Source organism: Papio anubis, chromosome 7, assembly GCF_008728515.1.
Source record: "Papio anubis isolate 15944 chromosome 7, Panubis1.0, whole genome shotgun sequence".
In the NCBI taxonomy this organism is placed as follows: domain Eukaryota; kingdom Metazoa; phylum Chordata; class Mammalia; order Primates; family Cercopithecidae; genus Papio; species Papio anubis.
The window spans coordinates 66,885,485-66,957,573 of record NC_044982.1 but is presented as its reverse complement, the minus strand read 5'-3'; the positions used below and the strand labels follow the sequence as shown (position 1 = coordinate 66,957,573).

The 72,089-nt window shown below is 37.6% G+C and overlaps 1 long non-coding RNA gene across 1 annotated transcript; it reads left to right on the top strand.

Annotated features, from left to right (window-relative positions):
* Nucleotides 1-12,907: 12,907 nt before the first annotated feature.
* On the top strand, nucleotides 12,908-48,850 carry LOC116275733. The gene is made up of 6 exons (XR_004184939.1): nucleotides 12,908-13,129; nucleotides 15,815-15,842; nucleotides 33,810-33,915; nucleotides 35,329-35,414; nucleotides 35,522-35,571; nucleotides 48,296-48,850. It is a non-coding gene; the product is annotated as an uncharacterized LOC116275733 (long non-coding RNA).
* Nucleotides 48,851-72,089: the final 23,239 nt, after the last annotated feature.

Below are 72,089 nucleotides of genomic sequence, written 5' to 3'. Positions count from 1 at the left end.
AAAATTTCAGGCCACTATCCCTGATGAACATCAATGCAAAAATCCTCAATAAAATACTGCAAACCGAATCCAGCAGCACATCAAAAAGCTTGTCCACTGTCATCAAGTCAGCTTCATCCCCGGGATGCAACGGTGGTTCAACATATGCAAATCAATAAACGTAATTTGTCACATATACAGAATCAATGACAAAAACCGATTATCTAATAGATGCAGAAAAGGCCTTCGACAAAATTCAACAACCCATCATGCTAAAAAGTCTCAAGAAACTATGTATTGATGGAATGTATGTCAAAGTAATAAGAACTATTTATGACAAACCCACAGCTAATATCATACTGAATGGGCAAAAACTGGAAGCATTCCCTTTGAAAACCTGCACAAGACAAGGATGCCCTCTCTCACCACTCCTATTCAATATAATATTGGAAGTTCTGGCCAGGAAAGTAAGGCAAGAGAAAGAAATAAAGGATATCCAATTAGGAAAAGAGGAAGTCAAATTGTCTCTGTTTGCAGATGACATGATTTTATATATAGAAAACCATATCGTCTCAGCCCAAAATCTCCTTATGCTAATAAGCAACTTCAGCAAAATCTCAGGATACAAAAATCAATGTGCAAAACTCACAAGCATTCCTATACACCAATAATAGACAAACAGAGAGCCAAATCATGAGTGAACTCCCATTCACAATTGCTGCAAAGAGAGTAAAATATCTAGGAATATAACTTACAAGGGATATGAAGGACCTCTTCAAGGAGAACTACAAACCACTGCTCAAGGAAATAAGAGAGGACACAAACAAATGGAAAAACATTCTATGCTCATAGATAGAAAGGATCAATATCGTGAAAATAACCATACTGCCCAAAGTAATTTATAGATTCAGTGCTGTCCTGCTATCCCCATCAAACTACCATTGACTTTCTTCACAGAATTAGAAAAAACTACTTTAAATTTCATACGGAACCAAAAAATAACTCATATAGCCAAGGCAATCCAAAGCAAAAAGAACTAAGCTGGAGGCATCACGCGACCTGACTTCAAACTATACTACAAGGCTACAGTAATCAAAACAGCATGGTACTGTACCAAAACAGATATATAGCTCAACGGAACAGAACAGAGGCCTCAGAAATAACACCACACATCTAAAACCATCTGATCTTTGACAAATCTGACAAAAACAACCAATGGGGAAAGGATTCCTATTTAATAAATTGTGTTGGGAAAACTGGCTAGCCATATGCAGAAAACTGAAACTGGATCCCTTCCTTACACCTTATACAAAAATTAATTCAAGATGGATTAAAGACTTAAATGTAAGACCTAAAACCATAAAAACCCTAGAAGAAAACCTAGGCAATACCATTCAGGACATAGGATGGGCAAAGACTTCATGATTAAAACACCAAAAGCAATGGCAACAAAAGCCAAAATTGACAAATGGGATCTAATTAAACTAAAGAGCTTCTGCACAACAAAAGAAACTATCATCAGAATGAACAGGCAACCTACAGAATGGGAGAAAATTTTTGCAATCTATCCATCTGACAAAGGGCTAATATCCAGAATCTTCAAAGAACTTAAACAAATTTACATGAAAAAAGCAAACAACCCCATCAAAAAGTGGGCAAAGGATATAACAGACACTTCTCAAAAGAATACATTTATGCAGCCAACAAACGAATGAAAAAATGCTCATCATCACTGGTCATTAGAGAAATGCAAATCAAAACCACAATGAGATACCATCTCATGCCAGTTACAATGACGATTATTAAAAAGTCAGGAAACAACAGGTGCTGGAGAAGATGTGGAGAAATAGGAATGCTTTTACACTGTTGGTGGGAGTATAAATTAGTTCAACCATTGTGGAAGACAGTGTGGCGATTCCTCAAGGATCTAGAACTAGAAATAATACTATTTGACCCAGCAATCCCATTACTGGGTATATACCCAAAAGATTATAAATTATTTTACTATAAAGACACATGCACACATCTATTTATTGCCACACTATTCACAATAACAAAGACTTGGCACCAAACCAAATGCCCATCAATGATAGACTGCATAAAGAAAATGTGGCACAGATGCACCATGGAATATTATGCAGCCATAAAAAAGGATGAGCTCATGTCCTTTGCAGGGACATGGATGAAGCTGGAAACCATCACTCTCAGCAAACTAACACAAGAACAGAATACCTGGCATGCATGTTCTCACTCATAAGTGGGGGTTGAACAATGAGAACACATGGACACAGGTAGGGGAACATCACACACTGGGTCTTGTTGGGGGGTGGGGGGTGGGGGGAGGTATAACATTAGGAGAAATACCTAATGTAGGTGATGGGTTGATGGGTGCAGCAAGCCACCATGGCACATGTATACCTATGTAACAAACCTGCACATTCTACACATGTGCCCCAGAACTTAAAGTATAATAAACAAACAAACAAACAAAATTACAGCTTAGAAGTAGTAATTTCCTTTTTTTAAATGGTGGGAAAAAATATACAGAGGGTGTCTGTATAACAGACAGAGGGTGGGAGAAAATATACAGAGGGTGTCTATCCTTTGAGAGTTTGCAACCAAGTGTGATGATGGGAGATATTCATACTATTTATAATGTTAGGTAGAATATTCTATTAATGCCTTAAGAAAGAATTAAAGCAGAGTTGTAAAAGTTTGGAGAGAGATGGTTTTTAATTTGCAAGGATCAGGGAAATGTTCATGAAAGAGGGGACATTTGACCTAGAACTTGGAAAAACGAGTATGTTTTGACAGATAGATTTCAAGGGAAAGAACTCCAGGCAGAGGAAATATTTTGACAATAGTCATGGAGGCAGAAATGTCAAATATATGATAACTAGTTTAATTTGATGGGAGTATAAGACTTGTTAAGATGGTGAAAAAGATAAGATAGGGAAGGATAGTTGGAAATATAGCTTTGAGGATCTTGTACGAGATGATATTTAAGTTCCTTTTCAACAACTTTATGATCCTATAATTCTCTGAATGCCATGACAAGTCACTGGGTTTTATTAAGTAAGCAATTGTGAGTCTCAAAAATATTTTCAGTTGTGACATCTTCATTTGATATTTTATTGATTGATTGATTGATTGAGACAGAGTCTCACTCTGTTGTCCAGGCTGAAGTGCGTGGTGCGATCTTGGCTCACTGGAAGCTTTGCCTCCTGGGTTCATGCCATTCTCTTGCCTCAGCTGCCCGAGTAGCTGGGACTACAGGTGCCCGCCACCATGCCCAGCTAATTTTTTGTATTTTTAGTAGAGACGGGATTTCACCGGGTTAGCCAGGATGGTCTCGTTCTCCTGACCTCGTGATCCGCCCGCCTCGGCCTCCCAAAGTGCTGGGATTACAGGTGTGCGCCACTGCGCCCGGCCCATTTGATATTCTTACAGTGCCATGGAGTGACACAATCAGAACTGTGCTTTGTAAGCACAGATTTTTTTTTTTTTTTTAAAGAAGATTATTTTGGCAGCAATGTATAGTGTTGAATGAAGTGGAAAAGGACTGAAGGTAAAAGTTGGAAGGCTATTGCAATAGTGAAAATTTAGGAAATAGTATAGATTATACTATTAGAAACTAGTATAGATTAGAAATATAGTACAGATTAGAAAATAGTATAGCATATATTAGAAACAAAGACCTGAATTAGAATAGCATCAGTGAAAATAAAGAGTTAGAGGCAAATTTAAGACGAATTTTGGAATTATATTCTACAGGGCTGGGCAATTGATTGAATGTGTGACTATGTTTTGGGAGTAGTGTTAGAGAAGGAGAGCTTAAAGATAATTTCAGAGTTTGGAGGCTGGGGGATTATAAAAAGGTTGAGAACATAATATAGCTAAAGGAGTCATTTGGTGATGCCTATTTAAAGAAGAGGGAAAAGATGAATTCATTTTTAGTTGTATTAAGTTAATGACAAGGAATTCAGGGCATTCAATTAGTTTTGAAATTGGGAATGCAATAAAAGACTGATATTATTTTCTACATGCAAATTCTTGGTGAGGAAGTTTAGGACAAAGTACCAAATGGAACATTATCTCATTTTCAACACATCCATTAATTACAGATCCTGAATGACTCTGTTGTTAATAAGTAGACACTCTCTAATAAAAATAGACTCATAGACACAGAGGCATACACATTCATACAAATACTCCTGTAAAGATAGCTCATAATAGTTACTGTGATGAATTGAGAGTGACCATCTCTGGTACTAGGAAAGAATAAAAAAACTTTAACTTCAGAACTGATTTGGATAAAATGATTCCAGGAAATTCCATTATAAGTACTTCTTTTATTTAAAGTTCATGATCATTCCTTAGGCCCCTTAGGTTGCTTAATTTTCTTATCCTTAACAGTCTCCTTATGAGATATTGAGGGAACAGGAGTTGTGCTATCGTGGGGCCATTTTATCAACTAGTCCTTGAAGGGGGCAGATTGATCTTCCCAAGGACATTATTAATTGATGTCCAACAGTTCCAGAATTTACTTAATTTAGGTGGAGCACAGTTGTTAGGCCATTAACTCTCCAGCTACATTTGTCTTCCATTAATCAAACTGAAATTCAGTTTCTAAGATAGGTTTTGCAAATCTCTTTACCCTCACTCCCTTTCTCTCCTCCTCCTTCCATTTGTGTAAAAAAGTTTATTAAATTCCTGCTCCCTGCCAGACATTATGTGAAATGCTAGTAATGGATTGATGAATAAGCTCCTGTTCATAGTACATGGGGGTAGAATCATATGTGCTCTGATAGAGGAGCACAGAAAAGGGAACTAAATCACACCAGGTTAGGGAGGGGTAAATTAGAAAGGCTTCCTGGAAGTGGTGACATCTGAGCAGAGTTGTGACGATGCATAGGAAGTAGCTAGCCAAGGGATGGGGGTTGTGGGATGAGAAGGTGGGTATTCTATGTGAGGATTAAAGACACATTAAAAGATTTACAAGTAGTCTATATAGCTGGAAAGAGGAGCATATTTGAAGAATTCTAGGAGATAAGATTAGATAAATAGGCAGAAGATAGATAATTGTGAGTTTTGGGTTTACATGAGGACTTTCAATTACTTCTTGAAATCTTTAGAGAGCCATTGTAGCATTTTATGCCATGGATTAACTTGATAAACTTTGTATTTTGTGAAGTTTATTCTGGTACAAGAGTGGAAAGTGTATTTGAGGAAGGCCAAGAAATCTGTTGGAGGCCACTGCTGAAATATGAGAAAGACATGGATGAAAATCTAAACTAAGGTAGCTGAAAAATTGAGAGAAAGGGTCAAATTCAAGAGTCATTGAAAAGATAGGCAGTTTGGGAACTGGAGCCTGATTTGATGGAGTAAGTGACAGACAGGGATAAACTCTCACATATTTGGTTTGGATATCTGCATCTTTAGTTTGTTCATTCACTGGAGGTACAGAAGATCTGGTTTTTGGCAAAAGGTAGAAGTTACCAACTGTGACATGTGCTTGTTGAGGATTGCATTGGTTATTCAAGTAGAAATGTCTATTAGGCAACTCAGTTGAATGTTTTGGGCAAGAGATACAGATTATAGAGTTAGCCTATGAGCTGATGCTGTGGGTATGGATGCCAAACCCCAGAGGTGCTGCATAATGTGAAAGGGCAGAGAATGAGACTGGAGCTTTTGGGAAGACTAGAACCAATTACATGGGAAGATATTTAATTGGTAACCAGAGGAACACATGGAAGAGAAAGATAAACAGGAAGAGTAAGAGGTAGGAGAAAAACCAGAAAAGAGCAATGTAATTAATGGAAACTGAGAGTTTGAAGGAGTTGTCCTTAGTGTCAAATGTGCAAACATGTACATTAAGATCTACAGAATGTTTTTTTTTTTTTTTTTTTTTGAGACAGAGTCTCGCTTAGTCGCCCAGGCTGGAGTGCAGTGGCGCGATCTCGGCTCACTGCAAGCTCCGCCTCCCGGGTTCATGCCATTCTCCTGCCTCAGCCTCCCGAGTAGCTGGGACTACAGGCGCCCGCCGCCTCGCCCGGCTAATTTTTTGCATTTTTAGTAGAGACGGGGTTTCACCGTGTTAGCCAGGATGGTCTCGATCTCCTGACCTCGTGATCCGCCCGCCTCGGCCTCCCAAAGTGCTGGGATTACAGGCTTGAGCCACCGCGCCCGGCCTACAGAATGTTTTGTATTGTATTCGGCATAAAGATATACTCGATGACCTCAGACTTGTACAGTTTCAGTAGAACACTATGGGAAGAGCTGAGTTTGGGACCTAGTATTTTCCAGGTTATAAGGGGAACAGCTAAGTTAGGAATTAAAAATCAATTGGCACTTTGGGAGGTTGAGGTGGGCAGATCAGTTTAGGCCAGGTGTTCGAGTCCAGCCTGGCCAATATGGCGAAACCCTGTGTCTGCTAAAAATACAAAAATTAGCCAGATGTGATGATACATGCTTGTAATCCCAGCTACTTGGGAAGCTGAGGTAGGAGAATCACTTGAACCATGGAGGCGGAGGTTGCAGTGAGCCGAGATCGTGTGACTGTACTCCAGCCTGGGCAGCAGAGTGAGACTTTGTCTCAACAACAACAACAACAACAAATGGTAGAGTGGTAACAGATCTTGGAACCAAAACCAGGTTGGGGGCCAAAATGGGCAGCAAGTGATCTCAGAAGCAGGCAGAGAACAAACAGGAGGCTCATAAAGATTCTGTTGAAATATGATATGATTTTATCTGCCATGCCTCTGGTTAGGATATCTTAAAGGCATTATGCAGCTTCTGCTATCACATTTCTGAGACATATTTTGTATTGACCAGCCATTTCAAAAGCAGGGGGCAAATTGGGCATCCTGAACTGTTATATGCTCCTGGCCATCTGGCATTAAGTAGCTGCACAATGTTCCAACACAGTAAAGCAAAGTGTCAGTGGGAAGAAGAGTTCTTCATCATCTACTACACAGACTCAGAAATCACTAAGTGCTTGACAGGCTGGTAAGTATCCTTTTGATGATGGATTCCAATGCCACTGGAAGTACTTAAAAGCCTCGGAAATGTTTGTCTATTGTGAAAGAAAAACATAGTTGTAACTGGATGTCCTGAGAGGCTTGAAGCTCTTGCATTGCTTTCAGGATGGGCACGCTAAAAATATACATGTACCACATTTTGAGGGATATGAATCCAGTGGCGTTGGCGAGGTAGCTAAGGAAGGTGTTCCTGGACATTTTAATTTGATGAGGGATGGGCAGGAGACAAAGGCTGCTGTGTGTGGGTGTCTGGCTGGACACCACCTGGGCTTATTGTGTTTTCCAGTGAATTACTGATAGCTGACTCTGGTTCTTCTGCTTGGATCATACCTTGTCTTATAAAGTATACTCACCTGGACAGAAATACACTTTGTTAAAACAGACTTGAGTAAAGTATTTCACCCACTCTGATCACCAGAGTGTTTTTTGTAAGAATCTGGAGGCTCTATTCAATCTACTTGTCTATCTATAACAGTTTTGAAGAGTTCTGTAACTCAGTGCTTTATTAAGCAACAAAAGAATTTGTGGACAATGTCTGAATCCCCAATTTGGAAGGAGAACAACTTTAGTTCATATAGTTTAATACCACAAAGTATAAAACTGGACAGTGGTGTTTGATATACATTTTGGGTTTCTTGGTGAAAACTTTTAGTCAGAAAAATTGTTTTTGTTCTGCTCTGTTTTGAATTTTCTAATATTGGACAAATTTAGCTGACCATTCTGTGTCAGCTAAACTTGATCCTCTTCTGTGATCCTCTTCTTTGTGTTACATGCTATTTTTGCTGTGGTCTTTTGCCCAGGGATAAAACTTCCTTGCTTAAAGATCATTTGGTTTTTTTCATTGATACTGTAAAAAATGTTTAACTTATTTTGATTTTCAAAATATTGTTCCCTGCTTTCTTCTTATCCCTGCAATGGGTGGTTGTTGCTGCCCTGTGTCTGCCTCTCCATTATTCTATCCATCTCTGTCCTTGTGGTCCTTGCTTACCTTCCCCATGCAGTGCTCTCTGTCCTGACCTGCATTCTCCTCACTGTAGTAATGAATGGTTAAGAACTAAGGCTTTGGGATGAGAAAGGCTGAAGCATACTTCTAGCACCATCTTTATTTGCTCTGTGGTCTTGGACAAATCACTTGACCTTGATATATTTCAATTTTTTCATCTCTGAGGTGAGATCATAATGATACCTACCTCATAAGTTATTGTAAGGATTAAATAACAAAATGAGACAATATATGCAAAGTGCTTACACAGCACTGGCATGTAGTAAGTGCTTCATCGTGTTTACTGATTCAATTCTGAATACATATGATGTAATATAAGCATGGGAGTGATTGCCCATCACCTTTGCCATGTTCTGTTTGTTAGAAGCAAGTCACAGGTCTCTCCTATACTGAAGGGGAGGGTGTTACAAACGTGTGAATACTAGAAAGTGGGCAATCTTTAGGGGCCACCTTAGGAGTCGTTGACGATGCCCAGATGCTTGATATACTATTATAAGACAATACTGAACCACGGTCTAAATCTTGTTAATTTTATGAGAAAGATATCAAAATATGGTACCACACCTGAAGTTCTTAGAAAAATCTGATTGTAACAGGTAGTACGAGTTGAAGCTGTTTACTTTGTTTTTTTAAAACAGATTTTGTGGTTTTATAGTAGGTGTCTATATTTATAGATTACGTGAGATATTTTGATACAGGCATGCAATGCATATCAATCACATCAGGGTAAATAGGGTCTCTACCATCTCAAGCATTTATCCTTTGTGTTACAAACAATCCAGTAAACTCTTTTAGTTATTTAAAATGCACAATTAAATTATTTTTGACTATACTCACCCTGTTGTGCTATCAAATACTAGGTCTTATTCATTCTTTATAACTATTTTTTGTACCATTAACCATCTCCACTTCCCCCTCCCACCCACTACCCTTCCCAGCCTCTGGTAGCCATCCTTTTATTCTCTGTCTCCGTGTGTTCAATTATTTGAATTTTTAGCTCCACAAATAAGTAAGAACATGCGAAGTTTATCTTTCTGTGCCTGCCTTATTTCACTTAGCATAATGACCTCCAGTTCCATACATGTTGTTGCAGATGACAGGATCTCATTCTTTTTCATGGCTGAATAGTACTCCATTATGTACATGTACCACATTTTCTTTATTCATTCATCTGTTGATGGACACACAGGTTGCTTCCAAATCTTGGCTGTTGTGAATAGTGCTGCAATAAACATGGGAGTGCAAATATCTGGAAGTTACTTCCTTTGAAAAGTCCCCTTGCAGCTAAAAAGCTTAGGAAAAGTCGACATATTTTTAAAAGATTTTTTTGGGAAATAAGGTAAGGGTATTGAGGTCTGAGAAAAGTGAAGAGAGTTTGGGATAGACCAAGTGAAGTGGTTAATATGATACTAGTTGATCAAATTGGAGGGAAAAATTGCTAAGTAACAGTGAACCTCTATCTTAGACTGGTTGGGATGAATTTGTAATGGAACCAACTCACAGTTTTAAGGCTTTATGAAACAATGCTGGGCAGTCTGGAAGCAGGATAAGAAAAAGAGGTAAAGTTTAATCAGGGATAAGGATTGGTAAAACAAGGACAGTGGAAATTTAGAGTGTGGGGAATTCTGAATCTTATTACTATTGCAATTTGGCTTGTCTAGCTGAAAATAGTTAATTTTTTTCAATCTTAAATTACGAACTATTCCAAATATCAGAACAGAATGTAAAATAATGTTATTGGCAACCACCTGTTCCCGATTGTATTTAATAGGTATTAAAATTGCACATATTTCCTTCAAATATTTTTCTTTTTTTGAAAATAAAACTACATATCCTATTTTATCTTTCTTCTTTTTTCCTTTCTTAATGAAGATTTGAGGTTTGCAGTTATTATCATATCTGTTTCACTGGGTCAGTATGTATAATCTTAGAATGCCATTTTGAAAGAAGGGAAGTCTTTAACATACTCATTAACAAGTAGTGCATACATCATAAAGAAGGAGAAGAGAGTTACAACAACCTTTGAGGACAACAGTCAATGCCCAGATGTTTTGTTGCAACATTAATGTACCTGATTTCCGAGTAAGCATTAAAATGCTTTAATATCCAGTTGGCTTAAAATACGAAGGGCAGAAAAACAAATGCACTCTTCTGTGGAGGAGTTAAACTGAAAGGCAAAGGGAGCTCTTGTCTAGCACAAGGTAGAAGAGATAATTGTTCATTAGGGAGTATGAAGTCTATCGTAAGTAAGCACAACCACATTCATTAGCCACTTCCCTGCTTTCTATCTGTAATGGGCATTAAGTTTCTCTGTGCTCAATTAGAATGAATTCTGGCTTTTGCACTACAGGCCCTTTCTTGTGTTTCTAATATTCTGCACTTTGATCTTTTTTCTCTTTGGATTTTCACTAAATTGGTATAAGCTTACTGTAGACTGAATGTTCGTGCCACCTCATTTATATGTTGAAATCCTGACTCCCATGGTAAAAGGAGGTAGGGTCTCTGGGAGGTAATTAGACCATAAGGCTGGAGCCATCATGAATGGAATTAGTGCCCTTACAAGAGACATGAGAGAGTTTGCTCTCTGTCTCTGCTTTCCACTGTGTGAGTTCTCTTCAAGAAGTTATCTGTCTGCAAACCAAGAAGAGGGCCCTCACCAGACCTGAGCCTATCATACTGGCTTTAGACTTCCTAGCCTCTAGACCAGTGAGAAATAAATGTGTGTTGTTTAAGCCACCAAGTGTATGGAAATTTGTTACTGTAATCCAAGCTGACTAAAACAAACAGATTGTAAATTATCTCTTAAGTAATGTACCCAGAATGTATGACAAGTTCTCAGAGAATATACAGATACATAGAAATCAAGCTCTCAGAAAATGTAGAGTATATGTAGAAGTCGAGTTCTCAGAAGATATAGAATGTACTTAGAAAAGCACTCAACCAAACAGAAGACACTTATATAAAAAGATACCTAAAGTATGCTTATAACGATTGATGAGTATTACATTTTGTTACTAAGCATTACCAAAAGCCAGAAATCTAGGATGTCACCAAAATTATTACGTTTGTTGAGTTTTGGAGACAAGTCTAGCACCTTAACTTAATTGAAGGCCTTACCATTTTGACACATAAAGAATCTGTATCTCTAGGTGTCAGGATCATCTCCAGATTTAACCCTAGGGTCAGCTCAGTCAAAACCACATACTTTGGTCTTGTTTTCTGGGGAGCAAATATTCTAATCTTCCCTCTTACAGCTTATAGGTGGTTAAATGCCTCTAATAAGCAAACCACCATAAAAAAGAGTGCATGTGGGAAAGAGAGTGAGTATGTAAATCTGGGGAACTGTGAGGGGTGCGAGTAGCTGGGAATGGGTTACAAATGCACTTATAGTATTATATAATGGAAGTTCCAAATTCATTCAATTTAAACCACATACATACTGACTGACTTCTTTGTGCCAGATACTCTGAAGAGGAAAGGCAAATATGTGAAAATTGTTACTTTTATGGTATTAATGCAGATTGATGAAACCCTGTGAGAGGATAGGGAACTTCCTTCTTGTGGTGGCGGGGCTTGATTCAGTAGGTGATAGGCTAGATTCTTTGGAGTATGATTATGCCTTTGAGAGACCTATAGAGCCTCTTTATAATTGATTAGGTAAAGAAACTTATTTGTTAGGTATGTAAGAAACTTATTTAACATATTGAGATACTCCTTAGAGATTTTTTCTGGAGGTCAGCTCTGGGAAGGCTATATAACATTGAAGCAAATGCTATAGCCTGGGGGAATTTCAGCAGAATCTGACATACTCACATTTTGATATCATCTGTTCAACAGGAAGAGAAGGAAAAAGGCTCTCAATTCAAGTTTTCCTCTAGTATTTGTAAGATTCAAGTTTGAGAGGCCGGGTGCAGTGGCTCATGCCTGTAATCCCAGCACTTTGGGAGGCTGAGGCGGGTGGATCACCTGAGGTCAGGAGTTCGAGACCAGCCTGACCAACACGGATAAACCCCGTCTCTACTAAAAATACAAAATTAGCCGGGCATGGTGGCGCATGCATGCCTGTAATCCCAGCTACTTGGGAGGCTGAGGCAGGAGAATCACTTGAACCCAGGAGGCAGAGGTTGCAGTGAGCCAAGATCAGCCTGAGCAATAAGACTGAAACTCTGTCACAAAAAAAAAAAAAAAAAAAAAAAAGAGATTCAAGTTTAAGAGTGTCTTCCAGCATACGATTTCAGATTAGCTGAATGAAGGTGACATTGGACTCTGTTGAGGTTCTCATTCACATCTCATAGTGCTGAAACAATCAGACAGAGTCTTCCTTTGGTAAGGAAAGTAGCTAAAGCCAGGATAACTAGACATTATACCCATTTAGGACTCAAATGAAGACTCCAGATGGAAACTACACATAATTATATAGACAAGTATAGTTTCTGAGAGGTAGAAATATATACTTTTCATCTCTTGCATCATTCTATTCTCAAAGCATTTATTACACTCTTATGTGTGAGTCATGGTTCTGAGCATTAAGGATACAAAGACAAATAAACCATCACTCGTGGTCCCCACTCCAAGAGCAGTTACAGCGAAGTAATTAATGCTGTAACAGAGGAATAAACAAGATGCTGAGGAGCATGAGAGGAAGCACATAACTTATCCTGAAAGGTTATAAGAGGCTTCTCAAAGATGGTAACATTTTTTTTTTTTTTTTAACAGGGTCTTACTCTGTTGCCCAGGCTGGAGTGTGGTGGCACAATCATGGCTTACTGCAGCCTTGACCTCCCTGGCTCAAGTGATTCTCCCTTCTCAGCCTCCTGAGTATCTGGGACTACAGGCATGCACCACCATACCCAGCTCGTTTTTGTATTTTTTGTAGAGACAGGATTTCACCATGTTGCCCAGGCTGGACTTGAACTCCTGGACTCAAAGAATCTTTCAGCCTCTGCCTCTCGAAGTGCTGGGGATTATGATTAGATTCTTGAAGAATGAGTTCGTTTTCCAGGGTAATAAGAAGAAGCACTACAGACTAGGAGACAGCAGTCAAGAAAAGGCAGAAAAATGTGAAGTAACCAGGAGGCCAGGATATATGCACATACAACTTTTAAAGGTAGGCAGGAGCAGAAATTCTGAAAAGACTTGTATGTCTTACTTTGGATTTTGGACTTTAACCCATAGACATTGGGGTTCTTCAAAGGGCTTGACTTCAAAAGGTTGGAGAATGGAGGGTGGAGAAGGTGGGTGATAGCAGGGTCAAGGCTACCAGTTGCAAATTTATTGTAGTCATTTTGATGAGAAATAACTGGAGCCTGGGACTGAGGAGAGGAACAGGGGGTTACTCTCAGCTTTCTAACTTTGTGTATCATCGTTTCATTAATCCAAAGAGAAGAAGCCAGGTTTGGGGAAGGGAACAATGGGTTCAGTTTTCAGCCTCTTGAATTAGAATTTTGTTGGAACGTTTGGGTGGAGATTACCATGAAGCAGTGGGCAAAGTAAGCTTAGGTTCAGGAAAGAGATTCAGTTTGGAGATGATAGGTTTTGGTATCATCAGTGTAAAGAAGTTTTCAGAGGCACAAATGTGACTAAGATTGCTCAGGATGAGTGTGTCCAATCAGAGGAGAAGAGCAAAGGCCAAGCCAGAGAATCCCAGCAATTAAGGTGGTAAGGAGAGGACTCATTAAACACAATTGAAGAATGTTGGGAGAAATACAAGGAAAATCAGAAGTGGTTTCAGGGAAAAAAATGTGCAGATAATTTCAAGAAGGAGGTACTGGTTAACACTATCAAAGCCTATTGAGTGACCACGTTTGAAAATGACACTGTAGGCCGGGCGTGGGGGTGGCTCACGCCTGTAATCCCAGCACTTGGGGAGGCCGAGACAGGTGGATCACAAGGTCAAGATATCAAGACCATCCTGGCCAACATGGTGAAACCCCCATCTCTACTAAAAATACAAAAATTAGCTGGGTGTGGTGGCATGCCCCTATAGTCCCAGCTACTAGGGAGGCTGAGGCAGGAGAATCGCTTGAACCCAGGGGGTGAAGGTTGTAGTAAGCCAAGATGGTGCCACTACACTCCAACTTGGTAACAGAGAGAAATTCTGTCTAGAAAAAAAAAAAAAAAAAGAAAGAAAAAGAAAATGACCGTGTGTTAGGCCATTGCAGGTCAAGAAGAGAGCAAGAACAATTTTATTGGAATGACAAAAGTCGAATAACAGTGGGTTAATGACAAAAATGGAGGATAGGAAGTAGAGTCATCAAATGTTCATTTTGATTTCAAGAAGGTTTACTTGAAGGCAAGATAAAAGAGAGAGATTTGTAACTTGAAGACCCTGAAGAACTTAGGAATTATACTTTTGAAAGCAGTAGTAGAAATTTGATATTTAGGAGAGTTTAAGAACCTGGGCTAGTACACTGAGCTAGGTTAAAAAAAGAAGAAAGGCTTTTACCTTCTTTTTTGGGTGTTAGTATAAAAGTATTTTAAAATGAGCTGTGACTTCAAAATGTCTAAACCTGCCTACAAGTGGCTTCAGAAACTGTTGAGACAAGGGGCGATTTAGGAACGAATCCCCACCACTGCAGCATGCAGTGTGGCTAGATGTCTGAGATGATGAAGTTTAAATAATGGCAAAGAAAGTTGAAAAGCTTTCAGCATCTTTGCTGACTCCAAGAAGTAAAAACAAGCTGCCTTCCAGCAAACACATTTTCCCTTCTGAAATTCTGTCAAATAAATTCAGAAGGACATGAAAAAACAATGGAAATGTATCTTGTAACATGTGCTGATGTGGTCATACAGCCCCTGTTTCACAGATTGTGCACGATGAATTTCAACACTATATCTGATTTCTCTGGCGTGTACATTGTGTAAAAGAGCTTGCACAGGTACAACTTTGTAGTAATCAGGGAACTTGTGAAGGCATTGCCCAAAAATGAGACTACAGATACTATAAGCAAGAATAAATCTTTTCCTCAAAAATGCAGGTACTGCATAATAACATTCAAGGAAAATTGCATATTTTGAGGCACTCTACACTTTCAGTCTTACCAATGACAAGAAATGCAGCCTAGGTTTAGCATTTCTTCTGGAGTATCGCAGTCTTAGCTAGCTTTGAATGGGCTTATTTTTCAAGAACCGAAGTGGTAGCTCATCACATATTTCTCAGCTTCTGAAATGATTGGTATTCCTCTCCTATCTAGCAGCTGTTGGAGGGTTTTTTATTTAACCAGTGAAGAGTTCCAAAATAGAAGTGTTGTCCTGGATGTATTTTAAAAACACACATTTCAGGCCTTTCCTCTTTAACTTGAAGTAGCAGATAAAAATCCCAAAGTGAAAGTGACAAGATAACATTGTGACATTGACTCAGAAAGGCATAAGGAATCTATAGATGCCGCTGCATGTCAACAACCAAGGCAAACACTGCGACTGTCATACCAAACATCCCGAAGCTATGTAGATTTAGTCAAAACCTTGCTTCACGGCAATGCTTACGGAATTGAGAATTCCGGGTAACTAAATTGTCTAGTTATTAGGTGGCTAAATAGAATACTCCTTTTATTTGAATTTTTGTTGCCACAGAGTTGTACAAATGTGTTACCATATTCTATTAATTTAGTGCTCTTCCTAATGGTGTGAAAGCTAGGTTTGATTTTGAACTGTTTCTGTTGAAGGTGGGGAGGTAGTTTTTTTTTTTTAATTTTCTTTTTAGGGTCTGTGCAGAGGAGAAAGACTATGGCTGGTGGTTACTAGCTATTTCCTGTTCTCGATCTTAACATTGGTCTGTTTATTCTATTCTCAGGCACCTTCTGTCCATCGCTCTGTCAAGGGTACGTAATATTTAATTTTTTCTCAATCTATTATTTAATCCTCATAAATTTGATATGGGTTGGGTACTGCTGCTGCTAAAATGATACAGAATTTACAAGTAATCTGTAACCTAATGGGAGAAGAAACAGCTTCTGCTGAAAAGCAAAACTGCCTGGGATTGAATCCTGGTTCTACTGCTTGCTAGCTGTATGATCTGGAGTAAGAACTAAATATATTTGTTTCTCAATTTTCTCCTGGTAAAATGGAGATAATATTAATACCTACCTCAAAGGGTTTCTTTTAGTATCCCTAAAGTACTTACATCAGGGTTTAGTACAAAGTACACTCCACTCAAGCATTAGCAGTGATCCTTATCACCTTATATCCTTATTCATGGTTAGACCACAAAGTGCCTCTGCAAACCTGTGTGCCCTGAGAGAGGATGGGAATTTTCCCCAGAGAGCGTGGTCTTCAATTTCCAGGGTCTGGAAAGAGCCATTTCCCCTGAGTTGGGTGCTGCCTGGCCTTTTATGTTCGAATATTCTTACATTGGGTTTATATCTTCTAGTGCAGGAGACAATGTGCTAAAAAAATTAAAACAGAAGAAACACAAAAGAACCCTGATATAGATTGTTGTCATTTGCCTCTCTATAGCCTTAACATTTAGAAAACAATTTCTGGTTACCAAATAATGGTAAATTGAGGGTTTCAATGGTTTAACCAAGATTTTCTCTAATATGTTACTCTAGAAGACAGTGAGCAATTACATCAATTAAAAAACATAAAGTAAACCGAAATATAATGAGAAAAGGCAATTTATTAGTGCTTTCCCCGTGCTTTGGAGTATAACTTGATGTATGCGGAGAATAGCAATCAGTTTGGCTTTCCCCTCTCCAAGGGTAGACAGTAACTGGAGGATTCTTTTGATCATTTTATTCATTTTGTGTTAAAACTGTAGTGCTTCTAATTTATAGACATATTGTGAATGTCAAGGAAATGTCACCCAAATCATTGAAATACAGTGAAATTCATCTATTATATTTAAGTAACAGGTTGCCCTAGGCTCCAAGGGAAGCAAGCTTAAATGGAACTGGGATTTTGACTGTTCAATTTTAGCACTTTAAAGACACAGAATAATCAAGGTGAATTTCTTAAAGGTAGAGGCTTCGAGGATAGGTAACTGTGAAGTATTTCCGGAAAAACCATTAAATGGCAGATTGGCATACAGCTACATTTCAGGCCCTGATTTGTTTTGTTTGATGTGAACCTTTTTTTTTTTCTTTAAATTAAATCCCAAATCTTATAATGGAGATATTTAAATGAACCCTCTTGGTCACTGGCATCTATTTCAGCATCCCTCTGAGAAATTCAATGGTCGGTTGTAAAAATTGTTTTATGTTTCTGTCAATACCTAAGGAAAAATTTGATTATTCTCCAGATTTTTCCCAATCCTGTAGCTAAATTGGATTATTTGCTGAATTAGCCTTTACTTTCCAGTGCCATGACAGTGTCTCAGTTGCAAACCTTACATTATCAACTGACAAGAATACACAATATTTATCTTCCTAGGGAAGCAGCATGGGAGCTTTGCCTTTGGGCTTGTATAGATCCACATTCCACCTCTGCTTTCGCTGCTTAGTAATCAGGTGACCTTCTGCAAGTTACAGGATTTCTGTAGTTTTCACCTCTTTGTGAGTGAAGTGGGGATACTAAAGGTGACTTTGCGTGGGTTTGGGTAAGGATGAGATGAGACAGTGCACGTGGAAGCTCTGGCTCCTAAGTAGGTTCTCAGTGGATATCCTTCACCTTGCAACCTCTCATCCCCCAAATCATTGTTTATTTACTGAGGAAACATAGAACCAATTGCATGTTTAGACTCAGGATCTTTTGTGGTGGGAATCCAAAACAACGCACCATAAATATATCTGTATTAGGCTCAACCAGAGAGGCAGAACCAGCAGGAAGTTGATCACAAGGAATTGGTTTTCATAGTGGTGAAGGCTGGCTAGACAAGTCTGAAATCCATAGGGCCAGTGACAGGAAGGGCAGTGGCTGAGGCCGCTGCCCACAAGTGGAATTTCTTCTTCTTTGAGGAGTCCTCAGCTCCGCTTTTAAGGCCTTTTAACTGATTGAATCAAGACTACTCAGATTATCTAGGATAACATCCCTTAAACTGCTTCTGGACATTAATCACATCTACAAAATGATTTTCACAGAAACACCTAGATTAGTGTTTGATTGAATACCTAGGGACTGTAACCCAGTCAAAGTGACACACCAAGGAGACCATCACGTCATTCCTTTGGCCTCTCTGGATCCTTTTGTTCATAGAAACCAGTAACTTTTGAAGAGAAGTTACTGTTATTGTAGTAAAACAAGAGACTCAGTTTTTTTCAAACTGCAGACAAATAATAAGGAAAATTTGTGGTTTCATTAGCAGAGACCAGATGTGAAGAGTCACAATAAAATAAATGTTTCATTTTCTGTTACTCTCAGAAATTGTTTAATTTTTAATTTGTAATGGATTTATAGTCAGTCTCACCCACTGGGATAGAAGCTCTGTGAGGGCAGGGGATTTGTTGTGCTCACTCCTGAATCATCAACCATGTTTGGAGTAAAATAAACATCAGTAGAATGAGTCTATAAATAGCTACTTCCAAAGAAGAGGTGAATAGGCTGGGTGCAGTGGCTCATGCCTGTAATCTCAACACTTTGGGAGGCTGAGGTGGGCAGATCACTTGAGGCCAGGAGTGTAAGACCAGCCTGGCCAACATGGCAAAACCCCGTCTCTACTAAAAATACAAAAATCAGCTGGGTGTGGTGACACACACCTGTAGTCCCAGCTACTCAGGAGGCTAAGGTGGGAGAATCGCTTGAACCCAGGAGGTGGAGGTTGCAGTCAGCCAAGATCATGCCACTGCACTGCATCCTGGGCAACAGAGCAAGACTCTGTCTCAAAACAAAAAACAACAAAGAGTTCAATTGCATTTTTTTGTCTGAATAAAGAGTTTTCTATTATGTTTATCTGGCTCATTTTTGGCTTCAATTGTATGCTGCACCAAGACTCAAGGCCAAGGATAGCAAATTCCTCTAGAAAAAAATTATATTCCTGCATTTTCTCCACTGAGAACAAGCCCTGTTATTAAAGATGAGAGTAAAAATTTATTGATATCTTTAAGATTTTGTACTCACTCCTTTATCCTCAACATTTTCCTAGAAAAATACACGTAATATTTAAAAAAATTATGGATTCTTTGATACATAAAAGGTTATATGTAACATATATGTAAGTTATGAAGTATAATAACCATACAAATACTTATGCACTCACCAACCTACCAATACTGTTGAAAATGCTGCTCTGCTCCATCTCCTCTCCCCACCCGTTACCTGCCTTCAGAAATCACCAGTGTCCTGAATTTTGTATTTATCATTTGCTGGTGTTCTTTATAGTTCTACCAGACATGCATGTATCCCTAAACAATATGCTATTTCATTTTGCCTCTTTTTTTTTTTTTTTTTTTTTTTTTTTGAGAGGGTCTCACTCTGTCACCCAGGCTGGAGTGCAGTGGCACAATCTTGGCTCACTGCAACCTCCACCTCCTGGGTTCAAGGTATTCTCCCTCCTCAGCCTCCTGAGTAGGTGGGTCTACAGGTGCCTACCACCACACTCGACTAATTTTTGTATTTTCAGTAGAGATGGGGTTTCACCATGTTGGCCAGGCTGGGCTTGAACTCCTGACCTCAAATGATCCACCCAGCTCGGCCTCCCAAAATGCTGGGATTACAGGTGTGAACCAACTTGCCCGACCTCATTTTGCTTCTTTTTAACTGTATATAAATGGCACCACAATATATATTTTGTTCACTTGACCTGCTTTTCTTACTTATGCTTCTGAGATCCATCCAGTGGATATGTATAACCATAATTCTTATTGCCATAGAATATTTCCTTGCATGATTTAACAATTTATTATTCATTATTCTATCAAGGGCCATTCTCCCCAACTTTTTCCTATTATAAACAAAGTTGCTTTGAATAGGATTGTACATATATCCTAAAGAATATGTGTGGGAAATGGATCTTAAAGGTTATCTAATTTAACCCTTCATTTATGGGTAAATGGAGGCTCAGTGCCTCCAGTCAGTAGTGAGATTAGAGATGAGTTCCCTCTCATCCACAGTGATTTTCATCATTCTGTGCCATCTCCATATGACTATGTCGAAGTTTGTATTTAGGAAAATATTTAGTTTCACTTTATAATGGTTGGTAAGGATTTGGCTAATTATAGTCTCCTTTGAGTATGTGTGTGTTTTGATTACTTTAAGGGGAAAGGAAAGCCAGTTCAAGTCCAGTACCTGTGAGAGACAGAGGAAAGGGAGACTCAAGGAGCTGGCCTGGGATAAGGAGCAAATCTGAGGCCCTTGGCAAGCCCACTGCTGATCAAGTTTCTTAACTTTGTATGTACTGATCCTTGAATACGCAGGTTTGAACTAGACAGGTACCACATTTTTTCCAATAAGTACTTTTAGTCTCTTTCTCATCAGGGGATTCTGCATCTGCAACCAAAGGCATTGCAGATCAAAAGTACGGTATTTGAGGGATCCAAAACCCACAGATATGGAGGGTTGACTTTTCGTATGTGCAGTGCTGCAGGGCTGGCTGTGTGACTTGAGTATATGTAGATTTTGGTATCTGCAGGGGTCCTGGAACCAATTCCCTGCAGATACTGAGGGTCAGCTGTAGAAAAGTACATACATCATGTATATAGAAAAGTGCATATATAACATATACGCAGCTTGTTGAATTTTTACAAAGTGAACAAACCCATGTAACAAGCACACACTTAGGCAGAAAACAATCAGCACCCCGGGAGCACCCCTCACCTCTTTCCAGTGACTACAGGCACTCCTTCTTTTCCTCAGCCTCTGAGCCTACTCCCTCACCCATTGCCCAGGCAAGGCCCTTTGTATTTCTTCACATTTTGTAGTGATGCTGCTGTAATGGTGTGGCTAAATATTGGTCATGAAGGAAAAAGATGAGTTAAATCTTAGTGCTAATATTTTCTCCTCATGTGAATTGAGTCTTTTTAACTCTCTGGCCTCAGTTGCCTTATCTGTAACATCGAGATAATAAGGAATTGTTGAATTGGCAAAAGTTTAAGTGAGCTAAGACAAGCAGACCCTTCTCTTATAGATCTTGGCACCACAGAGTAGTTGCTCGGTAAATGTTGGGCCCTGAAAACTGATTGTTTCTTTATGAGTTGAGGACATCTATGTCATGGGACATCTAAACTGTACCCCATAATGTCAAGTGGCTTTTGACATTAACCTTCCTATGCACATGTTCTCTTGCCATTGTTGCCACAATCCCTTTTCTCAGGCATTTTTCTGTTCTAGGAACAAGATTTCTCAAGCCACCTTTCATCCTGAGTGAAGTACGACTGGAATTCCATTATGTAGTCTAGTCTCACCCCGCCAGTTCTGGTTTGCTGGCCTTATTGTTAGTTGGATATGAGCTTTGATAAAATTCTTATTGTGGACTTGAAGAAAGCAGCAGTGTAGATCAATGGCTTCTCTCATATTTATGCTTCAGACTTGAAGCTTGTTTCAAGTTTCAACACTAGACACCATTGGAATGCAGTGCCACTCTCTGAATAGTTTCCATTCTGGGCCCTGCTCTTCAGCACTGAATGAAGGTCAATATTTCTATCTTTATTAAGAGCTAATGGCAGGTGCTCAATAGGGAAAAATATAATGCCATTGTCGACTTCTGCAATTGGATATAGGTGGTAAAATCTTCATGTTTTTAAAATCATTCCCATATTTAGAATAAAGAACTATTCATTTTGTATATTTTGTCATACAATTTTTATCTTTTTCTTTATTTACTGAAATCGTTAGAGTGGCTAGATGTGCACCAAATGTATATTTTATAATTCATTATTTTCCTGATAAGAGGAAGAAACATTTTTTTTTTCTCTTGCCATGGTTTTATTTTCTATGCAGTATAAGCACATTTTAAATTGTGTCATGAATTTCAGTGCCCATTAATTTGAGGAATAGGCCATGTTTGTGACTTTCATGAGGCTGTGAAAATTTCAACGTTTGCTTAGATTCACTTGTAAATACAAATTAGTGCAGAGTAATAAAGTATGAAAAATGTGATTGGAGAGGGGAAGGTGAAGACATTTCCAGTTATTGTTTGTGTACTTTGTATGTGTGTGTTACTGTGCTTTTACCTTTGTTATATTATTTAATGTTACCATGCCAAAGTAAAGGCACCAGGAACATCAAATGCCCCTGTGGTGGCATCAAGGTGGTGGTATCTCTCTATTGGGTATCTTTAGAGTTTCCAGGTACCAAATTTAGGTTTCTCCAGGGGAACAACAGATTGATCAGCCACATTTTCTGAAAAACTCACATGTTTCAGGTTTATCCTTTATTTTTCACTAAAGACTTATAAGGCTTATATTTTATTACATTAAAAATGAGAAGTAAAAGAGAGAGGATCAAATGATTTGTTTGAATTTACTGAGGACAGAATGTCCTTAGAGTGCTGTAGAAGGTTAACATGTTCTGGTTTTTGATTGTTTATAAATATGACTATTTATTGAGCTCCTACTTTGTGCCAGGCCCCTGCCATATGCTGGAGATGCAATAGTGAACAAGATATGGTCTGCCCATGAGATCATAGCCTAGTGAGAAGGCCAGATATGAAAGCACAGTCACAATCCAAAGATGGTAGTGGTGAAGTGGAGACACAGCTAAGTACTGTAATATCTTAGCTGTGAGAATGAGCAACATCAGGATCCTAGTTTACTTGTGGGGTAAGGGGCATCAGGGGTCTTCCCAGTGGAAGATAAATACAAGTTTTCCAGATAAATGAGTGGAAGAGGATTATAAACCAGCAAGTACAGAGACATGGCGTAGTTCAGTGAAATGCAGGAGTTGATGCTTCAGGTGTTTTGCTCAGATCATTTTAATAGCATTCAATCAGACACTGGTGGTGTATCATGTAACTCCTATAATACATCTCATAGGAGTATAAAATCCTGAGAGTCCAACCTCTGTAACGTTGCTTCATGTCCGTTCCCTCTGCTCTTCCTCCATTACTAGTGTTTATATCCTCGTCTCCTACCTGGACCATTGCAGTTGTCTTCTAAATCATCTTGCTGCCTTCAGTCTTGACTGCCTTGAATCTATTTTCCATATTGCTGCCAAAGTGATCCTTCTATACTCAATTATGCTCTTTTTTCTGTGTTTAGAATCCTGCAGTGCTTTCCAATGGCAATAACATTAATCTAGACACTTTTTGCATGGTATAGAAAACTCCCATGATTTGGCTCCTGTTTGAAAAGTTTTTAATATCTATGTTTATCTTGAAAGTAAGCCTGAGGTTTCTGGGGCAGAGATGAAAGTTATTAACCCTGCATGTTGGGGGATGGGAGAGTCTGCACTGCAAAAAAAGAAATCCTGAAATTGTGAATCTGGGGTCATATATAGGTTACAGACTGCCCTTTCTGACTTTTTTTTGTTTGTTTGTTTGTTTTTGTTTAGCTCCCACTTATAAGTGAGAACACACAGTGCTTGATTTTCTGTTCCTGTGTTAGTTTGCTGAGGATAATGGCTTCTGGCCCCATCCATGTCCTACAAAGCACATGACCTCATTCCTCTTTTATGGCTGCATAGTATTCCATGGTGTATATGTGCCACATTTTCTTTATCCATTCTATCACTAATGGACATTTGGGTTGATTCCATATCTTTTCTATTGTGAATAGTGCTGCAATAAACATATGCATGCATTTATTTTTATAATAGAATGATTCATATTCCTTTGGGTATATACCCGGTAATGGGATTGGTGGGTCAAATTGCATTTCTGGTTCTAGATCCCTGAGGAATCACCACACTCTTCCACAATGGTTGAACTAATTTACATTCCCACCAACAGTGTAAAAGTGTTCCTGTTTCTCTGCAGCATCACCAGCACTGTTGTTTCTTGACTTTTTAATAATCACCATTCTGACTTGCATGAGATGGTATCTCATTGTGGTTTTGCATTTCTCTAATGATTAACGATATTGAGCTTTTTTCCTGTTTGTTTGCTGCATAAATGTCTTCTTTTGAGAAGTGTCTGTTCATGTCCTTTGCCCACTTTTTGGTGGGGTCGTTTGTTTTTTCCTTGTAAATTTGTTTAAGTTCCTTGTAGATTCTGGATATTAGACCCTTGTCAGATGGATTGATTGCAAACATTTTCTCCCATTCTATAGGTTGTCTGTTCACTCTGATGATAGTTTCCTTTGCTCTGCAGAAGCTCTTTAGTTTAATTAGATCCCATTTGTCAATTTTGTCTTTGGTTGCAATTGCTTTTGATGTTTTAATCATCATGAAATCATTGCCTGTGCCTATATCCTGAATGGTATTGCCTAGATTTTCTTGTAGGGTTTTTATAATTTTGGGTTTTACATTTAAGCCTTTAATCCATCTTGAGTTAATTTTTGTATAAGGTGTAAGGAAGGGATCCAGTTTCAATTTTCTGCATATAGCTAGCCAGTTTTCCCAGCACCATTTGTTAAATAGGGAATCCTTTCCCCATTGCTTGTTTTTCTCAGGTTTGTCGAAGATCAGATGGTTGTAGATGTGTGGTCTTATTTCTGAGATTTCTATACTGTTCCATTGCTGTATGTGTCTGTTTTGGTACCAGTACCATGCTGTTTTGGTTACTGTAGTCTTGTTGTGAAGTTTGAAGTTGGGTAGCATGATGCCTCCTTTGTCTTTTTGCTTAAGAGTGTCTTGGCTATGTGGGCTCTTTTTTGGTTCTATATGAATTTTAAAGTAATTTTTTCTTATTCTGTGAAGAATGTCAATGGTAGTTTAATGGGAATAGCTTTCAATCTATAAATTACTTTGGGTAGTATGGCCATTTTCACAATATTGATTCTTCCTATCTATGAGCATGGAATATTTTCATTTGTTTGTGTCCTCTCTTATTTCCTTGAGCAGTGGTTTGTAGCTCTCCTTGAAGAGGTCCTTCACATCCCTTGTTAGCTGTATTCCTAGGTATTTTATTCTCTTTGTAGCAATTGTGGAGGTTCATTCATGATTTGGCTCTCTGCTTGTCTATTGTTGGTTTATAGGAATGCTTGTGATTTTTGCACATTGATTTTCTATCCTGAGGCTTTACTGAAGTTGTTTATCCGCTTAAGGAGCTTTTGGGCTGAGGTGATTGCATTTTCTGGATACAGGATCATGTCGTCTGTAAACAGATACAGTTTGACTTCCTTTTTTTCCTATTTCAATACCCTTTATTTCTTTCTCTTGCCTAATTGTCCTGGTCAGAACTTCTTATACTACGTTGAATAGGAGTGATGAGAGAGGGCATCCTTGTCTTGTGCCAGTTTTGAAGGGGAATGCTTCCAGCTTTTGCCCATTTATTATGGTGTTGGCTGTGGGTTTGTCATAAATGGCTCTTATTATTTTGAGATATGTCCCATCAATACTTAATTTATTGAGAGTTTTTAATATGAAGGGATGTTGAATTTTGTTGAAGGCCTTTTCTGCCTCTATTAAGATAATCATGTTGTTTTTGTCTTTAGTTCTGTTTATGTGATGAATTACATTTATTGATTTGTGGATGTTGAACCAACCTTGCATCCCAGGGGTGAAGCCGACTTGATTGTGGTGGATAAACTTTTTGATGTGCTGCTGCATTTGTTTTGCCAGTATTTTATTGAGGATTTTTGCATCGATGTTCATCAGGGATACTGGCTTGAGGTTTTCTTTCTTTGTTGTATCTCTGCCAGATTTTGGTATCAGGATGATGCTGGCCTCATAAAATGAGTTAGGGAGAGATTCCTCCTTTTCGATTGTTTGGAATAGTTTCAGAAAGAATAATACCAGCTCCTCATTCTACCTCTGGTATAATTCAGCTGTTAATTCCTTCTGGTCCTGGGCTTTTCTTGGTTGGTAGGCTATTTATTACTGCCTCCATCTGACTTTGAGAGAGAGAGAGAGAGAGAGAGAGAGAAACCTTTTATTGCATTGTCTTTTACAATCCTTTGGAATGTAAAGAATTGGCTCTAAGGAGTTTCATCCATATATACACTTAAGGAAATAAGTCTCTAAGTCTTTCTAGAGGTCTCTGGCTATTCAGTCACCTTTTAACTTCTAAAACTTGCCCCTCAACCCAGGTTCCAGTTTTCTCTAGTCAGAAAATTAAAATACTTTCCCTCTAGTTTCACACTGCTTGCCTTTCCAGGCTCAACCCCCGTGGCTTCCCTGCTGAAACGCTGTGCTCCACTGCTGCTGAACTACTTGCAGTTTTCCATTACAGGGAAGGAAAAATATCTTCCTTCTATCCATCTTGGGTTCATTGGCTGATTAACAAGAACAAACAAAAGTTTATTAACATGTATTCCTCATGTATACATGGGAGATAACCAGGAAAAAATGAGTAAATATCCAAGAAGTGGTTTAGAATCAGGGTTTAAATACTATTCCCAACTGAAACAAGAGAGAAGGATGTAGGGGAGGTGAGTTCCGGAGCGGGACCCCTGGAAAAGTACTGTTACAAAAGTAAGGTTTTGTTAATGCTGATTTTTGTTAATGCCTTCTCCATTGATGAGTCTCTAATGATTTAGTCATACTTCTCTTTATGGTATAGAGAGGGAGACACCGTTACGCATGGAGATTTCCTTTATTGATGTAAAATTCTCTTACGAAAAGGTAACTTCTACTCTTTTTTCAGAGCTTCTCCTGTGTCTGCTGTTTCTCAAAATCTTACACTAAAGAGGCATATTTTGGTGTAGCACGTTCTGGTTTCCTGCACCATACTATGTATTTTGGGCCCTTATACATTTGTTTGTTGTTTGTTTCAATATTGCCTCATTAATTTTTTGGCGTACTATTTCTATTCAGGCAAAATTTACGTACAGTAAAATGCACTGAGCTTAATTGCAATTTGGTGAGTTTTGATAAATGTGTACGCCTCTGTAATACCACCTCAATCAAGCTTTAGAACGTTTTTATCACATCAGAAGGTTCTCCTGTATCCTCTTCCAGTCAAAATTACTGTTCTGATTTCCATCACCACTGATTAGTTTTGCTTGTTCCTGAGCTTTGCATACTTGGGATCATATAGTACTTACCCTTTCATGTGTGGCTTCTTTTTTTTTTATTTTTTTTTGAGATGGAGTCTCGCTCTGTCGCCCAGGCTGGAGTGCAGTGGCGCCATCTCAGCTCACTGCAAGCTCCCCCTCCCGGGTTCACACCATTCTCTTGCCTCAGCCTCCTGAGTAGCTGGGACTACAGGCGCCCTTCACTACGCCCGGCTAATTTGTTTGTATTCTTAGTAGAGATGGGGATTCACCATGTTGGCCAGGATGGTCTCCATCTCCTGATCTTGTGATCCACCTGCCTCAGCCTCCCAAAGTGCTGGGATTACAGGTGTGAACCACCGCGCCCGGCCATTTTTTAAAATTTCTTTTAGGTAAATACCTAGGGGAGAATTTCTGGGTTGTAGATGCAGTGTATGATTAACTACATATGAAACTGCCAAACAGTTTTCCAAAGTGGTTGTACCTTAAGGTTCCTGCTTTTTGCACGTGTTGCTTTCTCTGCTTGGAGTGTCCTTCTGACCCTTCTTGTAATACGGACAGGAGGCAGTGGGGCAGAGTCCCTGGTGAGGGCTTCACCCTGAAGCCTGGACCTGCGGCCCTAAATGAGAATAGGCATTCCTGTTTTCCTGCTCAAATGTTGCTTTTTGGCCTGCCCTGCCCATCCCTCCACCCCTGCCCTCACCCTCCGCCATCCTTTGCCCATATAAACCTCATATCTCAGCTGGCAGAGAGACAAGTGGCTGAGTGTTGAGAGGAGAAGCAACTGAGCATTGGAGACTATGGATAGGCGCAGCTTAACTTCAGACAGCACGACTTCGGAGAGGATCCTGGCCGGAGATGGCTGGGCTTCAGGGAAAGATTACCTTCTTCCCGCACCATCTCCTTTCCAGCTCCGCTTCTGCTAAGAGCTGCCTCCATCACTCAGTAAAACCTCCGCATTCACCATCCTTCAAGTCCATATGACCTGATTGTTCCTGGACACTGGACAAGAACCTGCATACCAAGAGGACAGGGTGTATGACACCCTGACTCTCTACTGAGCTGGTTAACACTTAGCCATCAGTGGATGGCAAAGGCTAAAAGGGCATTGTTTGTAAGACACACTCTCTGGGGCTCCAGAGGTGCGGGCAACTGCTAGACTGCCTGGGCCAATATGGAGTTTGGTCCTTCTGGTGCCTAAAGGCACTCACCTTGGCTCCTGCACCCATTCACCTATCTGCTCCCCCTCACCCAAGGGGGGTTGTAGCTCAGCAGCTGAGCAAAATAAGCCCCCTACCCTTCACAAGTTCCTGTGAGATGGTCAGGGAACATCTCACTTGGTGAATTTTTCCTCATCTTTTAAGCTGTAGCCCAAGCTTCCCCACCCCTGTGAAAACTTCAGCAGAGATGATTATACCCCTTTAGGCTATCACTTTGTCTCATTAATTCCTCTCTATCTGTGCCACTCCCCTTAGTCTGTGGAAAACAGGGATTGTGTCTTATGTATTTCACCCTCAGTGTGAAATAGTGTGTTAGGGGATGCTACCAGCATTATACATTATATGTCATTCATTCATTCCACGAACTTCTACTGAGCAGTTATGCCAGGAAGAGTGTGTAACAACTGTACTCTTGGTACACAGGTTCTTGTCCAGTGTCCAGGAACAATCAGGTCATATGGACTTGAAGGATGGTGAATGCGGAGGTTTTATTGAGTGATGGAGGCAGCTCTTAGCAGAAGGGCTAAGTTTATAAGTAAGAAAAGTTGTGACATCTAGATGCCAATTAATTATTTTATTGATTAATGAATGACTCTGATTGATGAAAAATGTTACCTTGAGGATCAGGAAGTTATGGCTGCCAAACCGGGTATATATTCCTTTTTTGTTGTTGTTGTTTATATAGTGAAAATCTAGGGAAAGCTAGTGTAGAGTTACATCAGGTTAAACTAAAACTGCTGTTGCCTGAACAAGGCAGAAAGAAATAAACAAGAGGAATGTATATGGATTATTTGATACTTAAGGTTACAAAACATTATTATCCCCTAATTCAAATGTAGGAAGGTGGTACAGCAAAGAAAAGTATCTTATTACTACAGCCGTCCATTTCTTTTATACTATTTTTTGGGTTGTAAAATATTTTATCTTTAATTCATCAGAGGAGCATGACACTGTCTCCTGTGATCCTGATCTAACCACAGAGCTTTCACTGACTAGACAGTAGACGTTGTGGGTTGTAGAACAAGATAAGAAACAACATCCAAATGACATATGTGCTGAGCAACAGAAAACAAAAAATGCATTAATTTTAACCTCTCCATGTACTCTTTGAAAAACAGGTTTTACAAGAGAATATTTTAATAATTTGTTGTTCAAAATCTATTGAGTTTCCTCTCCTCCTCCATAATCCCTAGGAAGAGGAGTTTATTATTTAGTAGTTAGTAAGGTTGATATTTAATGAGAAAGCAGTTCTAAAAAGTGGATGGATTTTAAAGATCTCAGCATGAAGAAGTTGAAGTATTAAGGGCAACAGCTGCCTGTAAACGATTGCTGTTAGCTGAAATTTACATAGTAAAGAGCAGAAAACTTCTAGATTACTTCATTCTTAACATTTTAATGCTCAAACTATAAGACAGTGCAACACTTCAAGTTGGTGACTTTTAAGTTTTATTTTTCAGGAATGCATTGAAGGCAAATGAATAAGCTTATATGTCTACCAAAAACACCATAAGAAAATTTTTATGCAACACCATTCTTAGCTAATGTGCCAGTTTTTCTCAGAATACACAATCAGATGCTATTTTTATGAATTTCACTGTCTCTAACAGAGGTTGCTTAAAGGGCTCATGGAACAAAGTGTTGAGGTGTGGGTATGCTTTTAATAAACTAAGGGACATGATGACTTGTGGGCAAACTACCAATACAGCTTGTGGTGTGTATTCATTGAGTGTTTGCTATGTTCAAAATGCTGTGGAGGAAACATTGAAGATATGCAACCTGGCTAGTGGCTTCGAAAAATCTTAGATCTAGACTATGCTTTGGAACAATTGAGTGGCACGTTTACATATCAACATAAATAAATTCAATTTCAACAAAGCAGACAGAATCCTGAAATAACTTGAAAGGAGTCTTTGAGTGTGATTTTATTATGAGTTTAACCTACTTTAGAAATGAAATCTGGTAATGAAAACTGAAAACCTTTTTCAGCTCTCAGAATTTTATTTTAGGTCACTGTTAAGGTATAGATTTTTTTTTATTAAATAAAAAATAACTAATTTTTAATTTGATTTTAGAGAATATTGAGAATAAAATCACTTATAATTCCAATAACCAGAGAGAATTGCTTTTTATTCTATCCTTTGTATATGTTTGTATGTATACATGTTCATATATACATGTGTGCACTAACATATATAATTTATTAATTTGTAAAATTTGCACATACTTTTGTAACCTGATTTAAAAAAATATGGCGTTAAGTTTTGCCTAAAACTGCCTCTGTATATATTTTAAGTTCGGCCTAAAGATTTCCCCATACATTAACTTGATGTATAAATGGACTGTAATTTATTCTTGTACCAATCACAGAGTTTTGGCCAATCAAGGGCAGCCAGCTATTCAAACAGTGTTCAAATAGGGCAAATGCCAACTTGTAACATATCCAGCTGTTTCTGTATGTCACTTTTGTTTTCTGTATGTCACTTTCTTTTTTCTGTCCAGAAATGTTATCCAACCATGTGGCAACTCCGGAGTCACTCAGAACCTACTCTGCCTCTAGAGACTGCCCAACTTTTAAATCGTTTTTTTGCTCAATTAAACTCTGTTACATTTAATTTGTCTAAAGTTTTTATTTTAACAGAGGCAGTGTTCATAAATATTTTTGTATGTCACAAAATAAAAATTCTAATATAATTTAAAATGACTAAATTAAAACAAACTTATTGTGTAGTTGTTACATAATGTATATAACTAACTTACTGTTGGACTTCCGATTGTTTCCAATGCTATGATGGACATTCTTGTGTTTGTGCTACATCCTTAGAGCATATTTTTTTTTTTTTTTTTTTTTTTTGAGACAGGCTGGAGTGCAATGGTGTGGTCTCGGCTCACTGCAACCTCTGCCTCCCAGGTTCAGGTGATTCTCCTGCCTCACCCTCCGAGTAGCTGGGATTATAGGCACCTGCCACCATGCCCGGCTAATTATTTTGTCTTTTAGTAGAGATGGGATTTCACCATGTTGATCAGGCTGGTCTCGAACTCCTGACCTCAGGTGATCCACCTGCCTCGGACTCCCAAAGTGCTGGAATTACAGGCATGAGCTACCGAGCCTGACCAGGGAAGATTCTATATATATAGTCTTCTTGGATCAAAGGATATGTCCTTTAAGGTTTTTCACATGTATTGCTAATACCATAAAGCTTGTGTATTTGTATCCCACAGTTTCCTGACCCACAAAACAAGGAATGTATGTCCATTTCCATGAAATCTTGACAACATAGGGAATTGTCATTAAAAAGTACCCAAAGTCGTTTATAGAGTATTTGATGAAAAATGATTATTTTATTGTTGGAGTTTTTATTTGTTTGATTAGTAAGGAGGTTGAGATTTATTATATGTTTTTGGTTATATGTATTTCTTCTTTCATATATTCTTTGTATAATTTGCTGATTTTTCTTACTTTATATTTATTTTTCCTGCTGATTTATAAGAGCTCTTATTATATTAATAACACTAACCCTTTGTCACACAAGCACTCATTAGACAAACAAGAGATGATGAAATCATATTTCTGTTATTTTTACTTAATGTTATTTCAAATGTGCATTTCTGTGAACTGATACAAATCACAAACTTGTCCTTTAGAAAGCTGTTTAATATTACATCTCACATGTATATTTTCCAATTTAAACAATGTATAGACACTTTCCAAAATGTTCTTGGACATCCTCAGTGTTGAAGTAGTATTTTTATTAAGAATGTAATGAAGAAATATGCTAATATCAAACTAGGTTTGCACTCCTTTGTTGTAGGATCTAGGCAACTGTAAAACCATGATAAATTAACAATAAAAATACAAAAAATCTGTGACACTAATACCATTCATATTAACAATCAATGATGCTGCTTTGCTAAATGAAGCAATTTCTTAAAACATTAACATGGTGCTATTAGTGTGCATTTTGAGTTCTGCATTATTATTCTACCTTGTAGGGTGTGAATATTCAGTTATTCTGTGACTTTTCTGTTTGAACTATTGTGAATCTTTCATGAATACAGGGTATGAATTTGGTCCTCACTTGGGAATAATTTACCCAGTGATACTAAGTTAAAAGATGGTCATAGATTATTGAAAATATGTTTATATTAATTCCTTTAGATTTTTATCTAAATATAAACCAAAAGTTTAAAATTTTTTATAGAACACGCTTAAACAGTAGTTTGAGAAACCTCTAATCCAGATCAAAGTTATCTTTGCTCTTCACCTATACTTAGGTATTTGGGTTGATAAATTTGCAGGAAATAATATAGAAATGTAAGAGGGGGAAGTGGATCATGAAAGGTTTTATCTTGACAAAAATGATTATTGGAAATCTTTGATTTAGACAAAGTCAACTCATTTCTTAATCCTATAACAATTTGAGCATACTTTTACTTCTATACTTTCCATATCACATTATGATGTATTACATGTGTTCAAGATAGATCATGAACTCCTGTAGAAGCTAACTTTATATCACTGTATCTCCAGCATCTGAGTCCACCTACCTCATTTTAAGTGCTTACAAATGTTTATTTTGTTGAACCACTATATACTTATTGTAATTGTTAACTTATATGTTTTCTGTCCAGAAATGTAATCTGACCATGTGGCAACTCTGCAGTCACTCAGAACCTATTCTGGCCATTGTAACTCTATTTATTTTTGCTTTGTACATTTTGAGGCTATTAGATGAATTACCTATAAATTTGGAATTCTTAAATCTTATTAGTAAATAAAAACTTTACTACTATGTAATTATTCCATCTCTAATGATACTTTTTGTCCTAAAGTCTATCACTAACCTCAGCTTTAGCCTGAGGCACAAAGCTGATTTTTTTTTTTTTTTAAATATAGAATCCATCTCTTTTTGTTTTTTACATGGCAAATCTAAACTACTTACACCATTGTGACCAACGAAATGTATGAACTCGTGGCTTTTATCCAAATTTTGCTCTGTTTTACCTTTAGATATTTTAGTTGTTTTTCTCATTTTTTATTGAATACATTTTTTAATTTGTTAATTTATTTTCTTCTTATTTTTTCCCTGAATCAGTGTGAAAACTCTTGAAATTTTACCATACATGCTTAACAAAATCTAAATATCTTAACCTTTCCTCCAAATGATACAAAGGCTTTAGAACAATTTAATTCTGATCACCTACCTTCCAAATATTGTGTCATTGATGTCCTGTCCTGTATTTTAGTTTGGTTCTTTAATTATTATAGGAATTAAAGTAAATTAAATGAATTACTATAATAATATTGTAGCAATTTTTATAGTAATCCTAAGAACCTCCTGAAACTGGTGGTAGTATTGCCTCATTTTAAAGATGAAGAGACTGAGGCGCAGGGAGGCTACGTGTTCTTGTCCCAGATCACATGGTCATTAAGTAGCAGAGCTAAGGCTTGAGCCCAGACTTGGTGCCTCCAAAGGCTGTGCTCCTTCTATCATTCCAAACTGCCCAAGGAATGAACATTAGCCAGTGTGGGCTCCTCAGCCTCCATCCATGGGTTTCACATTTCTTTTTAGACTGGCTAATATAGAAAAAAAATTTTCATCCATTAGTATTTTGTAATAAATGTCTTTTTAATTTGAATATAAGAAGTTTTTCCTTTTGTGTTTAGGAAAGTGCTTTGAATCAGTGGATTTATAATATTTTTGACATCTAATAATGGATGGAAAAAAATGGATGTTGGCATCATTTCTACCACAGCAACAAGAGCAAAGATGGTATATTTTGAAGATTGCATGCTACTTCAGTCTATTCAAAATTTCTGGGGAAATATTTTGATATACTTAAATATTTTTCATTTAAACATTTCATTACACTTTCAATATTTTGTATTAAAAGTAACTCAAATGATATTTAATTGTTTGTTGATAAAGCTGTTGAAGAAACTGAAATTATACTAAATAGTTTTAATGTTTTTTGGCTTTGTGTTTTTCTCTTGATTTAAAGAGTTGTTACAGAAGAAACCTGACAATAATAGGTGATATTGAGGCATATAGTAACCTCTTAGTTTTCTTTTCTGAAGATCTTTGAGGTGGTTTCTGGTACAGAAAGTTAACAGTAAACTCTGTACCAGGAAGCACTAGTGCACACTTGCTTTAAGTTATTTTAAAGACAGTGCTTGTTGTTTACTTGACTTTTTGAAAATACAATATATAGAATGAGGAATCCTTGAGGGATGCTATATGAAGATATCCACTGATATTTTATAAAAGTTTTGAAAGTTCGGGGTTTGATTCTATTTCTTCTCAAGTCTAGAGTTTAAAAGTAATTTAAGAACGAAATAAAAGTCTCTACAGGGACCTTTTAGTTTGTAGGCTTACCGATAACATTTTGAAAAACTCTATTTCTATTAAGCACTGCAGTTTTTCATTAGATTTCAATAGCCCTTTTTCTCTTTCCCTCTGACACGTTGCAAGTAACAGATCTGTACAATTGGAATGTAACACTTTACTGTGGCTTAGCATTAATTATCTCTCTTAGCACAGGCAAATAGAATTTAAAACAATGCTTTGAAGAATATTAACATGAAGTGCAGCCTTTTCACTTTTCAGTCATGCAGAGAAGTGATTTCGAAGTGACATTAACTTTCAAATAAAATTCTTTTGAGGAACCTTATAATGCTCACCCCTCCCCGCCTTTTTTTGGTCTTTGGAAGACTTCCTAGCTATAATTTTTGACAATCTTTAGGTGCATTCATGTTTTTAGATTGCTTCACATAAGTCAAAATAACTTGGTACTATAGAGCCTTAAAGTTTAATACTAATGGTTTTAAATAATGCTCTTTTTGAAAACCATGTTGGACTTTTCTATTAACTTTTATCATTATTTGCCTTGGAGAAGCATCTTAAAGAGACTTTCATAAAGCCACAGCTTCTCTAATCTATTTAAATCTCTTGCATCTGTGAATTTCATATTTGATTGTACTTCTAACTCAATTCCAAGTTATATCTAAAAACTTTTTTGTTTTGAAAGAAGTTTGTTGTTTGTAATTAATTTTTGAAAGTAATTTTGAGTAAATTTGAAGTAATTTTAGTAAAATGAATAAAAGTAAATATGAGTAATTTTAAATGAGCCATATAGAGTATTGGGAAAACTATTATATGCATATTTTCCCCTGCTTTTGCATGTAGGACTCCAGAAAGTCAAAACATCAAGGAATATTTGCCATTTCTTTAGGAATCTCATGATTTTCCCTTTTTGGAACTTCTGTCAACATGTAAGTGGATGGTGCATTTATTTAAGATCACTGGTAAATCTTAGTAATATTTCATCTCCACTACTGAAAATAACAACGGTTTTTTTTATTTCATATGATTCTATGAGGCTTCTGGATGGTTCTTCTGCTACATGTTGTGTCGGCTGGGGTTCCTCAGGTAGGTTTGTTCACTTGGCAGATGGTCTAGCATGCAAGATCATCTGCACCTGTCTCATGTCTGGGACTGCGGTGTTGACTGTTGGTTGGGGTGACTCAGTTATCCTCCATGTGGCCTTTGTCTTCTGGTAGTATTTTTTGAGAGCAAAGCTGCAAACTAGTACAGCATCATTTTTTTACCATATTCTATTGGTCAAAGTAAGTTACCCAGTTTCAAGGTGGTGGAAATTGACCCTACCTCTTGATGAGAGAAACAGCAAGTGCAATTCTAGCATATTCTAGAGACATATCCTTCATGAGATCTATGGTTTGTAATTCTGGGGGTGAGGGCAATGGTTTCTTAGATATGATAGCAGAAGCACAAGCAATGATAAAAGGTATATTGGATTTCATCAAATTTAAAAACTTTTGTGCACTAAAGGATTCTATCAAGAGACTGAAAAGGCAAACTACCAAATGGAAGAAAATATTTGCAAATCATGTATATGATAAAAGACTTTCAATCTAATATATAAACATTTTTTACAACTTAACAAAAAGACAAACAACCCAATTAAGAAATGGTCAAAGGACTTGGTAGAGATTTTTCCAAAAGAGTTATACAAATGGCACATGAGCATGTGAAAAGATGCTCAACATCATAAGTCATTAGGAAAATGCACATCAAAAGCATAAGATACCACTTCACACCACACATAAGTTTTGCAAGGATGTAGAGAAATTGGAACCCTCATACATTGCTAGTGCGAATGTAAGTGTGAATGTAAAACCATGTGGCTGCTTGGAAAACAGTTTGTCAGATGTTTAAAACGTTAAACATAGATTTACCATATGACTTCTAGGTATATATAACTGAAAGAATTGAAAACAGATGTAAAAAACTTGTACACAGATGTTCATAGAAGTACTATTCATAACAGCCAATAGATGGAAACAGTCCAAATGTCCATCAACCGATAAACAGATAAATAAAATGGGCATCTTCTATAAGACAGAATATTATTCATCCATGAAAAGGAATGAAGTACTGATACCTGCTACAACATGGCTGAGCCTTGAAGACATTACGCCAAGTGAAAGAAGCCAGATACAAAAGGCGACGTATTGCGTGGTTCCATTTACATGAGATATCCAGAATAGGCAAAATAGAGACAGAAAGCAGGTTAGTTAATTACCAGGGAGTGGCTAGGCACAGCGGCTCACACCTGTAATCCCAGAACTTTGGGAGGCCAAAGCAGGTGGATCGCTTGAGCCCGGGAGTTCAAGACCAGCCTGGGCAACGTGGCGAAACCCCATCCCTATTAAAATACAAAAATTAGCTGAGCGTGTTGGTGCATTCCTGTAGTCCCAGCTGCTTGGGAGGTTGAGGCAGGAGAATTGCTTGAGTCCTGGAGATTGAGGCTGCAGTGAGCCAAGATTGTGCCACTGCACTCCAGCCTGGGTGACAGAGCAAGACCTTGTTTTTGTTAATGTGGAAAAAAAAAAAAAAAAAAAAAAAAAAGAAAAGAAAAATACCAGGGACTGAGGGAGAGGAGAAAATGAGGAATAACGGGTATGAGATTTCTTTTTGCAGTGATGAAAATGTTCTGGAACTAGAGATAATAGTAATGATTGTCTGACATTGTGGTATTATTAAATGCCAGTCAGTTGTACACTTTGGAGTTGTTGAAATGGTGACTTTTATGTTCATGTTTTACCACAATAAAATAAAGCTATTGGGAAACTGGACTTGCTTGGTCTTGTGCCTCAACCATGAGAACATACTCAGGCTAGTCAGTGGGATGTTAAAAAAAGTGGAGCTAAATTGAATCTCCTCATCTGCACCAGCTAAAGCTATTCTAAGTTGCCAGACGGTCATCTAACACCAAAATATATGAAAGTGTTGGGCCAAGATCAGCAGAACCACCTGATCTACTCCTAGGTGACTCTAAATGTGTTAGCAATAGATGCTTATCATTTCATGCTGCTGAAATTGTGTAATTTGTTTTACTGCATTATTGTGACAATATGACTAATATATCTAATACCATTACTCATTAAAAGAAATCAGGGCTTCTCAGAGAAATAGATGATTTGAAGACTCGGGTAAAGAAGGTGAAAGGTAGATGTTCAACATCTCATATACAGGGAATCTTTCAAGGAATAATGAGGTTGACTTAAAAGGACACAAAGTTCTGGAGTTGGATAGTAGTCATGGCTGCACATCGGCATGAATGTACTTAATGCCAGTTAATTGTACACTTAAAAATGGTTAAAATGGCATTGTTTTTGTTGTTTGTTTTGAGACAGAGTCTTGCTCTCTCACCCAGGCTGGAGTGCAGTGGCACAATCTTGGCTCACTGCAACCACTGCCTCCCAGGTTCAAGCAATTCTCCTGCCTCAGCCTCTGGAGTAGCTGGGATTACAGGCGTCTGTTACCACGCCCAGCTAATTTTTATATTTTTAGTAGAGATGGGGTTTCACCATGTTGGCCAGGTTGGTCTCCAACTCCTGACTTCAAATCATTTGACCACTTCAGCCTCCCAAAGTGCTGGGATTCACAGGCGTGAGCCACCCCACCTGACCAAAATGGCAAATTTTATGTTATGTTATTTTACCACAGTTTTAACAAAGGACACAGAAACCAGGTGAAAGGGATTCCTGCTGGTCAGCTATTTCAATATGAGCATTAAATTTGAGCCTCAAAAAATAATGATCGTACTATATTAAAACATATCAAATATGTGAAAATCTTGAGTCCATAATTACATTTGAAATAAAACAAAAAGCAAGCTAAAATGATTGGTGGTTACCAGAGGCTGGGAAGGATAAGGCGGAGGAGTGGGAATAAAGAGAGATTGATTAATGAGTACAAACATACAGTTAGATGGAAGAAATAAGACCTAGTATTAGATAGATTAGTGGGATAACTGTAGTTAACAATAATCTATTATACATTTCAAAATAGCTAGAAGAGAATAATTTGAATGTTCTTTACACAAAGATAAATATTTATGGTGTTGGATATCCTAGTTACCCTGATTTGATCTTTACACATATCAAAATATCACATGTACCCTGAAATTATGTACATCTGTTATACATCAATAAAAAAACCAAAGTGAGAAAAACATTCATTCATCAACAATCGAGGTGACTATTATGCCAACATAAAGATTCAACATTAAGGGATCACAACAATGCAGGATCCTGCATTAGGTCTTTATTTAGTTAAGACAGATGTAAATGCCATTTTCTGGGACAAATGGAGAATTTTGGGGGAAAACACATAACCTCATGGTAGAGATTGTTAATTGTCTTCAAATAGTCATTTTTTTTTTCTTTTCTTCATTTAGATATAGAACTCCTTGAGTTTTAGCAGCAATCAGACCTCCCAACTAGAGACTACATTTTCCAGTCGTCTTGTAGCTTGGGTTGGCCATGTCATTACTTTAAGTTTTGTAAAAATATATTTTACATATAGTATTTCTTGTTATTCTTTGATTAATTTGGAAAGTAGAAAGCTAAACCTTAGTTATATAAATGATGTTCTACAGAATAATATGTTCCAAGTGTGTAGCTTGCTGATGAAGTGGCTTAATACAGGGTAATACCAACTAAGGTAACCACAGGGAGGAAGTTATGATATCTTTTAGATCACTGTTTCAAACTGAGTTCTGTAGATGTCAGGACAGAAGAGGGTCTCTACAAATGTTTAATTTGAATTTGCTTTAAATTTGTTTTAATTCATTTATTCATTCATTCATTTTTTTCAAATTTGAGATTCAGGGGTACATGTACAGGTTTGTTACAAGAGTCTATTGTGTGATGCTGAAGTTTGGAGTACAATTGAACCCATCACCCAGCTAGTGAGCATGGTATTGAATAGATAATTTTTTAGACTTTGTCCCCCCGCACTCTTCCCCCTCTTGTAGTCCCCACTGTCTGTTGTTCCCATCTTTATATCCATGTGTACCCAATGTTTAGCTCCCACTTATAAGAGAACAAGCAGTATATGACTTTCTGTTTCTACATTAGTTTGCTTAGGATAATGGCCACCAGCTACATCCACGTGGCTGCAAAGGACCAGGTTTCATCCTTTTTTGGACTGCATAGTATTCCATAGTGTGTATGTACCACACAGTTTAAATATTTTTAAAACAATATTTTTAAACCACTTTTTAAAAGCAACTGTTATAAAATATTTTACTCATAGTGATGAGAATTCTGAGGATGCAGTATGACAACTGCTATTATTTGAGATTAATTTCTTGTGTGATTTAGGGTTATCTTAATATTTGCCACTACAACAAAATACAAAGACTGGCTGGTGTAGCTACAGCTGACAACTATAACCACTAATTTAAAGATTTGGGGAGTCCATCTGAACAACGTTATTTTCTTTGAATATGAACTAAACTTATATTAATAAAACACTATTTTATGTGTTAGAGTTGAGTGCAGAATTTTATTTGACAAGACGGTTTATTACTAAATGAAATTTGAAATCTACTTAGATTTTCCCTGTAGAATAGCGATTGTCTGCACTGGGTTTTGGACAGGAATCACCAGGCAGATAATATCCCATTTAGGTGGATAGCCAGTGTCTGATGAAAGGGCACTTTGCTGTTGATGGAAAGAAGATCGATATACTCTATACATGGAGCATGGACAGTGAAGTTGCTGGTCAGAGCCTAATTTATATTTAAGGGTTAATTAAGGGCTACCCCACGTTGCTGCATTTGGGCACAGGAGTAAGGACAAAACTTTCCTTATATTAACTCTGGATCCCTTCAGGTGCTAAATAGAGTCTGCTTGAAGGCTGAGAGTTTTGTGTCTTAAAGATAGAAGAATATCCTTCCATGAATATTTTTGAGGCCACAAATGGTTAAACACCTACATTTATCACTATAACCTTAACATTAATCAATAAATACCAGTTTCTTTGGATGAGATTGTGTCTTGATCGTTCCTCTAAAAGTAGGTCTCTGTAGAGCAGCAGTTTTTACCATTATCTGGAAGGTTGTTAGGAATGTAGAATGTTAGGCATTACCCCAGACCTATTGAATCTGAATGTGTGTTTTAAAAAGATCCCCAGGTGATTCATAAGCATATTACCTTTTGAGAACCGCTTCATAGCAAAGCGAATTCTGAGGCAATTCATTGAATTAATTAGCTGAATAGAGATTTTAAAAATATTGTCTCCTTTGATGACCCAATTCACAGTTTGGGTTTAATTATCAATATTTAAATGTTTTCCGGTCAATATCTGCCTAATAGTATGAGCTTTCCTATAGCCAGGAGCACAGTCTACTATAGAATTTGGTTATGGAAATTTCAGAATTCCAATGGGCTTTGTGTACCTTGCTCTGAATTGTAGCTTGCTCTGAATTGTGTGTGGTATTGGAACATCTGCAATTGGAATGTCAGGCAGTATTCTTGTCTGTTGTATTAACTATGACAACCCATCTTTTATGGTGTTCAGATTGTCAGTGATTTTGAACAATTAATAACTGATATGTCATTAAAACGGAAAGTTTTCAAAATATTTTAACATGCATTATCTTATTTAGACTTCACTGTAACTCTGTGTGGTAGTTTTCTAAAATCCTCATTATAGAAGTAAAGAATCTGTCCAAGGATGATGGATTATACTGATCACAGGGAGTAAATGGTAGAGGGCCTGGGGCTTGAATTCAGGTTACCTGACTTCTAATTTAGTACTTTCTTCACCACACATTTTTTTCTCCTTTTCTCTTGTGGATTTTGTTTATCTCAGAATTTTCTTAAATACTGTGTTATCCAGTGTACAGGAGGCAATGGCATGTAACTCAAAGAAATTGATCTTTTAATATAAACTGTATCTGTGTTCTGCCCTAACTCTAGTCAAGAAGAAAGCTTTACTGAGTTTAAAGTTGTCTCCGCTCAATTCAATTATAATCTGCCCTTCAACTTAATAATTCTAGGATCTTAAAGCAAAATATACAGCCTTTCCTTTATGATTTTTTTTATAGATTCCTACTTGAAGAAGAATGAGGTAGCACTCATTTCAGATTTATTATCATTTTAAACAATAAGCTTCTTCCTAGTTACAGGGATATTCATGAAAATATTATAAATAATGGCTATTTGTAGCACTTGAAGGGCTTTATTAATAAGTTATGTCAAGCCATCTAATGCATTTTCCTCAGAGTTATTATTCACCAACACTTTATAGATTAGATTTCTGTTTTCACATTGCTTTTGAAATGTGGTAGGATTCTTATACTCAGGGAAATATTCTTTTGTTTCTCTGTTCAGTTTACTTGACGGTATCATTTACTCAGTTCAGGTATCATTTCCATGTAAAATTTACACACTGGAATTTGTAGTCATTATAAAATAATTGTCTCTATGGCTTCAAAACTGCCCTTTTTATTTCTAGGATCACTCATTTGCTTTCTTCTTATTGTAAACAATCAGATATATTATTTGTATCTGGCTAATTGTTTATCATAACTTGATTTTGCTTCTTCAATTATATTTGTTTGCAGCTCAGGAAAATATATACAATATGTTCTAAGTGTCTAAGACTATTTTTCTTGGGATAATTAACTTGTCTTGATTAGTTTTAAAATAAGTGGCCTTCAAATTCAGGATATTTCACTCTACCTTTGCATCCTGTCTTGATTTGCCTTCAGGATACCACCAGTGGAATGTCCTACTCCCAACTGAGGTTTTGTGGGCTTGAAAATAGGGTTCAGTTTCTCTTCCTTACAAAATAGGCACCCTTTCTAACTACCCAGACTTACCATCTTTACAAGATCTCAGGGCTTCCGCTTTGCTGAGATTCGGTGCTCCTTTCCCCCTTTGCATCCTGCATTTAGTTGGTGACCAGCTTTGGTGCTGGATGCTGAATTCTGTCTATGCCCTTTGTCCCCAAATTCATATGTTGAATTCCTAACTCCCTCTACCTTAGAATGTGACTGTATTTTGAGATCCCATCTTTCAAGAGGCAGTTAAGACTAAATAGAACCATCAGGTGGGCACTAATCCAATATGACCAGTGTCCTAATGAGAAGAGGAAATGAGGACACAGACGTACACAGAGGGAAGACCATGTGAAGATGGTCTTCTAGACAGGAGAAGATGGCCATCTATAAGCCAAGGAGACAAGCTCTCAGGAAAAACTAACATAGCCGATATCTTGATCTTGGACTTCTAGCCTCCAAAACTAGAGGAAATACATTTCTGCTGTTTAAGCTGCCCAGGCTATGATGCTATGTCATGGGAGCTATAGCACACTAGTACACTTGGCAGTTCTCTGTAGGGTCTCTTGAATTTGGACCAGCTGAAGGGTGTATTTTGATTATTTATTATCACTTTATTTATAGAGTATCTAAAACAGCACTACATTTTACGTACTTTGGCCTAATTGAGAGATCAGTTATTTTGGAAAAAAATTATTTGTTCTGTGATTCTCAGTTTAGAAGTAACCTCCTTGAGGAACTCATTCTTTAGGCTCCTTTGCACTTAGTGCTTGTCCCAATTACAGCACTTTATTACACTTATCACACTAATTACAATTGTATATTTTATCACTTCTCTCTCCTACCCACTAGCTTGTAAATCCCTAAGGTCAGGGATTGATTTTTAAACATTATTATATTCATACCACTTAGCATAGTGCCCGACATGAAGAATGTGCTCAATAAATATTTATGAATAAATTACTCTATATTAGTATCAGTCAGGATGCTGAGATTTTTACAGTAACAATCTCCAAGTATCAATGTCTTAAAACATCAAAAATTTCTTTCTTGCTTATGATACATATTCATTGTGGTTCTACTGGAGGCTCTGCTCTGTGTTATCCTCACTGCTGGGTCTGGGTTCTGGGAGCAGCCCACCACTTAGGGTATTGCCTGTCACTGTGGCAGAGGAAAAGGAGAGCATGGTGAGTCTTGTGGCAGCTCATAAGTCTTCGGCAGCTATCGTTTCTGGTCACATATCCTTGATCAGAGCAATTCACATAGCCACATATGATGTCAATGAGGGGAGGGAATTGCCATCCTATCATGTGCCAGGAGTAGAGAAAAGCCGGAGATATTTGTGAACAGCATTAGTGACTGCCAGAAACTCCCATACATGGTATATTGTTTCATTTATGATTTGCTCTTTTTGTTTTGCTTTTTTTTTTTTTTTTTTTTTTTGATATAGAGTCTCACTCTGTCACCTAGGCTGGAGTGCAGTGGCACAATCTTGGCTCACTGCAACCTCTGCCTCCTGTGTTTAAAGGATTCTTGTGCCTTAACCTCATAAATATATTAGTGTCTGTAGTATTCATGGATTTAATCTCTGGTTGGTATAGAAGTGCATGGTTGTGGGTTATTACTATGTAACTGCTTCATTATTTAATATAAAGTCCTTACAAGAGAACCAACTATGTGTGATCTCAAATTACTGTTTTTTTCTGTCAAAACATAACTTCTTCCAATATAGATGACCCTGATGTTGTTGAGAAACCTGAAAATATCATACCCTTTCTAAGCAAGCCAATGTGAATCTATAGTGAATCATTCACCGTTATCAAGTGGGATTTATTCCTGGGATGCAAGGATGGTTCAACATAAGCAAATCAACAACTGTGATATATCACATTAACAGAATGAAGAACAAAACCATATGATCATCTCAGTAGATGCAGAAAAACATTTGACAAAATTCAACATCATTTTATGATAAAAGCTCTAAAAAAAATTAGGCACAGAAAGAATGCACCTCAACACACAATAAAGGCCATATATTAAAAGCCTGTACTAACATCATACTCAGTAGGAGTTGAAAGCTTTCTTTCTAACATCAGGAATAATATGAGGATATTCACTCATGCCGTTTCTATTCAATATAGTCCTTGTCCAGAGCAATTAGGCAAGACAAAGAAAAGGCATCCCAATAGGAAAGGAAGAAGTGAAATTGTTTGTTAGCTGATGACGTGATCTTATACATAGAAAACCCTGAATACTCCACCAAAAACTGTTGGAACTGATAAACGAATTCAGTAAAGTCTCAGGGTACAAAATCAATACACAAAAATCAGTAGCGTTTCTTTAGCAACAACGAGCTGTCTGAAAAGGAAATAAAGAAATCAGTCCCATTCACAGTAGCATTTAAAAAAACTAAAAATAAGTTTAATGAAGGAGGTGAAAGATCTGTATACTAAAAACTAAAAGACATTAATGAAAGGAATTAAAGGTTATACAAATAAATGGAGAAATATTCTGTGTTTATGGGTGGGAAGAATTAATATTGTTAAAATGCCCATACCACTGAAAGCGATACAGAGTTAATGTAATCCCTATCAAAACTGCAATGTTATTTTTCACAGATCTAGAAAAATAATCTTAAAATGTATATGGAACCACAAAAAACCCTGAGGAGCCAAAGCAATTTTGAGCAAAAAATCAAAACTAGATGTATCACACTACCTGACATCAAAACCTATTACAAAGCTATAGTTATCAAAGCAGCCTGATATTGGAATAAAAACAGACACATCCACCAATGAACAGAATATATAGCCCAGAAATAAATTAATGCATTTATAGTCAATTGATTTTCAATATGGTGCCAAGAATACACATGGAGAAAGGACAGTCTCTGCAATAAATCATGTTGGAAACATTGGATATCCACATTCAGAAGAATGAAATAGATCTCATGCCATATAAAAAAATCAACTCAAAATGAATTAAAGACTTAAACATAAGATATAAACTGTAAAATTACTAGAAGAAAACATGGAGAAAAATTCATGTTTTCTTGAGTTTCACCCCAAAAGCACAGACAACAACAGCAAAGATAAACAAATGAGATTACATCAAACTAAAAAGCTTCTGCATAGCCAAGGAAACAGTTAATAGAGTGAAGAGATAATCCATAGATTGGGAGAAAACATTTGCAAATCATACATCTGATAAGGGGCTGATATCCAAAATATATAAGGAACTCAACTCAATCACAAGAAAACAAATAACCCAATTGAAAAAAATGGCGAAGGACCTAAATAGGCATTTCTTAAAAGAAGATACAAATGACCAACAGATACATGAAAAAACACTCAGCATCATTGATTGTCAGGGAAATGAAAATCAAACCAAAGGGAGCTATCACCTGTTGGTATGGCTATTACCAAAAAGATAAAAGATAACAAGTGTTGAAGAGACTGTGGAGGAAAGGGTACCCTTCTACATTGTTGGTGGGAATGTAAATTAATATAGCCATTAGGGAAAAAAGTATGTTGGTTCCTCAAAAAACTAAAAATAGGATTACCATATGATTCAGCAATCTTATTTCTGGGTGTATATCCAAAGGAATTGACATCAGTGTGTTGAAGAAGTATCTGCACTCCCATGTTCATTGTAGCATTATTCATAATAGCTAAATATGAAAGCAACCTAAGTGTTCAACAACAGATGAATGGATAAAGAAAATGTTATGTAAACACACACACACACACACACACACACACACACACACGAGTATTCAGCCTTAAAAAAGAAGGGAATTCTGTCATTTGCAGCAACATGGATGAACCTGAAGGACATTATGCTAAGTGAAATAAGCTAGGCACAGAAAGATCAGTGCCACATGCTCTCACTTATGTGGAATCTAAAAAAGTTGAACTGAGAGCAGTTGAGAGTAGAATGATGATTACCAAAGGTTGGGAGTGGTCGGGGAAATGGGAGCTGTTGATTCAAGGGTAAAAAGTTTCAGTTACAGAGTAGGAAAAAGATGTAGTAATCTATTGCATGGAATGGTGACTGTAATTAATTACAATGCATTGCATATTTTGAAATGGCTTAAAGATTGTATTTTAAATCTTCTCACCACAAAAAAATTGATGAGTATGTGAGATGATGGAATTGCTTGATTTAATGATTCATAATGGAAACATATATCAAAATATCATATTGTACCACATAAATGCATACAATTATTGCCAACTAAAACAAAATGTAATTTAAAAATCCACAGTGAAAAAAAATTTGAGTATACATATATTTAAAATATGTGCATGGGAAAAACTACCCTCAAATATTCAAACCAAATGATATTCTGAGAAGAATATTTGTATTACACAGGGTAGACAAAGAGTTATATAACTAGTATGCAGAGAGATTTCATAAAATAATAAGAGGAACTACAGTCCATCAGGAAAATTAGGAAAGGTATGAACAGGTCATTCATGTGCAGGCTCACACACATGTGCATGTACACACACAGCCAACGAACTAAGGAAAGACACTAACAGCGCTGATGACCATGGGGGAAATGAGCATTCCTAGACACTGTTAGTAAAGTGTAGAATGGTATAAGCCTTTGTGGGTAATGTCTTGGCATACATTTTAAAATTTTAAATGTTTATATATTTTGACCTAGCCACCCAAGTTTTTGAAATCTATTACCTAGAAAGAAGAGGGAAACTCATTGCAGCACTGTTTATAAAAGCAAAAAATTAGAAGCAAGTTAAATACCTCTCGGTAAGGGAAAAGTGTATCCATAAAGTGGAACAGTATGCATATATTAGAAAAAGGAGGAAATAATAATGAAAGTAATAACTAAGATTTATTGAGTGCTTACTATGTTCCATAGACAATTGTAAGTGCTCTTTTGAGAATAGGTTTGTAAATAAGAACAAGATAATATATACATGATATATTAAGTAAAAAATAAGGTTTCAGACCAATATGAAAATAAATACAATAAATAAATGTAAGTATAAATATATTATTGTAAAGGTCCAAATATTTATATTTTATGTATTTCTACATATAGATATATAAATAGAGACATAGTTGTACAAATATAGGAAAAGTTGGGAAGGCTATACTCTGAAGTCTTAACAATGATTAAGTCTAGGTATTGGATTAGATGGGGGAGGCTTTTATTTCTTAATTATAGAACCAAGGGATTATGGGTAATTTTTACTTTTTTGTGTTTTTCAAGTAAAAAAACAAATAAAAACATTTTGGTGGTGATGGTGCAGGAATAGTAGTGATTTGCTCCACCGTGGTAAACATAGCTTGATCTATGAATGTGGTTGTTGGCAGAAAATCTTGGAAGCAGAACTCTTCTTTGATGAAGTGGTCAGAGAGAACTGGATGTTCTCCTAACTGGGGAGCCTTAATTCTGTGTGTAATTTATAACTAAGAATACATTTGAATTTTTTTCCCTTTTTAAAAAACTTATAAGTTCATAGGTACATGTGCAGGATGTGCAGGTTTGTTACATAGGTAAATGTGTGTCATGGGGGTTTGTTACACAGATTATTTCATCACCCAAAATACACTTTAACAATAGACAATAATTATTTCCCTTATTGAGATTGGCAGCCACCAGGGAAAGGGAAATTTTGGTAGTTACAATTGGGAAGATGAAGGATAGAGAGGTATATTTCGAGAAAAAAGTGTAGATGGGGTAGCAGTTTGGATTATTGTGGTGTCACATGAGGACTCTTATCCCAGGGGGGTTGGATAAAGTAGGTAGGGGTAAATGCTTTTTGATTACTTTTGCATACCTGTCTTTGGTTCTATTGGTTGTTTTGCCATGAAAGTAATTTAAAATTCTAGATTAACGATGCCTAAGTTCTAGTATTAGGTCTGATTTGGAGGGATCAAATTTTATTATCAGTGTTTACTTAGCAGTTTCACTTTGTCTAGCCCAGGACTTCCTTAATGTTTCTTTCCTTTCCATTCTTCCTTCAGAGTCACGGAGAAGAGGAGACAGCGTGTGCAAGGGAATGAAGAAAAGGACCAAGACTATTTTCAAATCACCCATGGCACTACTAGAAAAGTATTTCAGCAAAAAGACTGGCTGATTTTATGATTCCTGTGTCCACCACACCCCTCTAATTTTTACATAGGTACCCCACATCTCTCCAGATTTCAGGAAGACTATTATTCTTTGACTTAAGCTTTCTGATGGGTTCACAAAAAGCTGTTAGTGTGCTGTTGGTCCAGCTTTTTTCTTGTTGCAAATATGAGAGCTACAATTCTGAGATAAAACCACAGGTAAGTGTTATAATTTTAAGTAATTGAATACTAAAGTGATGCAGGTGAACTAAATTAGGTTAAGTAGTAAAGAAAACTAGACCGAAGTCTAAAAGATATATGATTAGAAAGGATACGTAAGCACTATAATTAAGAAAACAGCATCAGCAAAAAAAACTCACTCAGTTTTATAAAATGATTTTTGGCCGGGCACCAAAATCCCAGTACTTTGGGAGCCTGAGGCAGGCAGATCACGAAAGAGAAACCATCCTAGCCAACATGGTGAAACCCCGTCTTTACTAAAAATACAAAAATTAGCTGGGCGTGGTGGCACGCACCTGTAGTCCCACCTACTTGGGAGGCTGAGGCAGGAGAATCACTTGAACCCGGGAGGCGGAGGTTTCAGTGAGCCAAAATCGTGCCACTGCACTGCAGCCTGGCAACAGAGTGAGACTGTGTCTCAAAAAAAAAAAAAAAAAAAAAAGATTTTTAGTTATTTGTCAGTATCTATGGAACATTTACTAAGTACAACATACCTTATTAAATGATTTGCCTACCTTTTAAAATGGAATCTTTTCAGCAACGCTCTGAAGTTCTTTTATTATTTCCATTATGAGGAAACTGAGGCACAAAGAATTTGAGTGACTTGCCCAAGGTCATACAACTAACAAATGTTGGAACTGAGACTCCAGTACCGGAAATCTGATTCTATAGTCTGTCTTTATTATATAAATAAAGTGAGACTATCACTTTTTCACATGTTAAAAGGAATCCAGTTGAACAAAGAAAGAACATGCTGTAAGAAATAGTTCAATAGCAGAAGATCCTTTAATAGTATGTGAAAGGAGAAATATTCTCATATTGATGAAAAGAAGAAAAGAATAGGAAACCTGTGAGGATTTTAGAGCACCCTGACCATCTGACCCAGGCAGACACTTCTAAGAGCTGCATGGAACTGTATCTAAGGTTGACAGGAATAAAACTGTCCATCTTATCTTACTTTTCTTGTACGTACCCTTGGACTCCTCTCTATTATTCACTGGCAACTCCAGTTCTTGAACTCTGAAAATTCCACCAATGCTATTTGAGCATTGAGAAAAGATACTTTTCATTTTAAGTTACATCTTCCCACTGTTTGTAGATGTTATGTGTATTCCATTGCTAAGGAATCATTCTCTTTGCCTGAGGAAAAAGACAGTTTAAAAATAACTTGTGTTGTGATTAGAAAAGTCTTTGTATACAGATACCTGAAAGAGAGAGAATGCACGGGCACCTGTATAACACATGATGGGTGATGGTTTTCAACTGTGCTTGGGGGGAAACATTTTGTTTTGTATAGAAATAAAGTGTAGACAAGAAAAAAAGGGATATGTTAATGTGAGGCATATTGGAATGTATTTAAGTATATCTGTTGTTAACAAACCGGATAAATCCACTAAATAGATAATATATAAAATTTACAGGTTGCAGGTGGCCATAGGTCCTCTTTTTTACCTGTTAGTGATGGTGGTAGAGGGGAAGGCAGGCATAGGGGAGTAAGGGAAATAGTATTTCCACCGGGAGAATTTTGAACCTGAAATGTAAGAAAAATTGTATTTTCTATTGATACCAGTTATGCTTCATACAGATATTGAGTGATTTTCAAGTTATTGTTTGTAAGGCCCTACTATAGTGTTGACTCTATACCCTTTACCATATGCCCAGTGAGGGGTGCATTTGGACATCTTAATGTGAGTCCAAGAATTCCAGGGAATTCAGGATATTTTGCAGCATCATTCTTTATTTCAAAGTCTAGTCTAGACTTTTAAATATTTGAATATATTGGACTGTAAACAAAACAACATCTTGTTGAAAAGAACAACCGTCTCCATGCAACCTGAATGGATGGAAGCAGTATTATCTTTAGTCCAAATCTGAAACAAAATCTGCTTCACTAAACTTTCTTGCAGACAAGCAGACTGCTTTGTTTGAAAATGTGAGATTGGAAAATCTGGCTGGAAGTTTTACCTTAAAATTTTTTCTTCCTATGGGGAGGGCATGGGCTCTCTGGTGACTCTTTGTTCTGGCAGCAGGAGGAAGGACATGGCGCTGGTGTCCCGGCCGGAGGAGCCAAGGGTTACCCGGTACCTTTTATTTTCACATTAAAACACTATAGAGGAAAGGATCTGGCTCTCCACCTTTTAATATTGCTCAGTCATTTCTTTTTACTTTTTGCTTCAGTGAGCACAGTATGTGGTTTGCTAGGGAAGCTATTAAAAAGAAAACCCTTCAGTTTTATGGATTTTGGCAAAATCTATAGTCAATGCATGTTTTTTAATTCCTTCACAACTACTCTAATTCTCTAAACCTTGGTGAAGGCATGCTCAAAAATTGGCTCATAATTTGTAATTTAACAAGTGACAGAATGTTTTGACATTAGCAAATGAAGGGAAATGTTTTATATAACAAACCATGATCATGGCTTTCCAGTTTGGTCATTTGTACTGAGCAGATTGTCACAATCAAAGCCCGGGCCGTTAGAAGCCTAGGCCAGTTTTGTTGAAAGTTTCTGGGTAACTAAGATCATTCAGGCTTGGCCTTGGAGTATATTTAGATTAAAGTGGTTATCCCCTCTTTGTGTTCAGAATGCCCACCCCTCTCCCATCTTTCTTTTTGCTCTAACTTATAAACTTGTTTGCATGTGTATTTATAATTTGTAGTCTATATTCACCTCTGGGTTTTAACTTCCTGCATTTCATTTCTTAAGAATCCTTCTCAGCATTTCACCATCTCCTAAGTGTTAGTGAGTAAAGGATAGCAAGAAACTTGACAGAGAAGGTGCTAGTGGGTCAGGGAAAAGTCCAGTGTAGAGGCTATAGTCTTATGGGATGGTAGAGGCCATACTTCTGGTGACTGTATTCATCATCCACTTGGATTCTCTCTTGCACAAAGTCTGATTTAGGGTAGATAGTGTCATCTTTTAGTTGGCTTAGAAAAGCTTGACCCCAAATGTACTCTGAGAAGTCCTTAAAAAGAAATGTATAATAATCCAGTAATTCTCTAGATAGGAAACTTAAAATTCTGTAGGAAGTATGTGTAACATACAGAAATAAGTGAAGTGGATGACAATGAAACTAACATTGCTTTTTAAATCACTGTATGTGCATAAAATACACATGCATAAATAAGGCCCACTGGCTGGCTGAGTATGACTCATGTTTTATACTCATTTTGTTTTCTTGAAATAAGAAAGCTTAACTGGGTAATAAAGCTCCCTCTCTTCTGGTCCCTGAGAAACCAACCTCCCAGCTGCAGGTCCCATTTTTAGCTTGGACAAATCTCATCTTATTTAACCAATCTTTCCATAAGTGGCTGAGTTGAGGAAGTTATTACTTTCTGTGGTCTAAATTGCCTAACAGAAAGTCGTTTTACCTAAATCCTAGGACCCCTGTGGGAAAATCCCTATTGGTTACTGTGCTTGTAAACTAAATATAGTTTAGTTTTGTCTGTCTCCTCCTTATAAGCAGAACTAGTTTTAAGATCTTCACTCACATCACCTTAAACTTGAAAATTTCCTGTTTGTTATAGCGAGAAAAGCAACTCAATTCTCCTATTTCTTTTTTTTAATTTATTTTTTATTATACTTTAAGTTCTAGGGTACATGTGGATAACGTGCTGGTGTTACATATGCATACTTGTGCCATGTTGGTGTGCTGCACCCATCAACTCGTCAGCACTCACAACTCGTCATTTACATCAGGTATAACTCCCAATGCAATCCCTCCCCCCTCCCCCCTCCCCATGACAGCCCCCCGTGTATGATGTTCCCCTTCCCGAGTCCAAGTGATCTCATTGTTCAGTTCCCACCTATGAGTGAGAACATGCGGTGTTTGGTTTTCTGTTCTTGCGATAGTTTGCTGAGAATGATGGTTTCCAGCTGCATCCATGTCCCTACAAAGGACACAAACTCATCCTTTTTTATGGCTGCATAGTATTCCATGGTGTATATGTGCCACATTTTCTTAATCCAGTCTGTCACTGATGGACATTTGGGTTGATTCCAAGTCTTTGCTATTGTGAATAGTGCCGCAATAAACATACGTGTAAATATTGTTAGAAAGGGTCTGCTGTTGGATACAATTCAATTCCTAGGACTGTTGTGGGGAAATCTGAATGAATATGTTGCATATTGACCTAGAAATATATTGTAAAATGTGATTTATTTGCAAAGAAGATCTGAAATTCTGTGGTATTCGTCAGATATTGCTCCTTTTGTAAACGTTAAAAGCCACAAATCTTTTTTTCTTGTCAATTGAATACTTAAGAGGATTGTATAATAATTATCCTTTAAAAATTGGATTAATATTTAACTGTGTTCAGTAAAATTAATTAGAAGCTTCTACAATTCAGGCACAGATAGTTGTCCAAGTAAACTGCAAAGGCTCCATGTTGCAAAATTATTTAAGCATATAATAATTATACCTTTCACTTGTGTATGACATTTTACAGATAACTCACTATTAATAAGTATTTTTTAAGGTAATTATAAGTACATTCTGCTTTTATTGTTATAAATAAGCCTTCTCGTTCCCCATAAGAGAGCTTATTATTATTATTATTTTTTTTTATTTTATTTTTTTTAAATTTATTTATTATTATTATACTTTAAGTTGTAGGGTACATGTGCATAACATGCAGGTTTGTTACATATGTATACTTGTGCCATGTTGGTGTGCTGCACCCATCAACTCGTGATTTACATGTGGCACATATACACCATGGAATACTATGCAGCCATAAAAAAGGATGAGTTTGTGTCCTTTGTAGGGACATGGATGCAGCTGGAAACCATCATTCTTAGCAAACTATCACAAGAACAGAAAACCAAACACCGCATGTTCTCACTCATAGGTGGGAACTGAACAATGAGATCACTTGGACTCAGGAAGGGGAACATCACACACTGGGGCCTATCATGGGGAGGGGGGAGGGGGGAGGGATTGCATTGAGTGTTATACCTGATGTAAATGATGAGTTTGTGGAGAAATAGGAACACTTTTACACTGTTGGTGGGATTGTAAACTAGTTCAACCATTATGGAAAACAGTATGGCGATTCCTCAAGTATCTAGAACTAGATGTACCATATGACCCAGCCATCCCATTACTGGGTATATACCCAAAGGATTATAAATTATGCTGCTATAAAGACACATGCACACGTATGTTTATTGCAGCACTATTCACAATAGCAAAGACTTGGAATCAACCCAAATGTCCATCAGTGACAGATTGGATTAAGAGAGCTTATTATTATCCCCTTAATGTGGAAGAGTAAATGGAGGCAAAGACTGAGCATTAATTGTAGGACTGTCATCTATCTAAGCTGATTAGTATATGGTGAAGGGATTAATATCTCTGAATAGATTATAATTTTGATATCTATGACTTATCTCTAATAATATTTCTTAACCATATCAGCAAAATGGAATCATTTGCAGTTAAAAAATACCCTTGTAATGGCTTTAAAACATGACCAATCGATTCTCTGATACTCCTTCATTAAGGATCTTTGTCCCTTTTCCTTGAATTAGGGCCTTGTGACTGTTTGACTAATAGAACACAGTGAAAGTCCCACTGTGCCCATTTCTGGCTTGGGCTTTAAGAAGCTAGCAGCTTCTATTTCCTATCTTAGGATAATTGCTCTTGGAACCCAGCTATCATGCCACAAGGAAACCTAAGCAGCCAGTGCAAAACCCCTCATGGTGACCTGCACATAGCTCTAGTTGAACTTCTAGTTGATAGCCAGCTCCCACTTGCCAGCCATATGAGTGAGTCATCTTGAAAGCAGGTCCTCTAGCCCTCCCTCAGTTGAGCTGCCCTTGATGACATTGTGTGGAGCACAGGTTAATGATTCCTGTTGATCCCTGCCCAAATTTTAGATTTGTAAGCAAAATAAATGATTACTGTTTTTTAAGCCACTAAATTTTTGAGGTGATTTTTTTTTTTTGGAGACACAGTCTCACTCTGTTGCCCAGGCTGGAGTGCAGTGGTGTGAACTTGGCCCACTGCAACCTCCGCCTCCTGGGTTCAAGTGATTCTTCTGCCTCAGCATCCCAAGTAGCTGGGATTACAGGCACCTGCTACCATGCCTGGCTAATTTTTGTATTTCAGTAGAGATGGAGTTTCACCATGTTGGTCAGGCTGGTCCTGAATTCCTGACCTCAAATGATCTGCCCACCTCAGCCTCCCAAAGTGTTGGGATTACAGGTGTGAGCCACTGCGCCCGGCCCTGAGGTGATTTTTAATGCAAAAATAGACAACTGGAGCATACTCTAAGGAAATGGCAATGTTCCCAGCTCTCTTCTCTTCTCTTTGATGTAGCCAAAGCTAGGTGCTGTTCTACAGTTTAACTCTTGATGCTAATGGCTTGGAAAGAAAGAAAGTGAACACAACAGGTTTCCAGGGAGAGGCTCGGAGTTCTTAGTCAATATTGGTGGGTCTGTGCTTGTTTTCGGATGATGCATCATAGCCTAATCTAATTTACTGAGCATCTACTAAGTGCCAAGCACAGTTGTAGCTCTAACGGGGCCAGCTTTGCTGTTTCTTTCTTTTTTTTTTTTTTTTGAGACGGAGTCTCGCTCTGTCACCCGGGCTGGAGTGCAGTGGCCGGATCTCAGCTCACTGCAAGCTCCGCCTCCTGGGTTTATGCCATTCTCCCGCCTCAGCCTCCCGAGTAGCTGGGATTACAGGTGCCTGTCACCTCGCCCGGCTAGATTTTTGTATTTTTTAGTAGAGACGGGGTTTCACCATGTTAGCCAGGATGGTCTCGATCTCCTGACCTCGTAATCCGCCCGCCTCGGCCTCCCAAAGTGCTGGGATTACAGGCTTGAGCCACCGCGCCCGGCCCAGCTTTGCTGTTTCTAGTTCTGCTTGGGCTACTAACCCACCATGGAGTCTCGACAGATTATGCTGAGCTAAAGTATCCCATTTCTTGTTCTGTGTAAAATAAGAGGGCTTGGATAAATGTTCTCTCAGGTCCTTCCAGCTCAAACACAATATTATTTATTCCTTCTATATTCTAAATATGTATACTTTAAAACTTTAGCTGCTCCACTTGAAAATCTAAATTTTTATTGTCCCCCTCAAAGGACTCCTTGCTTCATTATCTAATATTTTTCCCTTTGAAGAGAGTATTTCATTCCTAAGAGGGGTTTAAAAGAAGATTCACCTGGTCTGAATCCAATGCTCTCCAAATGACAGTTCTCTAACCTAAATTTTAAAACACAAGCAAAAAAGGACTGAGAAGCTGAGATGAGGAAGCTCTGTTGGGCAAGTCAAAATGGGGCCAATAATATTTACTTCACAGGGTTATTAAAAGAGATAACATATGTAAAGCTCATAGTTCAGAGCCTGACACTTAACAGATACTCAACAAGGGATGTTCTTATTCTTTTTTTCTTGAGAAGCAAGCTAGACTAATCATTTGAAATGTAAAATTTTGTTCATGGAATTGTATATCTTTTTATTTCTACAACTGTTTCTGTAGTCTTAAATGCCCTGCATTAAAAGATTGTTGTTTAATATATTGTACCTCTTTTGCCATCTGTTTGTTAAATATTGGCTGCCTGGTCTCTGATTTTGCTAAACTTGACTCTTTTTTTAAAAAAATATAATTGTTTTCTCCAAGAATATAAGCCAACATTGTAAAGGATGATTTACTCTAAGATAATGCTGAAAGAGATGTGATACGAAATTTTATTAAATTTGTAAGATAAATTTGGGATATTCTTTTACTGGACAAACTTTTTATTAAGAACATATTGTTTCCTGAAACACTAAGTTTTGGGATAAGTTTTTAAAACAAATTTCGGAGTGGCTTAGTTGGGTGTTTCTCACTTGGATTTCTCATGAGATTGTTTTTTTTTTTTTTTTTTTTTTTTTTTACGGGGTCCTTTTTTTTTTCCCCGAGGGGGTGGGACTGGGGGCGGGTCCTCGCCACCCCGCCCGGCTAGTTTTTTGTATTTTTTAGTAGAGACGGGGTTTCACGGTGTTCGCCAGGATGGTCTCGATCTCCTGACCTCGTGATCTGCCCGTCTCGGCCTCCCAAAGTGCTGGGATTACAGGCTTGAGCCACCGCGCCCGGCCTTCTCATGAGATTGTAAACAAGATGCTGGCCAAAGCTCCAGTCACTTGATAGCTTGTCTCGGGGTTGGGGAATTTGCTTCCATTGGTTCATTCATGTTCAGGCAAGCTGGTGCTGGCAATTGTCAGGAGACACCAGTTTCTGGTCATGTGGATCTCTTCACAGGAAGGCTTCAATGTTTTTATGACATGGCATTTGACTTGCTCTAAGATGAGTGATCTAAGAGAGAGGAAGAAGGAACCCACAATGTCTTTTGTGATCTAGACATGTAAGTCAAACTCTGCCACAATTTAAATATCTTACTAGTTACACAGATCAGCCTTATTCACTGTGGGAGGAGACCACACACCAGCTTGAATACCGAGAAGTGAGAATCATTGTGGATGATCTTGGATGATAGTTACTCCCATATTAGGATTCTTCTGGCTTAGGCTTATTTCTCTTACCTTTGAGTGCATTCTCTATGAGTGAACAAGCCCATTCGCATCTGTAGATTCACATACCACCTTTATGCCTAATTATTTCCAAATATATAAGTAAGCCCAGATTTCTCTTCTGTTCTTCAGATCCCAATGCATAATACTTACATTTTATCCATCCCTCCAACTGGTGTCTCCTGAGTAGCCACTGGAAACCCAGCCTTAAACTAGTCTAGATAAATAGGGCAGGCCTTCAGCCCTCATGGAACTTACAGTTTAGTGAAGCAGGAAGAAAGTAAACATGTAAATAAAGAAAATATTTACAGCTAGTGGTAAGTTTAGTCAAAGAAATATACTGTTGTAATAATGATGGGGGAGCATGTGATAGAAGAGGAGAGAGTTGGCTAGTTTAGATGAAGTGGGCAAAGAAGAACTCTTTGAAGAAGTGATATTTAAGTTGAGACCTGAGAGATAAGATTTGAAAGATCGAAAAGAAACTATTCCAGGCACTGAGAACAGCAAGTACAAAGGCTCTGAGGCAAGGAAGAGAATGGTGAGATCTAGAAACTGTCAAAATTACTGTTGCTGGAGCACTATGAGTGAGAGAGAGAATGGCAAGAGATAAGATTGATGAGATAGGCAATAACTAGAACACTTACATAGGCCTTAACCTATGCAAGGGGTTTTGAGTACAATACGAAGAAAGGGATTTTAGGCAGATCCAGTTCTATGGGATATATGATGGAATGAGTCTGTAGGTAAACCCATTTTTCTCTTGTCTCCCACTCCAAATTGCTGATTCTCCAATGTTTCCTGCATAACTGAATAGCAGTACCATCCACAAGTTGTTAAGAGTGCAGCTTTGTAATTAGCCAGGCCTATTTGAATCCTGGCTCTACCACTCACTAGCAAAGAGATCTTGGATGTGTTAGTCCCTCTGTCTGAGATCCAGATTTCCTACCTTTTAAGTAGAAATTGTGGTGAGGATTAAATTGTTTAGTACCTTGTACATGGTAGTTCTGATGATTATTTTATTTAAACAATGAAACTGGATCCTCTGAGGTATTTCTAATTCTTGTTTATTATCTTATTTCTAAAATGAGCTTTGCAAACCTTCTTTTCCCAGCCAGCAGTTTAGAATAAAGAATCTAGTGCAGCGTAAGGCTCTTGTTATAGGCCAGAACACTTTATCGGCTGGGTCGCACGCTGAGATAGGGCTTAATACATGAGCAATGCTTTTGAGATTAGCTTTACTCTCCTTTCTTCCTAAATCGGCTTGAGACTCTTTTGTTTCTAGTCTTTGAATTAGCTGGATTACTTATGACTAGGCTTTAAGTGCAAACCTTTACCATAAGTCCAAACATTCAATAATCATCCGATACCAGGTCTAGACATCTAAATACAGTATTTCTTTTTCATTGTGTATCCTTCAGAATACTAGTTTCCAAAAGTTTCTGTAAAAGACTGATTTAATGGGGCTACTGTATATTGTCCCTCTCTCTAGGAGACTAACAATTATGGTGAACTAAGGCTGTACAGTGGTGTTAGGGAACCTGTTCCATGGTATTTACTCAGTGTTTCTAAACAGATTTTACCATAGAAGTCTTTTTCTCCCCCTTTGCCCATAAAACATGTATTAAACTGTCCCTCCATGAAACTACATTTCAGGATGATTTCTCACTCTCCTGATTCCCAAATCCCTTGTGCCTTTATTCCCGGTGCCCTCAGCCATGGTCCAGTAGCATCCATTTCCCTATCCAAGCTTTTCTTTAATCCTTCCTGGTTACCATATTCCAATATATTCTGCTTACTTGCTTTTCCCTGCCGCCATTGGTTATGTTTCATCTTTGTTTATGTCCCTTCCGGCCTCCAGGTTTATTGGTAACATTAAATATTTTCATTTTTATGGTCATTCTCTAATATTCATTATTTTCTGGGTTATATTAATGTCTCAAAAGCTCTCTTTCTTTATGGCCCAGGAGAGAGGTTATCTATAGAAAATTAGAGACGCTTAGCATTGAATTTTGTTTTAGTTCCTTCTCCATCTCCCAATCAGGCACCCTCTCTACATTAGCCTTACCTGAAAATTTGAGTGCCAGGGAGTGCATCAGCTTAGAGGGCAGCCCCCTTCCTTTTTTATAGCTCCAGGTTTTAGGAACTTTTTTTGTTTGTTTTTAAGAGACAGGGTCTTGCTATGTTGCCCAGGCTGGTCTTGAATTCCTGGGCTCAAGGCATTCTCCCACCTCAGCTTCGCAAAATACTGGGATTACAGATGTGAGCCATAGTGCGCAGCCTTGCAAATTCTTTCTTGTATTGAAACCAAACATGCCTCACTATCATTGGTGAACTTACTTCAGTCCTTTTGCATTAGGTTTTTGTCATGTCTTTCCTATACCTTTCCTTTTTCAGAACAACTCTGTATATGCTATTGTTTTATGACATTTCAATTTTTTTTTTTTTACCCATTTTAAACTAGTATATACAATGAGAAACCTCTTTTATTAGTTACTCGTTAGCAAAACTCATCCTCACAACTTAGAACTTCTTTCTGCCAAAAGGGCGTTAAATTTGGTTTGGATTGCAACTGGTGATACCACCATCTATATGGCCAGCAGAAATACTTTAGCGTCCTTGCAAGGCAGCAAGTTGAAGGTGCAGGAGGGAAAGATGGCAGAGGCTGGATCAGGAAATAGAAGTCAGCCACTCATTGTAACTCTCGGAAAATTCCGAATTGGGTAAAGCTTGTTTTGACACTCTTACTTGCTCTTTCTAGACTCCTTTTCCCAATGCATGGATTCACTTCTTGTTTTTTTCCACTTGATGTGCACAGAATATCTTGCTTTTTTCCTCAATTAAAACTTGTTTACAGGAAAAGATTTGGTTCAACTACTTGTATCTTTGTTGAGAATATAACTTACTGTCACTCTCAAGTGTATGTACACTTTAAGCACAGTATTGGTTGGTTACCCATGTCACTAACTATGGGTTGAAAGGCATTGCTGTCTTGTGTGGAAGGAATTTTAAGCTTCAACAACTAGGTGAGAGTGATTTTGGAGGGCTGGAAAAGGGATTTACATTGGTTTTCCTAAAATAATACAAATATTCCAGCTGCCTGTTTTCTTGCGTTTAAGTCTTGCCTGCAAATTTCCCTAAATATTCTGTTCCCTTAAATAAATTCTGTAAAACATCCTAAGTATTCTCCCATGCAGTGTTTCTCAAACTTACCAGTGAACTTCTGGTATCGAAGGAGAGTGACTGCATAGAGCCCTGGGATCTGAGGGTGTAGCTTTACAGAACAGTGCTCAGAATGAACCTGATTCCTTTGTGAAATTGTTTCCGCTTTTTGCAGACTAAAAATCAATTTAACCCAAAAGATAGATGAAAATGGAGAATTTTTGTGAAAGTCTTATCCATACAGGGCAGTAATGAAGGCATAGCAGTAATCTAGAGAGTAACTAATCCTTTTTGATGAATGGCATGTAAATAAATGCATTCCAAACAGATGTTTTTAGGTATCACATGTCCACCTTTTATTGTTTTGGGGTCACTTCAATACTGAGACATTTGATAAATGAAGCTCTCCTATACGATGTAGACTCTCACACAGAGAGAGACCGTAGCTCAAAATTCATCACCAAATTCAACCCAAGAGAATATCCTTCTTAACTAGGGATTCTGTGAATACACAACTTAATATTTCATTTTGATATACAGCCAAGGAGCCTGAAAAATGATGAATATAATTTATACAAAGTCACCTTCATGCAAATGGCAATTTTGGATGAAAGTGGGAACGGCCATTTCCTAACCATAGTTTCTTCGTTTTTCCTGGTAGTCCTTGGAGTTCTGACACAAGATACTAATGGTAAAAATTAATATTGGGTGATAATAAATATATTCTTATGATTTGTCATTTCCCTTTTCTGCTTTTTGAGATTTTTATGATTGTGACCACTACAAAACTATCCCTAAAGTTATTTCAGTCTATATTATCTATGCATGTAGGTTGGTACGGTACTATATAATTTTACTGCACCTTTTCAACTGATGACAATTATTATTTAAGACTTTAACTTTACTAAAGTACATCTTAATATAATTAAGACACCATTGTTGAAGACCTGAGCACTTTCAAACTTTTCAATACTTATGTATTAAGAGTCTACACTGGACAGCATACTGTACTTAAAGACAAAATGCTTAAAATAAAAGTTTAAAAAAAAATACAGTTTAAAATTCATGTGATAAAAATGTGTGACTCAAGTGTCCAAAAGAAAACTGCTTATATTTGCAGACTGAAACCTGTGTTATTGTTTCCACTATTTGAATGATGATAATTATTAGTGAACGGTTTAATGAATCAACAATTAATTAGTGAAAGCTATAATCTGCAAACCTGTGGATTAAGGTGTGGAGAGGTAGTAGGGTTGTAATCAACATTGAGGAAGCACTGATTATGTTTATGTTTTATGTGTTCTGGCTATTTGTTTAAATGATTTGTTTATCCTGAGAAGTGACATATTCTTCCCTATTGACTTTGGGGTTGGCCATAAAACTTGCTTTGATGATTGGAAAATGGGCAGGAAGGAAAGCGTGCCAGTGAGCTGAGGCATTAAGAGGCTTCGTTTGTGTCCATTTGCTCTCTTACTCCAATTCCTCAGCTAAGCACTGGCTGTTACTTCAGCCTGGTTTTAGAATAATGAAACACATGGAGCCCCAGTGGAGTGCAGGAACACAAGAATTATTTGTTCTTGGAAAGTTTTGAGATATTGTGGTTGTTTGATGCAATCAATATAACCTTAGAAAAATTTTATATGTGTACATTTAAGCTTTATATCCATTATATGAGTAAGCTATAGTATTCACATTTCACAGATGAGGAAATTAAGGAGTCAAAGGGGTTCAGCATTTTTTCCATAGTCACATTACTGGGAAGTGGCAGATCTAACCAGAATGTCAAAATATTTACACTGCACCTTGTTTGGCTAAGATAAATATGGAACAATGGTAAGACTCCTGTCTGAAAGTCAGGAAAGCCATGTTCTAGTTTTAGAGAAATCTAGTCTCTTCCTCTAGGAAAGACATATAGATTGAAGTCTTTGTTGGGGTCATAATTCCCTCTCAAGCCTCCTGTTGTCTCTGATTAGTAGACTGTGCATACAGTTGACATTTACTGAGGATTACTTTGAGTAAAATTGTCCATAGTAAATATTAGCTGTTGGACTCTAATTTCTTTCAGAGGTGGTGCTATTACTTTTCAATATAATAGGAATGAAAAGAAAGCATTAACTCTCAATTCTCAAAAGATTTATATAATTTGTGAGTCATGGACTATAAGTAATCAGATGTTCAGAAACACTTAAAGAAGCTCCGGGGATAATGCCAGCTTCTACTCTGGAGTGGGAGTTAATGCACTTCCCCCGCAGAAAGAGCTGAGCAGTCAGAGTGCTTATCTGAGTAATTTAGGCAAAACTTGTGGGTTTTAAAAATATGCCTGAATTTCGTGGATAATTACACCAACTCTTATTTCACTGGAGACTTACAGAATGACCCTATAGTCATAGATTAACTATGACTAACTTAAACTTTTAGAAGAATGAATTCATGCATATAAATGAGGATATGGTATAAATGAAGTTTCCTTTGGGTCATGATTCACCTTTTCTGTCTTCTCCTTTTCACAAGTATTATTTTTCTTTTATGAATCATCATACTCTCACAGCAAGGAAGGCATTACAAAATCACCAGTGTCATCAAATCTTATTCTTGATACCCTACAATCAGGCGGTTTTGTGAGCTTCAATTTCACTTACCATTTTCTCCAAAGAAGAGTAACAGGTTTTCTCCTATAATCTCTCTATTCTACATGAGAATAGGAAGGCCTATCTAGGTTGTCAAGACACTCTTGGTGCCTAGGAATTGCCTCTGAAACAACTGTGGTAGGAATTTTAAGTAGATTATCTCCTTTGAACTTCACAGCATGTTTAGATGCTATGGCTTGGCCAAATACATAATTTCCCTATGTGCCCAGAGTGCCAGGATTCACACCTACGTTGTCTGACTTCGAAGCCCACGCTCATCCTACTGCTCCATGCTTCTAAGAGGTGTTCTAAAGCAAATTGCAATGTTTCCTAGTTAAGTCCATGACTGAGAGGGATTGTACAATGAGCTGTTTGAGGACCTGACAGTTCAGAAATGGGGATTATTAGGGAAGAATCAAGGGAAGAATGAGAAGTGGACAGGAGAATAAGTGTGGTGGGGGGAGATGAGAAAGCCATGGTTTTTGTTTTGTTTTTTCTGCACTGTAATTTTGCCAAGAAAAAGTCCTGACTATAAGATTACTTTTAACAGCAACTATAAGCTTTATATGTTTATTCACATGGTGATAGTTCTTGTTTTTGATTTCAAGGTTTATTTTTAAGAGGATACTCACAAAACTTGATATCATGAGGTAGTCTTTAATGTCCTACAAATTGCTTTTTTGGAGTCTCCCCTCTCCTCAGACTTGTGACCTCTAATCCTACCTTCCAAGAAAGTTTACTATTCCTGTTGAGCTTCTACCATGAAGAAAGCACTCTTGACCTTGACCGTCCAGCTTTCTCTCTACATGACTTTCTTCTCCCTAGACAGGTCTCTGTAGTCCTGGCCTTTCCATTTTTTGACTTGCCTGCAAAATTTTCCAGTCACATGTTCTGTTTCTTTAGGGCCCTAAAGAAATCCATATATATACTCCGTGTCAATGGTTAAGTGTTTATTCCATGTGGATAACATGGTTGTACTTGGCCAGGGGGGTCTTCTGAATAAAATGGTTTTAGGTTTCATGGAAATAACTTATGATCTATTAGTCTCATAGTACTTTAAAGCTAAAAGCAAACTTAGAAGAAATTCTGGTATAATTTCATCAGTTTTTCAAATGGTACAATGAGACCAAAAGGCATTCCTAGAATTTAGTTCTTAAATCACACTTTCAAGATAGTGATATGGCAATTATTCCTTTAATTATTGCTTCAGAAATGGGCAAAAAAAAAAGAAGTACAGAAAGAAATGATTTGATTGAAGTTACACAGAGGATCAAAAGCCCAACTGGAATGGGTTGCCTTTTACCTACCTTCCTTCTGATTTTGCAAGTTAATATCCACAAGATCCTTTTTCATGAAGATAACACATTTTAGCTACAGACCTCCTTAATTTTGCTTATAGAACTTGTCTGTCTTTTTAAATTCTGTTAAATTGAAATTTTATGAATGTCTGAAACCTGGAAGTAGCAGTGGTTGAGCTGAAGGATGAGCAGAGTTAGGGAAAACTCCATCTTAGGGTTTAGTTGCTTTTATTTTAGAAGTCACCCTTCTCTGTTTTGGCATTATACTGGCAATGATGTGATTGAAAAGAAAATTAAGAACCAACTACTGTCAGTGTCAAATTAGTCACTTTTGTAAATAAGAAAAGCTTTTCAATCAGGAACTTGAAAGGCCATCTGGATTTTATAGTTTGCTCAAACAAAAATAAATACTAAATACTGTAAACCAATCATTTCTAAATTAGCTGTAGTAATAAAATATGCTACTTATAAAAATTACTTTCCTCTGTAGGCCTGGGTTGGTAACAAAACAAAGCAAAACAAAACAAAAAACGATTACTTTCCATTTTCTAGCTGAATGAGATTACTAAATGTATTAGGTGTCTTTGCTTTGAATCTTGAAATCCAAAAGGGTTTATGAGTAATTCATAACTGATAGGTAAAGGAATTTCTGTGAGTAGTGATGTGAGTTTAGATTGGTTATTTACTATTTATTCTTAACAAAAGTACAGATTCTTCTTCTTATTAAAATAAATTAGTGAGGTTAAATTAGTCCAATTGATTGACTTCTTTTTTCTTGTCCAATCTCAAACGATAACTCTTATCGGTTTCTATAGGGTGAGATTTTGTCTTTTGACTTAATATGATATTTAATGCCTAATTTCTTACAAAATTCCAGACTAGACATCTGATTATATTTCATGATGTATGATATAAAAGTTGTAGTTATGTCATATGAGCATCTTACAATTGTAGGTCTCAAAGTTAAAGATTCATTACTTTCATTATGTTTGCTTTTATAAAATAAAAGCCCCTAATATAGGACATTTACTATTTTCCAGGCACTGTGTCGAAAGCATTACATGCTTTATCTATTTAATTTCCACACAAACCAATAAAGTAGACATAATCATCACTCCCATTTTAAAGATGAGGAAACTGGAATTTGGAGGGTTAAGTAACTTGCCTGTGGTCTACAGTTATCAAGGAGGAACTGGAACATAAATCTAGATTTGCCTAACCTCAAAGTCTATGTGCATATCCATTGTGCCACACTACTTGATGAAGAAGAAAAATGCCAAAGAAACTAGGTGAGGACCAATGCATGCAAGCTGGGCAGAGATGAAATCTGAAATAGCATCTGATTCTCACTCTTATTACCAGTCCTAGCTCAAAACAACACCCTTTGCTCTGTTGCAAATATTCTCTTGCAAGAGTTGAAAAACTTTTAAGAGTAGATGAACTTGTGGCTGGCTGGAAGTAAAATGAAAGACTTTCGGCCGGGCGCGGTGGCTCACGCCTGTAATCCCAGCACTTTGGGAGGCCGAGGCGGGCGGATCACAAGGTCAGGAGATCGAGACCACGGTGAAACCTCGTCTCTACTAAAAATACAAAAAATTAGCCGGGCGCGGTTGTGGGCGCCTGTAGTCCCAGCTACTCGGGAGGCTGAGGCAGGAGAATGGCGGGAACCCGGGAGGCGGAGCTTGCAGTGAGCTGAGATCCGGCCACTGCACTCCAGCCTGGGCGACAGAGCGAGACTCCCTCTCAAAAAAAAAAAAAAAAGAAAGACTTTCTCTCATCATTGACATCCAAACATTGAAAAGTTCTGTTGATTCTTTCTTCTAAACTTCTCTCATCCTCACTCCCACCGACTTAGTTTAAAAAGTCCTCCTGTAGGTCTCATCTAGTATCCTCTTACTTGTCTCTCCATCTGTCCACTCTTCCTATTCATTCTATAATACCTTTCCAGTATTGAGTTAAATTAGCCACAGCTTGTGGATCCACAAGGGAGACAACATGTAAATAAGCAATTACAAAACAATGCAATATATCCCTGATCTATTTGGTTCTATGTGAGCACAGAGAGGTCAGAATTTCAAGGGAGGGGCAAGGCAAAAAGTAACATTTAATGGAGGCACTGTTTACTAATGCTGGAAATAAAAATAAAACATTCTTGTGATAATTTCACTATTCCTAACAGTTATTGAATTATTCCTGTGTGTCAGGCTCTGTTTTAAGTCCTTTTCATACATGATCTTATTCAATTCTCATAACCACACTCTGTAGTAAGCACTGTTGTTATCCCCTCTTTACACAGGAGGAAACCAAGGCTTAGAGAGTTTAAATAACTTGCCCAAGGTTACATAGCTTAGTAGAGGTGGAGTTAGGATTTTAACTGAGGCAGTCTGAATTCATTTATTTAGAGGCAAAGAGGAGATGAGTTTTCGTATGCATTGCATTTGAATAGTAGACGTGTTCCAAAGGCAGTGGGTATGTGGATCTTAGGTTCAGAAGATGCAGAGTTGGGACTCAGCAGTCTATAGAAGTTACTTGAAGCTAAGAATGTCCATGCAAATGCCTCCAGGAGAGTGAGAGTTTGAATAGAGGAGGTTCAAGGAGAGAAACTTAGATAAGACTACTACGATCACCATGTAAGGGGAAAGTAGAGGAGGAAAAGCAACCAAAAACATGTCCAGGCACTACCAGGGAGGATCATTATTTGGAGTATGTGTCACATCTATATTATAGTCAACAGTATTCACATCCAATGACAACAAGCCGGCGCACTGTGCTTTTCTTCGAAGCTCTTTCCATAAGGTAGCAAATGAGCCATCCTGTAACCTCCTCAAAAGAGAAGAGTGGCCTCCCAACAGTCAGCTGAGCCTTGGCCCTCCTCTGGCCTATGCTGTTCAGCCACCTAATTATCCAAACAGCATGACCGGGTTTGCACATAGGAATTAGAAGAGATCACTGGTTGTCCTGAAACCCTGCCTTAGCTCTGTCATTTCCCAAAGTAGCTTACTTCTTCATTTAAATCTATATCACAGCTACTAGCCTGGTGCCCTCTGTGACTCAGCTTCGGTAACTATCTAGAGTAAAGATCAACAAATATTTCAGCAAATGTTTTGGAGATCAGCAAACATTTTTAGCTTTGTGGACCATACAGGCTCTGTTGCAACTGCTCAATTCTGCTATCTGTTATAGCACGAAAGAAGTCATAAACAATATGTAAACATAGCTGGGTGCTCCAATAAAACTTTATTTACCAAAACAGGTGATGCATTGGATTTGGCTAATGGGCTGTGGTTTGATGACCCTTGATGTAGAATCATGCCTCTATATTTGGTGTCCTTTCAACAATTCTTTCTCACCTCTGATCCTTTCTTCATTAAACGCTTAGCTCCATACAGTTGAATGCTCTTGTACTCATTCCTTAGTTCTTTCTTATTCTCCTCTTTGTGTTATATTTTCTGGTATATTCCCTAGTAAAATTTTCTGCTTTGAGAAATATTTTAATAGTTATTGTAAGAACAGCTCCATAGGTAGGCTGAAATGGAAGTGGCAGTTAACTGAACTATGGCCTTGTGAAACCTGTAGTGTTTTGGTGATCTGATATTTCTGTTCTAGTTTCTTAAACACCTCTCCACCAAATTCAAAATCATTTATGACAAGTGATCTTGTTAATTAGTGGAGTTGCTCTTAATAATATAACACATTAGGTTTTATTTGTGAAGTCAGGGATGATTCTGATTCCCATGCAGCAAACCCTTTTGGTGTGCTTCTTTGGGAATTTGGTAATTTTGTGAAATATAGAAGGGTGCGTAGCATTTCTTAGATGGAATCCCTATGGAAGGATACACATGGTGACTGTGAGATTACCCTGAGAATTGGGGAAATTCAGCTTACCACTGAACATTTTAAGTAGAAAATGAAAGCATCCATTGCATTTCAGGAGAATTAAAAATTGGAAAATAAGAACCAAAACAGTTTGCTTCTTGGTAAAGCAAGATTTAGAAAATATTGGAAATCTGCTAAAGCATCATTTTCCTCTACAGTCCTTATCTTTACGGGATCTCGCTATTGATTATGAAGTACATTCAAATATTTTTTTAAATTACAAAATGCTTATTTATATACATTGATCTTTACACCAAGAGGGCTGATGGAGTAAGCTTGATTTTCTAATCTTCCTGATCTTAATTGAGTTGTTTGTACAGCATTTCAAGTCTGCTATCAATTAAGTAGCCATTCTGTGATGTGTGAGTTGAGGAGTGAAATACAGTGATTTTTGTGTCAACTCCATTTGTGATAAGAAATCAATGCATGAACAGCAGAGCCAGGAAAACACTGAAATCCTTTTATGGTTTTACATTAATTTCTATGGCAGGCAGAAATTACATTAATTTCTATGTGCTGCTTGATCCCTCTTCAGAAAAGGTCTTCCTGCCCAGCTGTGGGGAGTGCAGTTAGTGCACAGCCTGAAGCTGTCAACTCCTTTAGGGTCAGTCTCAGCTGAGGTCATGCCATTCCAGACAGCTCACAACTGATATTGGTGTGAGATGAGGAGCTATAAAGACCAGGCCATTTCACCCTGAAGTAGGATATTCTGTTAGACAACACTTGTGCCAAAGTGCTCTGTCAGCTTTGTGGGGCTTGAATTGCAATTTAACTTCCCGTTCTGCCCAATTTTGCTTCAGCTCCTTCATTTACAGGAGTTTATCCACTCACAAACATATTGTATTCAAAACTCCATCTCAGCATCTGCTTCCAGAGAACCTGGGTTGCAGTAGCAGGTGAGTGGTCAGCAACCCTCTGGCTTCCTCATGCAAGGGATAGATCTATCAAGAGGACTTACACTTTGTAGTGTTTGGCCCTTAGTGGTGATGGGTTATCCCAAGTTATTCGCATTGTCTCAATGGGTTCTCCAAGAGAAATGACTTGAAGCTTAAAACAGAGGTGGATAATCTAGAGGCATATTCTGTTGAGCAGGTAGGAGAAACTGCTAGAAACCTTAATGGTTTGCCACCTTGCTAAAAAAAAAATATTTAGTCTTTTTGGCATCTGAGGTCTTAGTGGAAAACTTGTTTCTTCCATTTTTCTTGAACCCCTTTTTGTGTGTACACTCTTTTTCATTCCTCCAATTCTTCCTTGTATAATCAGTCTCCCAGTTGCCACAATTTCTGTGGGCTCAGTTATCAGGCCTGGCTGAGGCTTCTGTGGATCAAAATGGGCATAAGAGTGTGTGCTACAGGAAAGAAGAGGAGAGGAAGCCAGCATTGGGCCAGGGGCCAGGAGAGCTCAGCCAGTGTGACCCTGAGGAAGAGAACAATGGTGCCAATTATAGGCTCCAAGGAGTTTGGTGGATTGGAGTCATTCTGGTTTCTGTTGAAATGTGAAAGGAGGCTGTTGTTTACCGAGAACCTGCATGCCCTCGGCCCTTCACATGTCAGCTCATTTACTTTTCAAACAAACGCACAAAGTAGACATTTTAGAGTTGAGGAAATGTTTAACATTTTTATTTTACTTAAATTGACAAAATTCTATGTGCTTGTTGGGTACAAATGTTATTTTGGAATATATGTACAGATTGTGGAATGGCTAATCAAGCTAATTAACAGGTGTGTTACCTCATGAGTTGAGGAAATTGAAGCATAGAGAGATTTAAATGACTTATCCAAGTTCATTTAATGGCTCTGAATGTGCAGAGATGGTGGTGAGGAGTTAGTGCTGTAGTAGGTATCACTAGTTTTCTAACAAATACCCATTTTCCCTTCTGCTTTAGTAAGAGAACCCCAAATTTAAGCCACATTTGTTGTGGCCTTGAATAGCAACTTCCCAGTGCAACTAGGTATAGCCATATGACCAGATTCTTACCTATGAGATGTAAATGGAAGTATTGTATGAGATTGCTCCGAAGTCTCTTGAAAAAAAAAAAAAAAAAAAAACGGAGGTGATGAGATTTTTCTTGTTTCTTTCATCTTGCTGTCTGGAGTGCAGATATAATAGCTGGAGCTCTAGCAGCCACCAGGACTATGTTACATTAAATTAAACTTGAAGTACAGTAGCTTCTGTACCTAGTATTCTGCAACCTAACTTATTTTGTACACAAACTGCAACCTCACTTTATCATAGTCTTGTAACAAATAGCTGAGTCTCAACCAATCCCAGTAGTTGAGCTTCAGCCAATGAGGGCTGCCAGCTGATCAGATCATGCCCATATAAGGCAAATGCCTCAACCAGCATGCCTAAATAAGGCAGCTGCAACCAATCAAGTGGTTTCTGTATCACTTCCTTTTTCTGTTTATAAATACTACCTGTTCCCATTGCTGGGTGGAGTTCTCTGAACCTCTCCTGGTTCTCACTGCTACCCAGTTCTAACCAGTAGTTCAGAGAGCTTCGTCCAATATGGGCAGGCAGCATTTATGGACAGAAAAAGGAAATACCATATAGAAATACCTTGATTATAGCTCAGTATTTGTCTTATGTGGACAAGTATAAGGCCGATCAGCTGGCAGCCTGTGACTGGCTGAGACTAGACTCAGCTATCTGTTGCAGAATATACTCTTAAGTGAGGTTGCATTTTGTTTACATACTAAGTTTGGTTGCAATTCACTACATAGAGAGACAGCGTTAGGCCAAATTTCATTTAATAAACTTAAAATGGATCTCCATTATACATAAATATGGATATAATGTAGTTATTATTGAATAACACCATTAAACTCCCCATGCCCCTTCTAAGAGCAGGACCTAGGAAGTGGTTCAGAACCTTTCTGTTTAACCACTTTACTTCCAATATTGTGTGACACATACAAGCATGCTTTTAAGTGTCACCCCTTTGATAGACAGGTATTAATAACATTCAGAGTTGCTGTCTGGAGTCAAAGTTTCAGTCACTAGTTTCCTGTATCCTCATCACAAATGGTAGCTTCTGCCCAGTTGTATTTTAAAAAGAAACTCACCCTTTCGCACATCTTTCAGGAAAAATGAAAGGCTTAGTCTCTGACTGAGAAGATTTTAACTCAATTAGGTTGAGTGATTTGATCTCTAACCCATGGCAGTTTTGTTCTGAGGATACCTCACAACCAAAATGAACACTGCAGTAGAGCAAATAGAGATCAGAACTAGGGTATCATTGGAATGAGTGTTTGCATCTGACTCTGATTACAATAAGCAATGTGGCCTAGCTGGGGAATGCTGTATTTTCACAATTGACAGACCAAGCAGCCTGCAGCAATCAGCAAAGGGCGGCTTATTTTGAGCAAAAACATCCATCAGACTGTGATGAGAAAAGCAGAGCTGCAATCAGTGGCAGGTTCTTCCAAGAGCTGTTGATGAAAAATGGACTTTACATGTATCAAGCTGAGAAAGAACTGCCGCTCATTTTTTAGCCTCATTTGCATGCATGAACAACAACATTGGAAACATTTTTGAACATGAAAGAGAGTGAGACAATAGTTCCATCATGAGTAGAACTTTTCTGTCCTCAATCATAAAATAGAATACCCACTTTGTGACAGGAATATATTAGGTTTCAAAAGGCAAGATAATAAGCAATTTCAAAGAAGGTTCTAACATTCACTCCAAAAGTCTTATGCAGATGTATTATTTTCATTGGTATTATGATAAAAAAATTCCACTGATGTAACCAATAGAATGGAAATCTTTGATAAGATGTTCAGTCTTATCGCTATTAACTCTATTTCACATGACTAAAAAATTAGAACTCTTTAGCTCTTGAATCTTTCTAACTGCATGGTATATCATGAAAGCTCTGTAGGTTCAAAGTTTATGATTTGAAGTAAAAGAAAATTTGTTCAAGTAGGAATCTTTAGCTTTCTTCTTTTGAGAGCATGTCCTGCTGTCGTTATGAGATTTTTGGTTTTGA